General features: G+C 36.0%; 1 long non-coding RNA gene and 1 pseudogene across 1 annotated transcript; one reads left to right on the plus strand and one right to left on the minus strand.

Annotated features, from left to right (window-relative positions):
- Positions 1-18,328: 18,328 nt before the first annotated feature.
- LOC140931015 (uncharacterized) lies at positions 18,329-46,869 on the plus strand. Its single transcript, XR_012164916.1, has 3 exons — positions 18,329-18,398; positions 43,622-43,816; positions 46,738-46,869. It is a non-coding gene; the product is annotated as an uncharacterized lncRNA (long non-coding RNA).
- Positions 46,870-52,277: 5,408 nt separating this feature from the next.
- LOC140932199 (uncharacterized) lies at positions 52,278-53,908 on the minus strand (annotated as a pseudogene).
- Between the last annotated feature and the right edge of the window lie 8,116 nt (positions 53,909-62,024).

A 62,024-nucleotide genomic window follows, 5' to 3' on the forward strand; every position in this document is an offset into this window, starting at 1 on the left:
GCCTGTAAGAGTAAAGAAAACCACTCACATAGACAATAGTTGGAAATGTCTCGGAGGAAGCAAACGAGTGTCATGAGGCTTGCCATGTTTACACATACCATATGACCTTTACTCCAGAAATGAGGGCCGATGAGATAATGCAGAGAATGTGGGACGAAGACGTTGCGGGAATTGCTGATAAAAACAAGAGCTTGACAGCAGAGGAGGTGCTTGCTGCGCGCAAAGAGGCACAATCAAGGCGTTATGCTGAGGGGCTATGAAGTGGCAATTCCATGGGAGGACGATGATACGCCGTTGTGTTAAAAAAGAAAGACTACTGAAGACCCACTCATCTATTGAGAAACACCTTCAGCCAAGGCTGGAGGCTGCTGAGAAATACTGCCAGGTGATAGAGGCCAAGGTATGAAAGAATGAATCCAAGGGTTACTTCCGGATTACATCCAGTTGGTACCTACCTCATTTTCATGTAGTGAGAGAAGACAAAGAGACCACTAAAGTGAGGATAGTGTACGATTCAGTAGCCATATACGGAGGTTATCCATATACGGATAGCCATATACGGCAGTTATCTTGTGGCCCTGGTAGCAGATCTGACGGAAATTTGTGGTTGGAGGTTACACCTCTCTAGACTTCCAGAAGTCTATGAAGCAATAAGCTTGACGTTCGATGACCGCGCCTCACTTTACCTTGCCCAGTACGTTGTGCGACAACATGCAGAAGATAACAGAAATGACCACCCGCTAGCAATAGCCATAATCCTATTACAGGTGTACGTGGATGATATTATGACTTCATTGAGCACTAACGATGAAGCGATTAAAGCTCGAGACTAGCTTAGGGAGCCACTTGGCAAGGCAGGCTTCAAAATGCGGTCTGGGTGTAGTAACAGGCCAGAACTGCCTTGCATGAAGGCATAAGGAAAGCAATAGGATGATGAGACGGATGTGTTTAACTTTTTTCAAGTTGAATCCCCTGCAGGATGTTGTCTATACCAAGCGAAGGTTCGTAAAGAAATTTTCTTGGCTTTTTTACCTATTACAGATGGTAGAGGAAGGATGGATATGCAGCTAAGGAACATGGTTACTGGGTTTAAAATAGGACGACTTAAAGTAGAGGTATCAAGAATGGTTCAGTGAGTTACCAGAATTTCCCAGTGGACACTGGGTTTCAAGGGACTATCGCATTGCTGAGAACATTGTTGTTTACACATCTATTAATACAATGGTAGACGCGTCGCCGTTGGCATATGCAGATGTAATATGAAGATGCAGCTCGAGAAGAAGAAGGGAAGCACGTTAGAGCTCTTGGCAAGAAAGAAAGGTGTAAGAGTTGTTGGAGATTCCCTTCGAGAGCTGTACACTCTGAACAGACAGTAAGGGCGTCTTTTTCTGGATCCAGAGTCAGTCGAGGAGGTCTTAGACTTCTGTCGCCAACGGAATATTTAACAATTATTCCTCGAGCCCGAATGGGCTCTGAGTCAATAGCCCATGAAGCCGAAGGCTATTGACTCAGAGGCCATTCGGGATAGAGAAATAATTGTTTAACTAAAATCCAACTAGTTGGTAAAAAAATACCGAGGCAAAATAACTTTAGCTAGTAAAACCTAGACTAGCGCTTATCCACCCAATAACACGACTGTGTCCATTGAACGTCGCTGACCAGCCATAGTCGTAAAGAGAGGAGCTGAGGATCCAGAGCTCCTTGTAAGCTCCAGGTGATACGCCTGCGTAGGGGACTGGAACTAGTCAAGTAAAAAATTCCCTGAGCACATGGAAAATTGGCTGTTGTGTGTTCTTGTTTGAACCAGGCTTTGGAACAGAATTTCTCAAGCCTGAGAAAATCCAAGAAGCGAGTTTCATACCGCCATGTATGTTTCCAGATTTCCGCAGGTATACCACACCTTCCAGGGGCTTTACCTTCCTTTACTGCGTTGATGGCATCTAACAGTTCCTTGAATTCATGTTTTTCCCCAAGGCATGCAATGTTTACGGGTCAGCAAATAGAACTATACTAGGGACCTCGTCAGCGAAACAGGTCAGCACGACATCAGCATATGCATTTCCGTGGAATAACTGCGAGTTTGCTCGATTTACGCCCACTCTTGGGTCTGCTCTAATGTTCCTCCCCGAGAAGGGACGTTCAGGGGACTCATTTCCCAAACAGCGGCTGGTAATCAAGCCTAATTACGAGTCAAAGTTGTTCGAAGATATTACTTAGTCTGAAATATGCAGTAAGAATACTAGAAAAAACACTCGATTTGTTAAGAACATGGAATCGTTGGGTAATGATGACGTCTCAGCCCTGAACTCCCCCCAAGTATGAAATGGTTAGGGATGACGTAAAACAGAACTAAATGCCCGAAGGGACCGCTTGGGTTGATTTTGTGACATTTACTGCACTTTTATACTTCTACTGTTTTGCGTTTCGTCTGTTCAGTGATATTCTGTGAAGCAGCTGTTTTGAAGCTATTAAAAAATGCAATTTCAATTTCTTCGTCTCATTTTGTTCTCTTAAACAAGCGTCATAAACTCTGAGCACGAAAGAGAAACTCTCGGTTGTTAAAATAAATTGCATGTAAAAAGTGCAAGAGGAATAAAGGAAATTACACCTTCTAATAAAATCTTTCCTTATAGTTAAAAGAATTCTTGAAACTGAGAGTGTTTTGATCAAAGCAGCGTAAATCGATTTGAATTAGTGCTTGGAATCTTGCGTTTTCTGTTTTTATCTTCCTAATATGATATCAATATGAATCTGTAAATTTCGAAGAGCTACACAAGAGTCATACAAAGGCAAAGGATACAATTGACCGAAAAAAAAAAAGGAAAAAGGGACGTTATATGTAATGTCAACTACATTGAACATCCGCATAAGAACCATCACCATAACTCATATGTTTACCTACATTAGTATTTCCGTATTTGTTTCTCTTTTCATTTTAAATTTCCTTTTTTTATATCAATGAAAGTAATATGTTGAGGACGTTTCCCCTTTACCAACTTTATTTGCAGATTCTTCGACACCATCGACACAAAAGACTACAAACTCAACTTCAACAGGTCAGTGATGTTAAGGGGTGGTCACTAAGAATAGTGTTGCAATGGGACTAATTGCAGTGGCGGATCCAGACCTTCAGATAAGAGGGGGGGAGGGTGGTTATCCAGACCCTAAGATAAGGGGGGCGGTCTTAAAATTTTTTTTTCGACCTTTCAGGCCTCAGTTTGGTCCAAAAATAACGTTGAGGCCCGGGCCCCGGCCCCGGTCCCCTCCCCTGGATCCGCTACCAGTGGCTACTGAGTTGCCAACCAAATCTAAAAGTAGTATCCAGATCTTATCACGTTTCAAATAATACGAGACAGTGGAAGAAAACTAGACTGCAAAACAGTCCGTATTTTTGCGTACTCAAGTACGCGCGAACAGTCAAACAAAAGGTCTGGAACGAAGCTGAAAACAGAGAGCGAGACTGGGGAGAGACGCTAAGAATACGTAACTGTAGAGTAAGTTTCATTGATCTTTATTTAGTATTTTCTAGAAATTTTAGGATCGCATTTTTACACCATACAAACTCTGTAATTTTACTGGAACGGTACTGTTGTACTATCACAGAGCCTGGGTTACCTGTGATAGGCCTTTCCCGATTGAGTTCGGCAACTTTTGTCGTTTGGAGCAAATTTTTGCGGTTCTAGCAACCTCGAGTAAAATTTTGCCTTTCTGAGCAACTTTTGAGCAAAATATAGGTTTAGTGGCCCCTCGGTTTAAAGCACATATCAAACACGAAAAAGTCAACGATTTCATAGAAAACTTCAATGTTTTTAATTTCCTTTTAACTTTTTGGAAATTTTTTTTTTTCTTGACCGATGTTAGTATAATTATTTTGAAGAACGAAAAATAAAGCTTTTAATTAACGTTTATACAAAAATATAAAGAAATTTAGGTGTCAACTTTTGAAATTTAGGTAGCAAGCATGGCATATACGGGGGGCTCAAAAAGGGGTACTTTTTTCAGGCATTAGATCGATGAAAGGGTAGGGATTTTACTTGTTAAACTATATGAAAGGGTGGTTCTATCTCAGCGATCGTCGTCGCTGCGAACTCTGAAAAGTCAAGTTTCCATATGATCGCTATGATCGCTGCGATAGCTGACCTTTTTTTTCTCAGCGATCGCAGCAATCAGAGCGAGCGTAGCAATCGTAGCGATCATATGGAAACCAGGCTTTAAGCTCCCTGTTAGCCTGCGTCAGGTCGCAGACATAATGTACCAGACAATAACAAAACTGCCCATGCCCCCACGCAGACCCCTGGGAATCTGACTTTTTTTGAAGGTTTTGGTCAAATTCCCCGGTATGTTGGCAGTTTAGATGGTCAAATAGCCCACCGGCTAGCGCTTCAAAAAGTGTTAAATCCTCCCCACTCCATTAGAGACTTTTCATGATCAAAAATTTTCCCCATGCGTCAAACCGTTTATTCAAATCTAAATTTCCTCCTAAACACGACCTTGGAGCGAGGTTGCCGAAATATCTCAAGTCTTGGAAAACTGTCTTACGGAGATTTGTTCATTCCAATAACATTGTTCATTTCAGAAAGCCCGCATTTAACCGGCTCTTTCAAGCTACGTGCAAACGGACGCAATGTTGGGAGATGTTGGCCAATAATGTTGCTCCAACAATGTTGCGTCCGTTTGCATGTAGCTTCAAAGGCTCTCAAATGCTCCAACAAAACAGTGAATATAGGAGTAATGACGTCAATAATCCTTGAACGTGATGTACACGCTGAACGAAACGCTGGCCAACATTTTGACACGAAAGTCAATGCCCGACAGGTCGGGCCTCATTTTGGGTCAAATTCCCCACTGTACGGAAAAATACCTGCGGTATGCCTGGGGAGTCGGAGGTTTTGGAATTGACTGGTAAATAATCTAACCCTTCTTGTTAGAAGTTTAGTTCCGTCTTTGGCTTAGGCTAGCTAGATAGATTAAGGCTCGATACTGATAAACATTCGGCTGGTGCACGATATACCAAGCGAATAGCAAGTCTCGAGTTACGTCACAAAGAACACAACAATGATCCTTATCCCTTACACAGTAACACAATAGACTTCACACAATAAAACGAGACAATAGTGCATATATTGACTTGGTATATCGAGCATCACCCAAACATTCGCTCATTTGTTTAATACCCACTTTTAACTGAATCTGGATTTCTGATAGCAACAACCGGCCAGGGTAACAGCAAGTCAGCTGACAAATGGATTCTAGCGATTGCGATTTTAACGTCTGGAGTTGGCCTTGTTTTTGATCGTGTTTGCGGCGTATCACTTTATTAGCAAACAGTTTGGCAAAGGATACCGCGCGTGTAAACGTAAGATGACACTCAATCATTTATCAAGCAAAGGAAATCACTAAAAGGGGCTTTCTCACGAGGATACTGTAGAAGGCCTAAATGCAATAAACGACCCTAAAGGTAATAAAGTCCTTAACGTAATAACAACTTGCCCTAAATGTAATAAACTCTTAAGTTGGCAATTCCAGTAATCAGACTTGAATAAGTGTCGCCCTCAAATAAGCGCCGCATTTAAGGGGGAGTTAATTATTATTCGTGTAAATACGGTGCTAAGTGGTATTACTATGGTATTTAGCAAAATAATAAGCACCGCGGCGCTAATTCGCGTAAATTCGGGACATTTCCTTACGCAGTGTGAAACTTAACGTTTACAAATAAATTGCTTATAAACGACAAAGTAACAGTATTTTTCAAAAAAAGCAATATTTATTTCGAGACAGTTATGCAAACCCTCGACTTCGTCTCGGGTTTACATAACTGTCAAGATTCTCCCAACCCCTCGAGCGTTGACATCATGCTATGCAAACACAGGAAAAAAGTTTTCTATTGCTTTTATAAAACAACTTTCCCGAGAAAAAAAGGAAAACTCTTTGTTTAGGTTACTGATTAAAAGAAAGATTCTTACCAGTCGCGAAGTCTTGTACACGAAGCTTAATGTACGTGTAATCAGTTCTTGTTTTGCAATAAAGATGCTTTCCAAAAAAGGGTTTTTCTCACTTAAAATGTCAGCTTAAGCGAAAAAAATTGGCACAGCATGTTTGTAAAGATTTTCCAAGTTTCATTCGACGAGGGAATGGGTAAACAAAGTAAATTTGTCGAGTTTTCAACTGTGTGATTAGCGCGCGAAGAGCAAAACATCATGACTCCACACATGTTTACATACTCTCATGCAAACACATCTCTCGGCTAATCAGAGGGCGCGCGTACTATCTTAGTTAGAAATTCCTCTTATTAGCCGAGTTTTCGGTCCGTACTGTAAATTACGGACCGAGATTTTCTTCCATCGATTTATGGCCCGAGCGCGAAGCGCGGGTTATAAATCGATGGACAAAAATCTTGGTCCGTAATTTACAGTACGGGCCGAAAAAACGAGGCTAATAAGATGTTTATTATATGGCTTCTTCCTGTTTGAGGGACCGGAAGCAAGTGCAGGCCGCATGATATGACAGTCATTTGACAGGCATCAAAAAGGAATGTCTTTATTGGCGCACGAAAACAATAGCACATAACAAAGGCTCTCCGAAAAAGTAAAAAAAAAATTCGCCTTGTTGAAAAAGTTTATTCGGTCAAAACTGCGAGCAATGTAAGTTTTAGCTCTTTAGAATGTAACGCTGGAGTATTTTGGAAACCAGACATTGTGTCTGTCTAGAAGTCGTTTCCTTCTTTCCACCGTTTGTCCTTGTAAAAAAAAAAAAAAAAAAAAACACTGCAAAAGGCAAAGAAGCTTTTCAAGGTGAGTTTGTTGTTACTGTCGAAGGATTCGCTCGTTAATTGTTTTTGGGAAAACCTCTCTTTCTGCCAGTTCATTCTCTTCTTCAATTGTGATCTGCGTTAAAATTTTCAAACACTGACTAGAATTCTCTTCCTCGGTAAGGTTACGATTCAGTTTCTACATCAGCTTCGTTCTCATTAAAACCGCTACAATCGGTGACAAAATTGTTGAGACATTGTACTTAAATAGGGTAATTTCGGAGAACAAAAGAATCCGCACCCTTCCCCTGTCCCCTCCATTCAAAGTTGGGGTGTTTGTTGTTTTCTACAGGTAGCTAGAACAAGGGCACAACATTGCACGGAGGGGATGGGGGAGGAAAGCTATATTTCCTCCTTTTGAAGTTGATAAAACGTAAAAAAGCCCAGTTTTGGGCGAAGTGTCTCAACTCATTTTGTCGCTGATTGTAGGTTATTGGAAAGGCAAAGTCAACATCCCAGTCCTCAGGGTTTACAGACATATTTTAAAGTTTATTCGGTCAAAACTAAGAGCACTGTAAGTATTCACTCGTTAATGTGACGCTGGAGTCTTTTGAAAACTGGACATCGTGTCTGGCTCGAACTCGCTTCTATCTTTCTTTCGTTGGTCTTTGAAAAAACACTGCAAATGGCAAAGAAGTTCGTTAAGGTGAACAAGTGCAGGTATGTTATCATATTTGGCGAAGGAATTACCCATTTTCTCTTAGGCAAAACATCTCGAATCTCTGCCAGTCGATTTTCGTCTTCTCAACTGTGTACTACGATAAAATTTTCAAACACTGACTAGAATCCTCTTCGATAAGATTACAAGTTAGTTTCTTCATTGCCTTCGTTCACAAATAAACGCAGTTTAAAATGTTGAAGGCCAAAGTCAACATCCAAGTCCTCACCGTTGACAGTCGTCTTATAACTTTAGTTAAAACTTTTTTCCGAGGAAAAGATATTTAGAACTCCGAAATGAGCTTTTTGTTTTAATATTTTGGTCCGTATAGCAAGTTACGGACCGCAAATTGACCAATCGCATGACGAAAACAGACTGAGCCATATACTAAACGTTGTTATCAGCTGTACAGTAGTCTTTGGGCCTGTTTACATGGAGGTGGGGGACCCCAGATAGGTGAGGTAACATGCCTCGGGTCACCCCGCCTATCACGTAAACGTGATCAAATTTAAATTAGAGATTATGTGGACAGGCGGGTTACCCACCAAAGCGGGCTACCTCACCTACTTAAGGTCGTCCCTTTACGAGCAATTTATTTGTAAACGTCAAAATACACAGTGCATAAGGAAATGTACCGAAGCGGCGCTCCCAGCGGCGCTCATTTGAGGGCGGCGCTTAAAACGTAATGCTCAGTTAGATATAAGAAAAAGATTCCACACAAATTTTCTCAGGGAGCACTAACCAAAATATTTTTTGGCGATTTTGTAGGCAGAGCTTCAAAACTTAAAAATGTTGGTTTTAACTGTTTAAGCTTTTAATCCATGTCCATCCTTGCCATCCGTTGCAACAGAAGACAGGAAAACAATTTCAATGCCTAAATTACATAATTCTATAAACATACTGTTAGCTGGTTACTAGAAGCAACAAAATAACTTGAAAGAAAACCGTAGTTCAACAGCTCTCAGGTGAATGATCAACACATTTCAGCGCGAGACATGGGCGAAGGGAAAGGCCGCGCGCGCTCCACGTCCGCTTCCTGCTCACCTGAAAAAATTCGAAAAAATAGCGCATGTTGAAGGTTAGCTGCAAACTTTAGCCCATGAAAATCCTTCGTCCGATAAAGATGAGTCTGGGTTGCCGTGAACAGCAAAGCCATAAAGTGATGATTCAGTCACAATCGTTTTTTCAGTAGAACAGCCGAGTTTGCTTTCACTTCTGCATAGAGAAAAATCATGTAAAGCAGTAGAAAATGACCAAACTTTTGTAATGAAAGAGGCAAGGATTAGAATTTAACGTAACGATTATACTGAAGTAAAAATGTCAGTTGTTTTTCCCCGCTGTAAGAAATTAATCACTTAATCGATTGTTAGGCTGTTTGTAGATTATTGAAATTTGTAATTTGTAAAATGGATATGCTGATGAAAAAGTCGCAATAAAATACAGGAAAGGAACAGTCGTTGTTTTTCCTTAACCTCTCACCTGCAATGTAAAATCTGCGGCAGAAAATTGAGAGACATTTTGTCACTTTACTCGTATTTAATTTAGTCTTCGCTTTTACCAGCAGTTCAGGATCCAGAAGGTCACCAACATAGACACCAGGGCTAGGTTGCATTAAACCTTCTTAAGATAAAAGGGCTCTTTAGTTTTGTTCTGGAACAATAACCTATTGTTTTGAAATTACAGTTACGAGTTCCCTTAATCTTAAGATGTTTTTTTGCAACCCAACCCAGGCAACCAGCGACCCCAACACTTTTGAGTTTATGAATGGTCCGTCACCAGGGGTCAGTTTAATGAAAATTTACGAGGTTTAAATTAACAAGAATAGTCATTAGCATAGACTTAAGAGTCTGAAAACAATAGCTACACTTGTAAATTACCCTTTTAAAAGATTTATTGACTCCAGCTTACATCTCAAGTGTGGAAAAAATCCATGTCTGCTTGACGGAATTTGAAAGGGAGTAGACTGCAAACAGTCTCTCTTTTGCTCGAAAATCTGTGTGTGTTAACGTCAGCAAAAAAAAAAACTTGGGGGCAAAAGCGTATTTCTTTAGTTAGTTTTGTTTGTTTGTTTGTTTGCTTTTTACAGAAAGAAAGCCATATGATAATCACCTTATTACCTTCGTTTTCTTAGTCCGTTTCTTAAATTAAGAATCTTCATTTACATATATACGCTTTCTCCCTTCATTTATGGTCCTTGCGCAAAGAAAATGCGGTCCCCTAACTCGACTAATTTGAGTAATGTATTTCCATTCGGGATTTGCTTTCACCGAAAAGTCTCCGCCAAAGCCTGGAACGGTATCAGTTTTTTTAAAAGAAATGTACTAACGAATGAAATTTGCTTTTGGAACATTCCAGCAGCATTTCCTGTCCTTTTGGATATGGTGGAACGACCCGACAAGACGTGTCCCATTTACTTTTCAACCGGATTTTCCGAGAACTTAAGCCATGGAAAACAACCACACCACTTCAAGGCGATTCTAGAGAAACACACTATAGAAGGGCATGTACACCCATAAAAAATCTAGCTAGTGGTAAAAAAAGGATTAATAGAGACAGGGTGCTGCTACCTTTGGGGTTTTACAGCTATAAACTAAAAACAAAAACAATGAAACGAAAGTATATCTGAATAAGGCTGTATCAATACATCGAACTGTCGCGATAATATTGACGCTGCAATATATAGCGATGGATCGATAGCAAAAATGAAACATCGATAACATTCGCGATAGTGTAGCGAACTATCGATAGTTTCGATAGTTTCTATACTTCTGACATTTTGACTTGTTTGGAAAATAAAGGCAATTTTTTTTTACCCATCTTTGATTCTTAAGGTGACAACAACGGTGAAAAAAAATGATTTAGCGTCTTGATTCTCGAACCGCATGGTACCTGTATTCTATGACCAACAATTCTTAGTTATTTCTTTAAGTACAAGACATTAAGTAAAAACAGATATTCCTTAACACCTTCGCAATGTTATTGCAATATTACCTCCGATCCACTATCGCAAAACTATCGCAATATCCGTGTGGCTTTTATTATTGCAATACAACTGCAACCGTTAAAATTTGGACCCCAATTAATAGTCACCCCTAACCTGAATACATCATTAGTGCATGCAGCGGGTCTGGAGGAAGGGTCCAGAGTTCCAGGCCCCTCTTTATTCTCAGGCCAAACTGAATAAAATTAAGGGTCTTAATTAAACACTCTAAACAACAGAAGTGTTTAGTTACAATTTTCCCGTAGAGACAATGATTACATGATCAGTTTAATAGTGTTCGATGATTGTCTATTTGTTCTTTCAAGTGTTGTTCTACTGCGCCTTTTTTAGGAAGATAGAAGGTAGGAAACTTTGTTAATGTCTCGGAGCCGTATAGCATGGGAAAAAACACCCATACTGATTTGGGGACATAATGCATAATTGGACTGATTACAACACTATCTATCTAAAAACGCGGCAGATGGAAAACACTTGTAGATAATTAGAAATGATACATTTTTTAAGTTCACCAACCGGAAGGAAGTCCACTCATTACAATATCAACTAGTTGTTGATCTCCTGTTAAAGAATAGAAAGACAAACCTCTTACAGGGTACTTCACGGCTTATAGCTAATGTAGTAGAGCATTCACGATGTCAATGGCGTGAGGCCTCTGGGCACTGTCATACTCAAAGCAGTCTGTAAGAATCTGTTGCAAACAAGTTTCTGAAGGCAATCCCAACACAGGAGGCGATTTTTTCCTCTCCATGGCAGCCACCAAAAACTGGATATCTTAAAAAGAACCTCCACAATTCCCTTCCGATGCAGGCTTCTTTTCGTTCAACGAATCTTAAACCCAGCAATCGCGTTCGGTAAATAGTTCCAATAACGTACATGCCAGTAACCTGCGTGCAGACGATAACTAAACTCTGATTAGTACCGTCTGCTAAGCAGCGCAGAGATCCTTGTTCTGGACCCCCAACCGACTCAACGAATTACCGGAAGTGCGTTTCGAATTTCCCTTCAACCTGTTTGGCTATTATCAGTCTTCCGACAAACAAAACAAAGGTCTTTTTTAACTGGCCAATCGTGGTGTGTACTCAAATCTGGGTACACAGCTGGAAGTCCAGAACAAGGATTTCGGCGCTGTTTCGCAGACGGAGTTAACCAGAGTTTAATTTCGTCTGCGCGCAGGCTAACATGCCAGTGACCATACATCGGATTGAGTTGTTGCTTGTTTTTTCTGTAAAACGCATTCAGGGGCTATATAGCTTGGACTTCCAGCGATGGCAGTGCTGCGGCTTAAAGACTGCTCTGTCTTTAACTTATCGAGGCCCATGTCGCACAGCTTAGTTATAAGGGAGCCTTTGGCAACAAGAACATTCGCGGGCTTAATGTCCCTGTGCACGACGGGGGGCTTTAAATTGTGCAAATACGCAACCGCCTGAGAAATCTGCCGCACCACATTCATCTTGTCGTTCCCTTGAATGGTGAGTTTTGTGGAATCTTCGCCTTCGCCAAAAAGTACCTCGTCTAAATTACGACCATTAATGTACTCCGAAACAACGTAGATGGAATTCTTTAAAATCGACACGGCCATGATTTGTACAATGTTTGGATGTCGAATCATGTCATGGACCCGAACTTCTGTTTCGATCACAGACTGAAGACGTCTGGCATTTCGCAATTTCAAACCCTTGACGGCCACGTCAGTTCCCGCCCAAGAGCCTTTGAAGACCACACCAAACGAACCGCGCCCAATTTCTTCAGAAAATGTAATTTCCTCCTTATCCAACACTGGTACAGCTGGAACCGCTGCATTGCCTTTCTGCATTGTTTGCTGTTCGCCGGCATGACCACCATCACAGGTACCTTCATGTAAACCTTCTTCAGGAACCTTATCTCCGGATGGTGATTGCGAGGTTCTTGACAAGCGTATTGGGCGAATCTCAATTGGATCGGAGACTTCTCTCTCATCACCAAGAGAGACCTCTACAGTGTAGCTGCCAGGCTTATTAACTGGTAGGCAACAAAGTGGATGCCCTTCTTTAATCTTAACGCCATTCCGAAACCACATAAAACGCGCACCATGAGTCATGTGGCATGACACCACTACCCCAATTACCAGTTGGTCGCCATCATAGCCCCAGATTTCCGATGGGTTATGGAGGATTAGACGCTTTGAATTCTCAACCGCCTGAGGGAACTCATACTTGAAATCCGGCGGCTCGTTAGACGATGGCTTTGCAGAATCATCGTAGGTCTTGTCGAGAAAGCACTTATCACCTTTGTTGATACCCACAACGGTAAACCCGTTTTCCAGGGGGCCACACTCCTCTAAGGGGGTGTCCCTGGTTAACGGTTGTGAAAACGAGTTAGTATCATAGCACTGTTCCCTTGAAAACAAAACCGTGGTGAGAAGGACTTCCGAGAAAGATGATTCTGTAACAGATTCATAAGTTATTAATAGGCGATGGTCACCTACATTTTCAACAGTACACAAATTTCCTTCGCCCCCTTCAATATCTGGTGCGTAGAGTGGGCTTTGGCTTCTTGATGAGTTTCTCATAGGCATATTACTCTTCATCTCTAAACTTTGAAATTCCTCTGACATCTCTGTTTTGCTACATCCCATAAATACTCCCAACTGCGATGTGGATGGTCGTTCGGCTTTGTCTTATAGACAATAGGATACCAGGCCAGAATCTTCGGCTTGATTTAGGTTGCAGGGGGACGACTCTTCCTTGTCGTCTTGTGTTGACATCAGGTACACGTGACATTTGCTTGCAAACAGACAGCGAGATCTCAAATATTCTTGAAATGTACATTTTTCAAGACCCGGTGTAAACATCGCATTTCACATGTGCCAAATTTAGCTCAGGTATTGAATGCATAGGAAGTTCGGCGTTTAACTAAAATTAAATTCGACAACGCGACTTCTGTGGCATCTTCGACTGAGCCAGTCAAATCTCGACAGAAGTTCAACCGTTGTCTTTTGTGCCGAATCAAATTTTTAAATCATGTTTAATTTATCATAACCCACAATTCTCAATTTTTTCCCAACTCTATAAAAACTCGCTCATGATTCGACGTCTAAAATGGCGGATTTACTTATTCAAGTAGAACCAAATAGGTATCAGACTCGGCACATGTGAAATTTGACGTTTAAACCGGGTCTAACGAGATGCTATTTGCACGATTAAACCTTCAATTTAAACTCTAAAGTTCCTTGCAAAATTCGTTATTATAAAAAAGGAGTTATAATTATTTAAAAAATTGTCCAAAATATATTAATAAATCAACACTTTAAACCAGTCGAGTCAAAATTATTTAATTTACTTTATTCTAGTAATTCTAGCATCTTCGGGAATTAAACGTCATCCCATTCGATTCCGATAATTCCTCGGGGATCATTTCGGGTCGCGTACATATCTTCAATAGCACCATACTTGGACACACCCTCCGGAGAGAAAAGTTTTCTTGCCTACATCTTGAGGGATTCAACAGTGATCTGTTCATGATCATTGTAATAGAAGTCTCCAACACCTCCACCGTCCTTTGGTTTTTATCTGCTTGTATCGCGAATCCGCGCTTGATCGGTGGAGCCAACCTATATAAAGCATGCGGCGCCTCACTACCGCTGGTTTCTTGGGCATTGCAACGTTCACCGTCTTAGACTTTTGTTTTTCTGCTTTATTTCCTCTTTGTGCTTTTATTTTCTCTACCAAGTCATTAATTCCCTTTCCACTGGGGAAAAATTGATTGATACAATAGGGCCATTTATACGAGGAAAAATGAGACGCGTCTTACATAAGACGCGTCTTAAATAAGACGCGAACTGTACCATTTATACGAGCATGTCTTATCTAATAAGACGCGTCTTAGCTAAGCCGCGTCTTATTTTAGACGAAATGTGCCGTTTATACGGAAAGTTCGCGTCTTATTTAAGACGTGTCTGATGTAAGACGCGTCTTATTTTTCCTCGTATGAATGGCCCTATTGTTTATAACCTGAAGTGCAGGGGGATCCTAACAATTTTTCTATAGTACCTGGGGGAAACTCCCTACATTTGTCTGTACGGGAAGGCTCCAGCCCAAAGGGCTACGTTTCTCAGGCTTCAGGTAAAAAGGGTAGGGATTTCACTTGTTGCCGGAACCATATGAAAGGATTGGGAAATCAAGTCTTTTCGGTTTGTAAGAAGGCCCGAAAGGGATTACAGATGCATTTCATATCTTTAAAAAGTCGAAAAAAACTGTCTGGTTTGCAGTCTCTTCATATTTCAAAGACAGCGCATTTACAGCAGTTTGGAAGGTATAAAAAGAGCGCTACTTTTTCTCTTAATAATCGGGTATTGATAAAAGGGGAAGGGGTAGGACCTCATTGTGGAGCCTCTCCGTATAAAACGTATATAATTAAGGTTCTCCTTTCTTCATGTTGACATATTACTGGAGAGGGAACACCGTTCGTCGTCATTAAAGAAAGTTAGTTCAAAAGTGGTTTTGTTTTATTGGAAAAGGATGCGGAAACTGGTTTCCATTCCTGTTAACTGGCTTTAACGGTGTAATTTTTTATTAAAATTAACCTACTTTCTGCTATATTCTGACTATTTTACGATAGCCAGCCGGAAATTTTCAGTATTTACAGTCAAGTGAATAACATTTTAGTAAATCCATACCTCTGACTGGCTTTTCCAGGAACGCCTTCAATACAGTTATTTGCCCGATGGCTAACCTCATCGTCTCAAATTGTGCGTCTGAGATCATTTTTACAGCAGGCAAACTGTACACCTGACAATATAAAGTGTAAAAACAAAAGATACGGCGTATGTCCTTTAGTCGTAAATAAACCATATATAGATTTAGGGTCACGATAACGGCAAACTTCTGAAATTCGGAAATGGCCGCATATACATTGTTCGCGAAATAAATCATGAGGATGAAAGAGACATGGAGCAACTTATTACTTTTGTGGCAAAGATATAATATATTGAGTAATTGAGTAATAAACGACAAGTAAAGGGAAAACATGGTCAGGTGGCACAATTTTTCTGTGAACGTGATTCATTGGATAGTTATTGTTCTTTATTACATAAAAAAATCCTTTATTGCCTTTTTTTTTATCTCTTCTATCAAGAACGCGAAAAACTTGTAGAGGTTTTTAGAGGCATGTGTTCCCGATTTTGTGCATGCATTTTTTCATTGCTAAATGTCAAGACACAACTTGTACTGCGAAATCGGGAGCTATTGCCTTGATGAATTCAATTTCTTTTGATCTAGGATTTGACTAAAGTTTAGGCGTAATGATTTTAATCCTATGATCATGTATGATCAATTATTGAAGAGCTTCCTTTCATATTATTAAAACAATTCAGAACAGATCGCTTCATGCATTATTATTGATTTCAATTTTATGGCACTTTCTTACCGCGAACTTTCATAAAAGAAAGATGATAAATGGTTTGTCGCGGCTTAGTAAGAATAGCGCTATTACAAAGGCAGACATTAACTGACACACCATAATTCGACCGCGCGATCAATGAACACTGCTACAGTGTGGATTGAGGACGCGGCATTTGCCCTCTTTTTTCGTCCCCACCGCGGGGCATTTGACATCTCAAGGTAATTAAGGCATGGGTCCCCAGGTGTTAAGTCAAAAAGTAGGGGGGTGGTCTATCTTTCGATACATTAGCAGTGGCAAGCTGAAAACTTGTCAGGCACATAAACGGCTAGTTTTTATCTATTTGGTATGCTCCAATTATGCAAATAAGGTCACGTGACACGCCACGCCCAAACAAACCCTTGAACTTAAATGGGCACACTTTTTCTTGTTTCCTTCATTTTTCTACTAGTTTCATAATTTTAAGGCCGTTAAGTATGTCATTTCTGCGCTTGGCAAAGTCAAGAGTTTTCAAAGGAAAGGCACGTTAAAATGATACATTTGTATTGGGAGACTGGGTACTAGTCGAAAAACCCGTTTATTTTCAAAATAGATGAGATATTTGAGAGGTGCCAAGCACAGTTTTGTAGCGGCTTATATTTTGTACCTTCTTAGGGTAGTAAAGTAAGATAACTCTTACTAAAAAGTGTGCCCATTTTTTCTTAAAGATATTTTCAAACTTTGAGGAGCTGTAAGGTCACGTGACCTAATTTGCATAATTTTGGTCTGTTTTAAAGCATCAATTTTGGTGTTGTGTAATATTTTTTGGTATTTTCTGCTTCATGATAAACCATTCATATTATAGACCACCCCCCTCATTTTTACAGGAAAATTGCTGTTGACCCATGCCTTAATTTACCTGAGATCTCAAATGTCCCAGCCACCGGGAATTTCCCATCCAAGGAAAAAAGAGGTGCTAATGCCCAGGAGTTAGCCCGGGAGGGAGGGGGCACGGCGCAGTTGGATTTGACTGATGCACTGCAAACATTTTCTGTAAGACTCACTGATTGCCCATCCCGCCTTTTGCGTTGTTTATTATTTGCCAATAGGCCAAGAAATGAGTTACTCGGCATCTTGCGCATCCTGTACCTTGAATAGGCCCTTTGCAGCTAGCTCTTCACGTGGTACAAAACCGCCACGCTGAAGAGCAAAAGTCGCATTGGGACAAGACAAACAAAAGACATACACAGGAGCATATATAACTGTAAATGGTAATTTTCTCTGTTTGTCTTGTCCCAGTGCGACTTTTGCTCTCCAGCACGGCGGTTTTGTACCACGTGAATGGCTAGCTGCAAAGGGCTTATCTGTTAAGGTACTACCTTTGTTTTTACCGTCCTCCCCGGGGGAGAGGCGGGAGCTTGCGTGACTGAGGCAGGAGACAAATTTGAATCCCACGCCTGAAACACGACGTTTTATAACAGATTAACTGGACTTTATAAACCAACCTTATGCTTCTCAAAAACTCTTTTCAATTCAACACAGTGTTCTTCCAGGAAAACGCTGAGCTGAAATGAGAAGCATAATCTTTTTAACAAGCAAGCTTTTTTGATGCAATGATGTCACGGTGACAACACGGTTAAGAACTGATTCAAATGAGCATATTATTATTCACCAGGGTGTTTTATATGAATACAACTAGTGGCCACAGTAAAGGTGCAAATTAGAATAACCTTTTGCAAAAAAATCTCTCTATTTTGAAACAAACACTCGGGCACAAGCGGTATAAAGCTGATCCACGCAAAGCTCCCTCTTTAGTGGAAGAGCTTTGCATGTTATTTCGGAGTTCAAAATAAAACAGCTGCAGGGAGACTCAAATGCTTGTTGACACTGTCGGCACAAGCATAAGTGCGGAGACATTTTTATTCCACAACTACAACCGACCCAACAAATAAATTTGTCTCTATTTTATATCAAGATGTATACGTCAGTTTATTGTTACGTCCCAGCATTTACACGTACAATTAGTTAGTTCACGTAATCCCTTGTGCTGACGCCAAGGTCAGTGACTTTCCTACAGGATCTTAGCTTAAATCCATCCAGTTTTGTTTTCTGTCGGTGTTGTATTATCTTTCAAAACCACCGCCTTTATTATCTCACATTAGATATTTTTTTTGCCAGGGAAAGCATGAACGTGTGTCCTGTGTATGAGAACATGCTATTTCTAACTGTTACTTTGAAACCCAGTCGACAGTCTGAATGTTTAACTGTAAATATGTCGAAAATACCCCAAATACAAAAAGGTTATTAACACACAGAATTCAACTCAACTCCTCATCCATATTAGCAAGCTTTTCAATCCGACTCACTCCGTTTTAAGCAGCCGCAATCTCGCGCAATTGGAAATTCCGAAGTCGGAAGTTGGAAGTTGGAAGTTGGAAGTTGGAAGTCGGAAGTCGGAAGTCGGAAGTCGGAAGTCGGAAGGCCCTTCTCGGCTTTCGTACATACGAGACGAATTTTATCTCGTTTAAGTTTCGCTTGTGCACATACTGGCTATCTTGTGATCTTCACTGAAACAGGTTAATAATTATTATCACGGCCGCAAGGTGAGTAATTACAAATCTTGGCATAAAGAAAACGTTTTAGCTATAAATGCGAGCTGACTGTTATGTCGAAGACGTGGCGCTATAAAGATGCTAATCGTCTTGATCTTAATGTTCGCTGAAGCTCAGAGGTGGTTATGAGGACCAGCTCAGTCGCTAATGAAACTGTTAAACATTATGGCGTTACTATCAATAAAGCCGAGGGAATTCGAACAGGACAATTAATCATTTTACTCGAAGAAATGTTAAGCTTTGTGTGTTATAAACCCGACACGTGTAAATATAAGCCGGCTTACAAAAAATCTGGATCTTTCCTCAGGAAATATCTGTAAACTTGAGAATAAAATATATAGGCATGCTGAGTAATATTTCAAGAGAAGAACTGATCCTTATTTGCCTGGGTCTAACAAATACTGGGGCATTGATTTACCTGTGTTTAAAAAATACATCAAATACGCTGGGGTGTTAAATTTGCCTGTGTCTAACAAATACCGTAATTTGCCTATGTTTAAGAAATATACTGGGGCATTAATTTGCCTGTTTTTAACAAATACACTGGGGCATTAATTTGCCTGTGTCTAATAAATACACTGGGGCATTAATTTGCCTGTGTTTAACAAAACACACTGGGGCATTAATTCGCCTATGTCTCTCAAAATACACCGGGGCATTAATTTGCCTGTGTCTAACAACAACACAGGCGCATTTATTTTCCGGTTTCTAACGAATAAACGTTTGAAGTATTTACTTCTCTCTAACAAATTTATTTATGTAATCCTTTACCAATACAATGGCAACTACGATTAAGGCGTTTTAAAACTGAAAATTCCGGTGATGTAAGTAGTTATAGAAATGGTTGTCCTGGCGTACTCTTCGAATTATCAGAATTGCATTAAAAAAACTAATAAAATCCCAGAATATGCAAGGGATTTTAAAAATGAATATCTCCTCTAATGATAAATCATTAGACAGTCTTGTTAATAAAATAAAGAATAAATATTATGACCTTGATCAAATTGTATATTGTAGTAATATTTTTCTTTCTAATAAATTTGATAGGAGCTTGTATATGATAAGAAAGTTTTTGAAAGCTCAAGAACTAAACTATCTCTATGATATGAGTTCTTTTGAGTTTAAAGAGCATGATGTTATAAATATAAATATTATATTTAATTTAATTTAATGGAAACTTATTTAGAGTCTGATGATTATTATGGTGATTTTCTAGAGGAATATGAGATTTTTAGAGAGTTTTACGAACTAATAAATTATAAGTTTGATGATATTATCTACAATAGTGATAGTGATTAATTTAATCTTATAACATTTTTTTTGTTATAAGATTACTACTTTACTAAATATATCCATAGATTTATAACAATCTATTTTATTAAATAAATTGTTAGCTATATCTATAAATTTTTTATCAGAAGAATTTCTAACTGAATCTTCGTAGTAATATGCTTCGTAAATAAATGAAGATATAGCTGGAAATTCTTCATGAAAAAAACATTCACTATCTATTAGCTTAGTTTTTTTGAATTTATTTACACTTTCTTCTATTTTATTAAGAGTATTAATATCTCTATAAAAAGAAGGTGTGTAATGATAAGAAGAAATATTAGGTAATTTAATATAAAAAGGTTTGATATTTTTTTCAATAGTTTTTAGTTCATTATAAACTTTTTTTGAAGGATAAACAATATTCCATTTTTTAAACATCATTCATTAGATTTTTTTTGTTTTTAAATTAACTTAAAAAAATATAGTTATTAAATAAAAATGATTATATGCTGCCCTGAAATGAATGAACTTATTATAAAATCAAACTGGGAAATTAAGCCTTTTGATTTAAAATTAATTAATAATTTAACAAGAAATCATCCTTATCAAAGAATTATGTTTTCTATATATAAATACTATGATCTTTATGATGATGAATCAAAAGGTGAAATATTAGACGAAATTGACTATTTTAAGTTATTAGATAGATATTATAGATATGGAATTACTTTTGAAGATGATGATCTTTATCCTAAAAATAAAATATTTTATGAAAAAAATGTTAAATTTTTACTTGGTCTTAAATTTAAAGATGGTGATATTTTTCCTGAATTACTTGGAGTTGATTTTGAAGATGATAATATTTTTCCTGAATTATTATATGTATATGAAGATTTTGATGAAACACCTCCATTTAGACATATAATAAGAAATAGATATATCTTAAGACAACTTTTATACAACGATGTAAAAAAAAATTAACCTAGATGATTTAGATAAAGGACCAATAACTCTTTCAGAAATAGAAAAGTGGAAAAGAAAGGTAGTTAATCAACAAACAGATAAAAAGAAAAAATTACAATTTTTAGATCCAAATATTTATCATAGTTTAATTACTTTTGTTGTTTTTTCTAAATTTGAAGGAAGACCTAATAATAAGATTGATTATGATTTGAGTTGGGATGGAATTCCAGGAGTTGATAGAAACTTAATAATTATAAAGATAAATATAAACATATGAAAATTATCTAATCAAATAATAAAATGACTTCCAAAAAAGATATTCCTACAAAGGAAGATTTGGATTTTATAGTTGATGATGGATATAATCATGATGAGGATCCAGATTATAATCCAAAAGATTCATATCAATCTGATGATGATAAATATGTTGTTACTGGTAAAGATTTCAAAAAGTTAACCAAAAATGCTATAAAACTTGGTGCACAATCTCTTGATTACTCTAGACATAAAAATAATAAATATATGGCAACACTTCCTAGTGGAAAGAAAGTTCATTTTGGTTCACCAAATTATCCAGATTATACTATTCACCAAGACAAAGATAGACGAGATAGATATCTTGCTAGAGCTAAAAAAAAATTAAAAATAAGCAGGGGGAGTTAACTTATACTAATCCTGAATCGAGTAATTTCTGGTCTGTCCATTTACTCTGGCCAGAAAAAAAGATTTAAAGATTAACTAAATATTAATAAAATGATGTTATCAAGTTACGAAAATCTTACAACCGACAATATTATCTTTAATGAAGCTAAAGAGTTCAAAGTGGAAGATAGCAAGATCAAATACAAACGTATCCCAATTGAAGTCAAATATCCAAATAGAAAGAAAGGAGCTTTGGTAGTTGAAACTCCAGTTCTTTTTAGCTTTGGTGTAAGCGAAAAGAAAAATCAAGAAACAAACAAGTTAATAGGTTATAGTATGCCTGTATGTCTTTGGGCTAAAGATAGTGAGCCAAATAGTAAAGAAAAAGCATTTTTTGATGTTAGTAATAATGTAACAACTTTCTCTCAGCAACATTTAGAGAATGAATACGGTGCAGATCTAGCATCAACTCTATCTTCACCATTTTATTTCAAACAAGAAGAATATACAGATAAGAAAGGAAAGAAAAAAACAAGAATAGACCCCTCATCCGCACCAGTTCTTTACGCAAAACTGATTTACTCAGAAAAATCTAAGAAAATTCTTTCACTATTTAAAACAAAGGGAAAGAAAGATTTAAATCCTTTTAAATATATTGATCAGTACTGCAATGTTAAAATGGCACTTATAATAGAAGGAATCTTTATAAGTAAAACTGTAACATCTTTACAAATAAAAGTACATGAGTGCTTTGTCAAACCATTAAAACCTAGGGAGTCTTTACTAACAAATGAAGAGGAAGATGAAGAGGAAGATGAAGAGGTTACTGAGCAAGTAGTTGAAGACTTAGTTATTTCTGATAAAGAAGAAACTGAGTAATTATAGGATTTATTTTTAATACAAAATTTATATTAAAAATCAACCAAATCCTTAGAACTCACCCATGAGTTAAATTTATCAGGATATCCATTCCATTTTACTAATGCCATTTTCTTTTTATTATCCCTCCTGATAATTTTTTCTATTCTAAAAGTCTGCTGTTTTGCTTCTGTAATTCTTGTTCGTAAAAAGAACCTTTAATCTCTTCTCCTGTCAAATCAATGATGTTATACGTAACAGGTTTTGTTGGAAGAATTTTATCAATTACAAATATCTCCTCTGTCCAGTTTGGTGTGTAACCTTTATCAAATACCTTTCTCTTATATTTTAAAATTCTAACTTTATCTCCAATAGAAAACTTTGGTTTACCAGGTTTTACGTAAATAGAATCACCATACAAATTAAACCAAACTTTACTTTCATTTTTCTTTTTACTAGCTTCAAGAGGAGTCATTTTAATGCTAGAGTGTCTCGCATTATTGTAGTCATTAACCACTTTATCTATCTTATCCCAGTAAACAGTGTTGTTATTCATAGTAAACATCTTCCACATTCTGTTTTTCATTGTTTTATTCCATCGCTCAACAACACTAGATTTCTCTTCATTTTCAGTGTGATACAGTTTAATTCCCTCTCTTTTCAGAAACTCTTTGAAATGTTTACTGATAAACTCAGAACCTTTATCAGTCCATAACATCTTTGGTTTACGTTTACTCTTAAATATATCCTCAAATGCTTTACTAACAGTTTCAGTTTTCTTATCTTTCAATCCCTTAATCCATCCATACTTGCTAAACACATCTATTACCATTAGAAGATACTTTATCCCTTTATTCCATTTACTAAACTTTTGCATTTCAACCAAATCAGCAGCCCAGATATCATCAATCCCGTTTGAGACTACTAATCTCTTTTGAAAGTGTCTTGTGATTGGTTTGTGAAGTTCGTCGGCTAATTGTTGAGACCAATCACTACTCAACGCCGACGCGCGTTTAAACCAAGTGCAAGTTTTTGTTTTGTATTAATTAAGAATCTAGCAGTTGAGCCCCACTTTGGCATTTCACCATAGGGTATATCATCTAATGATTTTACCATTTCTCTATCGCAATCACCTTTGTTTCTTCCCATGTCGTAACAAATGTCGTGATAAGCTGCTATTTCATCAACTTTGTTATATGGTTTGACTTTCCATTCTGTTACTTTTCCAGTTTCAGGATCATAACTTAATTGTTTGTCTAGAGGATTGTAGGGGCCCATATATTTATACGAACCTGGAGTCCATCCTGCTTTTGGTTTTGGGAGTTTTCCAATCCATTTGTGAACATCAAATCCTCTTCCATCCAATTCTGGTCTATCAGTTTTATATTTATTTTTTGGTCTCACTTTTGTTGATAACTGGTCCATTGCTGTTCCAACAGAATCTTGAATAAATGGAGTGAGTTTACTGATTCCATAATTTACAGCTTTCTTCTGAAGATTTTTATTTCTCACTAACTCGCTTGCTCCATATCGCCCCATTTCAACTGCTTTTTTACCCATCCAAGGTAAACCGTAATGAACAAATCCATCAACTGCTGTACCAACAACGGTATCAAAGACGCCCGCCCCTTCAGACGGGCTGATTAGTTTTTTGACTTTCGTTTTCTCTTTTTTCCACTTCCAGTTTGAGAAGCTGTTCCAGTTTTCACATATCTAACTTTTTTATTTCCACAAACTGCACATCTACAATAGAATTGAGTTCTACCTCTTTTATCTTTTTGATAACCACTTGGCTCTGTGCAAGGAGTTACTCTTTTATCTACAATACAATATGATTCTGTCATTTAGTATAATGTTTAGATAAATATGTCTACTAGATCTAATTTTCTAAAAAGTGAACTTCAAAAGATATACAATAACCTAAACATGAGTTTTGAATATGCTGATTTTGCTAGATTGGAAAATGATACTAGATTTATACAAGTATTTGAGTTGCTTATGGAAATAAGTGAGAAATCAATTAAACTTAATAAAATTGTAAAAGGAAATTATCTATTTATATAATAAATGGAAGCCAAATTCTTTTCTGAGATAGAAAAAAAAATGGATGTTAAAACATTAAAAGATTTTGAGAAAGATGTACGAACACAAATAAATAATGAGTTTGAGACTCTTAGAAAGAAAAATGACGATCTTTCTAGAATACTAATGGCTGGTGAATGTGAGATGTGGGTAAAAATCAGAGATGAGGATTATTCTTGGTTGAATTTAAATAGTGATAAAAAGAAGAACCTTTATCGTCTTATTGATATTTATTCGAAATTTGATGAAATAGTTGATAGTGTTAAAGATTTAAATAAAAAAGTTGAGAGAGTTAAGCAACTAAAGGATACACCGGCGGAAAGTGAATAAAAAAAATAATATTTATTAAATATTTTTTTTATCCTCCAAAATACCCTTGTATGAAATCGCTGTTGTCATTATCGAAATGTGGGTTATGTATTACGTTTAGAATACTATTACCCCGTTGTCTCTCAAACAGATAATATAAACACCAATAACCACAGACAACAGTATTGCGATTTTGTATTTCATCCATTGAGTAAACTATTCGTTTTCCAGAAGTATGAAAATACTTTAATGCTTCATTTGGCATTATTAAACCAAATGGATCGAAGTACTCAACTACATTGTCTATATTTCTATAACAAACCCAGTGTGTTCCAGGGCCAGTTATATCATCTAGATTGATTATTCCACATTCTTTTCTTATCTTATGAGGTAGTCTATCACGACTATATATTCCTCTAAAATGTTTAATACCAAGTTTCTTTACCCAATCCATGAGGTCGAAATTGGATAGTGGTTTAATTACAAAATGGCTCCTATTAATGGAATTGAGTTGAATGGGCTGTTTTTTCCTAGTAGTAGTCCTTTTCCTTTGGACTTGGACTTTTTTTTTACTCCCATTCCAATTGGGTTTTTCCATGTACCGATAAAGGGTAGTGGGTAGTAAGGATAACCTTCACCATGTGTGGGTGGAGGAGGATGTGGAACGTAAACATTTGCTGTATTTGATGATCCACGTCTATCAACTTGCAGTCCAGATCCAAACATTTTAGATACTAAACTAATTGCCATTGGAATTCCAATAGATGCAAGAGTTCCAAGAAATCCCCCTTCTATCTGCCTACGAGTTGGTTTTATAACTAATCGACCACCTGTTTTATAAGCTTTGTTAATTTGATTTATTTGTGATTTGGTAAATTCTCTTACAAGAGGTGGTAATAATGGGAAAAACTGTGGGGGAATTGTAATTCCTTTTCCAAATATTTTATTTATTCCAAGTTCTCCAAGTGCAGTTGCAGCACCAGTTGCCAATGCAGGAACAGCTTTTGAAATTCCTTTCATTGCATATGGTAGTACTTTTGCTCCAAGAGATGCGAGTGAAGAAAATAAGTTTCCTCCATGTTTAACAGAACGTCTAATCTGTGTTTTACTTATCTTTATATCTGATCCTGTTCCATTAGCAATAGATTTTTTTATTTTAGCAATTTGTCTTTGTGTTAACATTAACTCATCAGAACCTCGAAGATGTGAATGTTTTAACCGAAGAGTTAGTGGTGATTTATTTAATATTGCAGAAGCCAATTTTGACTTTTGTCCATCTGTAAGTGTTACACCGTATTCAAAATAAGTAGTCATTTTTTATTATAATATTTATATTAAATTGATTTCAGGAAATTTAATTAAATCTGTTATTTTTTCCTTCTTAGGTTTAGGTTCATTATATTTTTTTAATGTATTTTTAATAATAGTATCAAAATTAATTTTACCTTGTTTAGTTTTCAAAGACTTTAATTTTTTGGCTTTCTTAGCATTTTCTGTTTTTAAAGTCTCAAGTCGGTCTTTAGCTCGTTGCTTTATCAAAGAATGATTTAATCTAGTAACATAAGGTAAAGTTTTTTTAAACTGAGTTGTACTGAACTTTAAATCAACTTTTTTATTAAGTCTTTTTGCAACTTCTACTTTTTTAATTTGGGTATTTGTAAGAAAAACTTTAAAAGGTTCTTTATTAGATGTGAAGTCTAAAGTTATAATATTGTTTTCTCCAAATTCTTTTATTTGTGGTGGAGTTAAGTTTATTCACAGTATTTATTCACAGTATTTATTTTCTTTTAAAAAAGGATATTTTTCTAAAGTTACTGGTGGATAAATATTAAAAGGATTTACCATTTTTTAATTTTATTTTTATATTAAATCATATGCGGCGTAACCAAGTGGAGGGGTTATAGGGGAACCGTAGGTTCCCTTATGCACGAAGCAATAGTTTTCCTCCTTGCTGTTCGATTTCTGCCACTCGTTCGTGAAGTATTAAAGCGTAGCTATTATAATCAGCGTTTGGATTAGCAGATAATTCATAATGAAACGATAATTTTGTAACTCCATCTTTTATATCCAATTTTTGTTTTGTCAAGTCAAAGTAAACAAACGGGAACAAAGACCCAAAATTTGTTCTATTAAGTAGTGTTCCACCTTGAAAGTCGTTATTTGCGTAAACATAACCCATTACTTCTCTGAAAACTCTTGCTGGATCTTTAGCTGGTTTAAAGTGAATATCAGGGTACTCATTTCCATTTCCAACCTCGAGATAACAGCGAGATATATTGGCATTGTTTGGCAGATTAAAAGTATTGTATAAAAATGGATTTGCTGTTTGTGAATCAATATTAGCTGTGTTAATTCCAAAAACAAAGACATGGCGAGGTTTTGAGATGGCATTTGTAATTCTAAAATGACCTGTTTGCTGTTGAGAGTTATTTGACCGCTCAACCTGTTCATTGAGGTACACCCATTTGTAGGGCTTAAGATAATTTTCCATGTATAGTTTTTGTCCTTCTGAGTTAAATGTTAATCTTGGAACAAATAGTTGAAATCTTGTTAGTATAACTCTACAATTGTTTCCTCCAGCTCGCCAGATAAGATTGTTATCCGATTCTAGTTCTATATTCAGCTCAATTTTTGTATTTGGAAGAAGTTTCTCCTGTAATGATTCAAAGAAAGAATATCTGTTAAGAGGAATTTCACATCGTACTGTTGCTGAGTCGCCTAATAGTGCTTTTCTTATTGCAAAACCTTTGTTATAATTAGCTTCAACATCATCTATCATCAATCCTGCTTCATCAGCGTTATTAGCTGCATTTCGTCTGTGAGTTACTTGCCTTTTTGTGAATCTATTTCTTTCAGCATTTCTTGATGTATCAAGATAGTAAAATTCATTTGTGGCAACACTCTCAACATAAGATGGATTATACTCAAGTAAATTCTTAATATTTACTACATGATTAGCATAGTTGCAACTGTAAACATCTCTACCATTTGCTAGGATGGATAACTTTTCTATGAGAGAACTACTGCCATTTACTATTCCTATTTGATCTCCATCTGCATCTATATCAGCTCCAGCAGCCAGCTGATTAACTTTGAAATCTGCTGAAATTCGCGCGTTATACCAATCAAAAGGAGTAGATTCTCCTGTGTTATCAGCAACAAATCTATGACCTGTTTTAATTTGATGAGCACCATTTCCAGGTGCGGCTAAAGCTTGTTCAAGGTCAAAAACAACATCTTCATATCTTTCTAAATATTTTGGATTTCTAAAAGACTTCATTTTATTTTAATAATTATATAATTTTCTCTTACGTGTTGAACCTCCACTAAGAATTGCATTCACTCTTTTATTTATCTCTTGTTGAGTCATTGTTTTGTTTGGAATTGTTTCAACATTTTTATTAAAAGTAACTTTTGGTTTATTATTACTTTTGGATAACATTTGCACTATCTTATCACCAGCCTTTTTACCAACATGTTCACCAGTTTTTGTTGCAGCTGCTGTTACCGCTCTTTGAGCACCTTTTTTAGCAGCTTTTTTCATTGTCTTTCCAAATATTTTTTTACCAACCGATTTAAACACATCCATCATTCCTTCACCATAAATATGTCGTCTTGTATATCTACCCAATTCAGGGTCAAGTTTCATTTTAAACTCTGATTGTCTCATCATTTTAATTTAATAGTTATACAAAAAAGGGAAGGGGTGTTCCAAAATTAACTTCATTCTTATAAAGGGAGGGGGGTGCAGGGGGAACCGTAGGTGCCCCCGCTTACATTGAGTGAAGTATCAAAGTCATAAACCAATCTATACCGTTAAAATTTACTGGTCTTCCGAGTGAGTCTGTCACATAGATTCTCATTTCATCAATGTGGTATCTAGATACAGGACAATACAAAGGTCTTTTAGGCTCAAACGTAAATGGATAAGATCTTGTGAGATTGTCTGTTGGTACCACAGCAATGGTATTTGTGTTTATTCCATTTACAATGCTATCAGTTATTACGGTTGTGTTGATATTTAATACATCAATCGAATTTGTGATATTTGGTAGTTTTGTTCCATACTCTGTTTTAGTAACAATTTTTTTTTCAAATCCAATTAGGCCTCCAAATTCTGTTCCTCTCAGATCAAGTTGATGGTTATTACTAACTGAAAGTAAAATTCGATATGTGGAGAGAATAAAAGTTAGATTGATTGAATACTCCTTTTTTCCTCTTGAATCTGTTGAGTGATGATTTTTTTGATCCATGTATTGATGAATATAATCATTAATATCTGAGTAGGAATACATTCCATCTGTAAAAGTAATTGTTTGCCAGGTGGATCCATCGTGGGTGTATTTGATTGTATTGTTTTTATAATCACTTCTAATGTTGTACCAAGAGTAAGTCATGGATAGTCGATCAAGAGCAAGTTGGTGTTTCTTATCAGGGTCAAGTTTCAAAGATGGATTAAACTTAATAGTAAAATCACCAGGTCTGCTTACTCCTCTTTTTTCCCTATTTATTGAGGAAATGTGGATAGCTCGTTCTTCCATTTTATATAATTGCTATATAACTTTTTAGTAGATTATCTAGTTGTTTTTTTTTTAGATCACTTTCATTTGGTTGAGAAGATGTACTATTTGAGAAAACTCAGGTATTACACCATTATTCCCAGCAAGAATTGAACCACCGAGTAATTCAAGTCTGTCTAGAAGTTGATGCGGGTTGTTAAAGTAAATCATTCCTTCTCCCATTTGATACTCAAGCGAATCTAAATAAAGTTTAAGAATGTTTTTGTATTTATGTAGTAAATCTTTTTGCATTTTAATCCTTTCTATTTCTTCTTCGTCTTCTTCTGTTTTATGTTTTTTTCTCTTCAAACCAGCTATTTCTCCTGTAAAAACTTTTACATCATTTTTTACTTCATCATGTATTTCTCTAAGTCTTTCAGGGTTAGTATCAAAAAAATCATTTGGTCTTGGATAATCCATAATTCTTAATACTTCTAAATCAGCAACGTCAAGATTTTTTTCAATGTTATAACGTGTAGGTGATCTTGGTTTAGATATTGTAGGTTCTGGTAACCAATCTCTATCCCAACCTTCTTCGTTGGGATATGGTAATTCCCTCATATCAGCTAATCGGTTAAACTGTTCAAAACCTTGAGTAAGAGCAAGTTGTTTTTTTTTAAGTTGTGCTATAGTTGTGTTTTGCTGCTCATCAATACTTTTTTTAATGCTATCTTGAGATTTAATAAGTGGTTTAAATGTTTCTTTAAAACCCTCTCTCATATTTTGTTTTTCCTATTTTGTTATTTTTATTACATCTCTCACCTGTCGAGTCAAAGCATCAGCTTCAATCTTATTTCTTGCAAGTTTTTTGTATTCTTCAACATCCATTTTATCTAATCATTAGATAAATGGAAATACCAAACTATGATAGTAGTAACAACCTAGATAAAAAATATAAACAGTTATTTCCTTACATGCCATCAGACACATTTCGGATGTTAATCTGTGGAAACAGTGGATGCGGTAAGACTAATCTATTATATCATATGTTAATTAAACCACTACTGTATTATGATGAGATTTATCTTTACGCGCGTAATCTAGAACAGGATAAGTATCAAAAGCTAATTCAGAAAATGAGGGAGTTGAGTAGTAAACTGGGATATGAAATACTTCATGTAAGTAATAATGAAATAACCCCAGTATCAGAAATGGATTATGAAGACAATCAAAAACTTGTGATATTCGATGACTACGTTTGCGATAAAAACCAGAAACAGTTAATAGATTATTTTATTCAAGGACGACATAAGAATTGTTCGGTGGTGTACCTCAGTCAATCGTTTTATAAAACTCCAAAGGACATTCGGCTGAATTGTTCTCATTACTGCCTGTATGAATTTCCATCACCGAGGGAATCCAACAGAATATCATCTGAGTTGGGAGTTAATAAAGAAGATTATAAAGCAGCAACTAAAAAACCGTATTCATTTTTATACGTTGATAAACCAAGAAAACGTATTGCAAAAAACTTTACTGGTAATATAAACTAATAACTAAAATGGGTATATTTAACGAACAATCTCTTGATCATCCCTTTGCTAGGGGAATTCAAGGTGCTCCAGGAGTTGGATTTAATCTTACTTCAAGTGGGGATTATGATATGATAAATAAAAAACTAAGAAATGTTGGTGCACCTAGTGCTAATACTGATGCTGCTACAAAAAAATATGTTGATGATAATTCCAGTGGACCAGCTGATGGTAGTGTCTTTTTAAAACTAGATGGAACAAGAAAAATGATTGGAAATCTAGATATGGCCGATAATCGAATATTAAATCTGCCAGCTCCAGCGGGTCCCAAACAACCAACACCATTAGCTTTCACAGAATTGAAGTATCTCCACGTTGATGGAACAAATAAAATGACTAATAATCTAAACATGGATAATAAAGGTATAATTCATTTAAAACAACCAACAAATGACACAGATGCTGCAACTAAAAAGTATGTGGATGACTTAATACCTGATACTAATTCTTTTATAAAAAAGGAGGGAAGTGTATCAATGACTAGTAACCTAAATCTTGGAAACAAAAAAATAGTTGGTCTCGCTACTCCATCATCAAATACAGATGCTGCAACCAAAAAATATGTGGATGATAACACAGCTGCCCCGGATTTAAGTGATTACTTGGAAAAAGATGGTACCGTCACTATGACTGGTAACCTTAATCTTGGAAATAATAAAATAGTTGGTCTCGCAACTCCAGTGTCAAACACAGATGCTGCAACCAAAAAGTATGTTGATGATAATGCTGGAAGTCCAGATTTAAGTAATTATTTGAAAAAAGATGGTACCGTAACTATGACTGGTAACCTTAATGTTGGTAATAATAAAATAGTTGGTCTCGCAACTCCAACATCAAATACAGATGCCGCAACCAAAAAGTATGTTGATGATAACACAGCTGCCCCAGATTTAAGTGATTACTTGAAAAAAGATGGTTCCATGGCTATGACTGGAGAACTTAATGCTGGTGGTAATAAAATAATAAATATTGGTAAACCACTCCACAACAGTGATGCGGTAATCAAAGATTATGTTGATAAACTAGTTCATAGTACAGCAGTTCAACCAAGTCATTACAAGGATCAGTTTGCTTATCTCATGTCAAGTGCGGCTCAATGGACTGATGAAGTAGATGGAGGAGTTAGTTTTGTTATAAATAGGATAGATGACTTACCACCAAACAAAGGCAACTTTCACGATTATAATCACAAAGTTATTTTCATGTATATATTAAAAAATCGCCAAGGTCAATATAAGTATAAGATGGGAATTAATTTTTACAGACTACCTGCAAATACTGATTACACGTTGTGTTTGGAAATACTCAACACAGATTATACTCTTTGGGATAAGACTCAAATAAGTGTTGACAAAGGAACTTCAACAGGATTATCAATTGGAAATGTAGGTATAAGAAAACTATCCCATAGGTATACTGATCCAAAAGGGCAAACAAAAGTTATGTACTACCATAGAATAATAGTTTATTTCCGGAAGTTGTCATCTGGTAATAAGTTCTTTCTTCACATTCTTGTTAATATTTCAAAAAGAGGATATAACATTATGAAATATCCGGACATTTTTCAGGGGGTTTACATGATTGCTTATGGTATTGTGGGTACATTTAGCAATATCGACCCAGATAAAGTTTACGACTATCACACCGCATTTGATATTAAACCAACAGAAGTGGCGTATAATGTTGATATTAATGCAAATAATAAAAAAATATTAAACATTAATCTCGATAGAAACAGTAACAATAGTGCTGCAACAGTTGGAATGGTAAAAGAGTTAATTCCTTTTACCAAAAATTCTTTTTATAGAAAATATTTTAGTGAATTCTATAACTTTGCTGATGCGGATAGTTACGGAATAAATATAGGTTCATCTGGAGTTATTATTAATTCTTTAATTCCTAGTATTACACTACCGCCTAATAAAGACCTAAGTGATTTAGTAGAAAAATGATTAAATGTTAATGGTTATGATGTTACTTTTTCTCCTTCATATTCCCCGATAGATACTTTATGTATTGTTTTTAGTTTTTGGAGAAATAGGAATTTTACCCTAACTAAATATTTATCAACAAACAATAATATTTTAGTAAAATTAAATTATGATAAATCAAACAATAAAGTAATTTTAACTGTTAATAAAACAACTCAAAATTTTACCATGCCAGGTAGTTTTAATGGAAAAATAATTGTTTTATGGCTGGCAGAAGATTTTCGTTCAAATGTTACAAAAGTTTCAATAAGTAACTACAGCTCAACATTAACTATACCATCCATTCAATACAATACTAATCAACGTTGGAAGTTTACAACTGAAGATGGAGTGTTAATAAGATTAATGTATTCGCCAAACTTTTACGACACTGACTCTACTCAATTCCACAAAGTATTGATTCAGGAAAAGTTAAGTGGATCTTATATAGTATAGGGGAACCTACGCTTCCCCCTATGACCTCCTCCCTTGGCTACGTCGCACTAATGTAAACAAAAGAATAAATGAAGGATATCTTTGAATTTAATCACATTGATAAATCTCTGTCAGAATCAGACGTCACAACTCTCAAAGACTTTTACAAACATTATCATAAGAAATACTGGTGTTTTAAGCAGTCTTATAAGAGTTACAAATTTCTTGATGAAGTGTTATCAATTTCTGGAATATGTCTAGTAGCAATAGGAACTATTGCTGGTGGAATAACTCTAAACCCTGTTGTTCTAGGAGTTGTAAATGGTGCTGGAGTTATTGTAACGGGAATTGGTAAGAAAAAGAATTATAAGAGAAAAATTGAAATGTCACGAATTGCATTTACTACTTATGAAAAAGTACTCGTTGAACTTCGTGCAGCTCTGAGGGGTGATGAGTGGAATAAACAAGATTTTGTTGATCGTATGAAACTAATAGATGAGATGATAATTGATCAAACTCCTATAGCAGATAGATTTGCTAGTAGGTATAATACAAAATTTAATCTAAGCAAGTAATAAAATGGACCATTTTGAAAAATTTGAAGAACAATTACTTGATAGTTACGAATCAACTTTAGCTGCAGAAGGTAAAGAAATCTGTGAAGAAATTGATTCGATGTATGGAGATAATTTTAATTTACTTGTAGAAAAGGCTGATATTTATTGCCTTTTTAGCAGACTTTTAAAAAAAGATGAAATTGATACAAAATTGCGTGAAAAATGTGAAAAGTATTTAGATGATTTAAGAAAATATAGAAGTATCAAAATTACTTTAGAAGATATTTCAAGATCAAGAAAAAGGGTTTAAAGATTAAACTGCTAACTAATATATATTTACCCATTCTCTAATCATTTTTGCAGTTTCTAATTTAGATTTTAATACAAGTTTATACAACCCAGGTTTCAATATTAAAACAATATTGAAATCTAATCTAAGTATCTAAACGAGTACTTATATCCATCTTTTTTAGATGTTAAAAATGTACATTTTTTTCTACAAACTCGGGAAATATTACCACCACTAATATCTAATTCAATCGCAGCTTCTTTAATAGAAATATATCTTTTTTCTTTTCCAGTTTTTATATTTGTAGAAATAATTGGTCTATTATTACTTTTTTCACAATTTTGTTGAGGTGTAAGTAGATGCAGGTTTTTTATTCTGTTGTCTGTCCTAACATTATTGATGTGATCAACTTCAAAACATGATGTTATTAACCCCTTAAAAACTTCATAAACAAATCTATGATAAAGATAAGACTTTGGTTTTTCGAGTTTTTCATCACACAATCCAAAATGTAAATAACCATTACTTCCTTTTAACATACTTAAAATTTTGTTAGATTTTAAACTAAAATATCACCATTTTTATTTGCAGCATAACTAGTGAAGACAGGATGTTTGTAGTATTTTACGCCTTTAAATATTACTTTTTGTTTTTTACAATCTATCATTCTATAATAGCCAAATTTGAGGATAGATGGTAATACCTTAGTAAATGTCCACTCACGAAACATTTTTGCAGATGGTAATCTGGATTTAAAACCTAATTCGTAAAATCCTGCTTCGTTGATAAATATAATTCATCTGCCTTGGACCTGACCTCCCGTTTCAGGCGGGCAGCTTTTTTTTATCTTTAAATACCTGACCCCCCGTTTCAAGGGGGCAGCTCAAAAAAGTTCTTTTATTATTTTCACTTAAATGTCTTTTTATAGCATGTTCTGTTTTTTTGTACCCAAGTATTTGAGCAACTTCTTTGGCTTTGAACCAGACCCTTAATTTGTAATCAATATAAGAATTGAACTTAATTGCAAGTTGATTGTTAATAAATGTTTTTTGAAGCATTTTATTTATATTTTTATTTCTTTAAACCTTTATTAATTTTCTATTTAAATTTAAATAGAAAATGGTAACTATATTTTATTCCAATCTACTAACCTCATTTAATTCTTGATAAAATTCATATTTTTTTAAAAAATATTTTATATCAAAGTATAAATCTTCATAAATTTCCATATCTATATTTACTAATTCTAATATTCTTACAATACTTTCCAAATCAGGTCTAAAAAATCCAGAAGGAGCTCTTTCTATAAGTCTAGTCTTTTTATCTTTTGATTTATCTTTAGTATATGCTTCATAATCATGATACCAAAATAAAGTATCACCAAGTGGTTTGCCTTCTCTTTTTAATTGTTCATGTATTGCAACCGACTCTGCTATATTAAGATCCTCTTTCATTTCCTTGATTGTTTCAAAAAATTCCTCAGAAAAATCTGTTCTAAAAAAATCTTTAAATTCTTTAATAAAATTTCTTAATCTTTCAAGTAATAATTTACCTTCTTTTTTTAGTGATACTTCTGAAATAACAAAACTCATTTTTAGTTATTATAATTAAATCTTTAATTCTTTTTATATCTAATCATTAAATAGAAAATGATTAGTACAATTGTAGCTTATGTTAATTTCTACTTTCCAACTTATAAAACACAGTTTTATTCTGATAACGTTATTAAAGCTTGTCTTGTTTACAAGTTTCTCTATGTAAAGTATTTTTCACAGAAACTAGATATAAACCAAATTATTTATAAACTAACAGAAGCTAGACACTACCTCGATTCAAACTCAAACATACTAACCAATCACTTAATATTTAGTCTCGCTTTTAGAGCTTTCTGGAAACATTATAGAATTGGAAGAGGATGCGTTTATGCAATCAACACACCATTTAAAGAATGTGAAGTACTTGGCTATCTAACTGGAATTGTTTACTGGTTTTTCCACAGAGGAGTCGTGGAGTGATTTATAACTATTCCACCACTTTTCATAATTTTCCAAAGTCTGTGGTGAAATCTTAAGATAAACTAGTTTACTCTTTTCACAACCCATTTCTTCCAAAAGTTTTTTGATTAAATAAAAAATGCTTATCATTCTCTTTCTACAAAATTGTTTGTTTAGTATTTCCATGACGTGGTTATCTATATTCATTAGTTTATTGTAAAGTTCACACTTTTGTTCATCAGATAGATGTAGTCTTCTGGAAACTTGATTAACCTTTTTCTCATAATGGTACTTTCTCTGATAAATACTCTTCTTTCGAAAATGAAATCGATCGTACTCTTTCAAGTCAAAATAACCAAGAACATGACCATTAGTTAAACCGCAAGAATCGCAAATGTTATAACCTGATTCAATAGAGAAACTATCGCTTTGACAATTACTACATCTAACTTTTTTATTTTCTTTCTCTTCTGGTTGGGTATTACAACTTCTTAATATTTCTAAATATTTTTCTATTTCTTCTTCTGTATAACTCATTTATTATTAATATCTTATTATCTTAAAGCAGTCGTTTTTATCTTATTAAACATCACCATGCGTTTATCATCTTCATTACTCAGAGCTATTTTATTTACTTCTTTTGAATATATATCATGATTTTCACTTCTTATTATTTTCATAGTTCTCATTTGCTTTTTACCCAAAAATAAACAATCAACATAATCATCAAAATCCATTGTCTTTTTTACAACATTTTTCTTTATTCCTTTACACTTTCTTACCTCTTTATCTTCTTCTATTCTAAAACTATAAAGTTTGGGTCGCAATCCAACAAAACAAGTAATCTGTTTTCCTGCTACTTCATCTTTAAACATTCCTATTACTTTTTTGTTAACTCCTGTTGGAATACCAGATAGATGATTAGGAAGATAATCAGAGGTGTCAAACTTGGTTTGAATATCATAGGATATATCTTGATAAAAATCATCTGTATGAATCTGGTAAATCAACGAATCGGTATCTGTAAATAATAACTCAGCCTTGTCTTTATACTTCTCTTGAATATAGTTGTAATGAAAATCAAACATTAATGTTTTTGACAGATCAAGTATTCTTGTCCAACATATACTGGTTTGTTGAAATAAACTTCGGTTTTTTTTCATATGAACCGCAATAAGATTTTTATCAAATATTGTTGCTCTATCAAAGTTAGGACGACTTGTTAATTTTGAAGCTTTCTTACGATCATCAATAATAAATATATTTTGTCTTTTTCTTATGTTTTCTATTGTTTTTCCAAATACTGAATTATTCATTAACTTAAAAAAGTCTTTCTCAAAACTGTTGGCTGCTGTTTTTCGAAGTTCTGTATTTTTTCTTATGTAAGGTTCCATCCAAGAAGATTGGTAAAATGATATTCCTCTGTGAACAGCAGTTATTCTCATTCCCATCTCAAGATATTGCCTCAAATTTCGATAATGTACAACATAGTTCTTTCTTGGTTTAAAATGACAAATTAGTTTTTCAACACCATTAACAATCATCTTCTCAGGTGCAAGTGGATAGTCATTATTTGTTTCCCATAGGTTGGAAGGATATTCCAAATCAACTTCAAATATATATCCTTTTCTTCCACGATTTGACATACTGTGATTTGCTTTATCCAAGATATCCATTACTTTTTCTTTTGTTATATTTTTCATCCAACTGAATCCATGTGTTGGAAGTTGTTGTGACATTGCCCAACCGTAAAGATTGTTTGCATCAAGATATTGAATATAAGTAGACTCCACATCAGGTCTATAATCTTTCATGTATTTGTTATTTGCTTCTGCATATCTTTTTGATATGTGAGATATTCCACCACGAATACCTTTTTCAAACATCATTAACATATCATAATCATGTAATAACTGTAATTCCTGACCTGTTTCTTTGAGACATGCATCCCAAGCTAATCCAGGAGATGTATAATAATGTGCTGTAATTGTAATGTTTGAGACAAGTTTTTCTAAAATTCTCAAATACATCTGCCAAAAGTAGGACATCAGACTTTAGGTAAAGATCGTGATAATCTCTAATTGTTTTACATTTAAAAGTATTCCAAACATTAATAGCGTGTTGATAATCATCATCAGATATATCTTCATCATTTAGTTTTGAATAGAATTCCTCTTTTGGTGGAAGTTGTGTTTCGGATAGTTTTTCGAGTGATGAAACATAGTCATAAGGATAAACTCCCTTACGAGTTAGTAGGTTTACATTTTCCTTGAATATTTCTTTTGTATTATGGAAATCATCCGGTTGGAGATTTGAAACAAGATTAGCAAGGGATGTTTGAAGAAACTTAAATGAATCAATAAATCGTATTTCAAAATATAATGGAATAGTCTCTCCAGTGCGCCTAGATTTATACTCATCAACCTTAATCTTTTTGGAAAAGGAGATATACTTTTCTTCCGTAGATGGAATACAGTTTAACTCACCTGGTAAACAAGCAAGTTGTTTTATAAACAAATGAGCATCATATCCTCGAAGATTGTGAAATATAACTGGAAGAATCATTGGTTTTCGACACTGAAGATTACAACTATTATGAGCAGCTCCACGGTATTTTCCAGTAAAATGACAATGATCTCTAACTTTGTCAGCTAGTAATTCTTCCTTACAAATATGACAAGTTTCAGCTTCATTAAATGATTTTTGTTCGGCTTTTGTTAGTCTAAGAGGTATTGGTCGACGATAAAAATCATTATATATCTTATTAGTTACTTTTGCAAGTTTATCCACAAATATTCTAGCAACATCATCACTGTCTTCATTTTTAGTATAAACAATAGGTGAAAAGACAGTATCTACTATTCCTTTTATGTAAAAACAAAATCCTGATGGTTCATGCTTTTGGTAATTGTAATTATACGATTCTTTTGGATTAGGACTGCAAGTATTCATTGGTTTGGTAAAACATTCAAAATCTGCATAAACCACAAAAGGAATTGGAAGTTGTTTGTGATTATTTTTAAAACCTAACAGTGTGTTTGTTGGTGGCATTTTTACACAAACTGTTTCATTGTTAGAACAATATTTGATATGTTTTTGTAATAATTCTTCTTTAGTGAAATGAGTAAAACACTTCTTACAAATAAATATTGTTCCATTCTTACTTTTAGTTTTTTGCGTTTTAATCAAACGAGTAAAGTTTTTAATTAGTGAATAATGTGAAACACCAGCTTCTTCGTACAAAAATAAATCAATAGTATTTAAACAATCTCTCTCCGCCATTCTTAAAGGATAAAACTTTTTGTTTTCATCAACTGAAAAAACATTGATCCCTGGAAGAGATGGATTAAGTTTTTCAAATTTAGAAATATCTCTTAATTTCATAGGAAAACTAATTCCTTTGGTGTTAAGAGAATTTTCATACTTTTTCAAATCTGTTAATCTTTCTTCATCTCTATCTCTTGGATAAAGATATCTAAGTATACACCAAAGAAAGCATTTCTCATCTTTGTTTTTAATATTAACTATTGCTTTTTTGTTTGATATCCAATCTGGAAGAGGAATATAAGTTGATCCCTTCGCTGGATTAAACTCAACAGTATGAATTTCAAGTTGAACTACTTCATTAAAATACCATCCACTTCCATTTTCTTGATAAGCATCTATATCATTAAGAATTTTTTTATGATAAAGATCAATTAATTTATTTACATCTGTTGATTTTAAATTTTTTAGAATTCCTGATGTAAAGTAGGCCTTACTTTGATTCAACCCTACAACTCCTTTATCTTTACTAAATATTTGTTGTTCCATTAAACAAACCAAAAGCATATTAAATTTTATATTTCTATGATATGTAAAAAATTCTTCTAAAGTTTTACAATTTCTATTTAAAAAATCAACGGGAGATAGTCCAGGTTCTCCTTTAATAACATATTTGTTAGCAAAGTTTTCCAAAGATGATTTTTCTTTAATAAGTCCTTGATGATATTCCTTAATAGCTCTCTCTAGAGCTTCACGAAAATAAGAAGGAGTATCTGCTGGGAATTCTTTATTTTCTATACATTCCTGAAAATACTCATCAAATGATTTTATTTTATGAACACCTTTAGATTTGGATTTTTTAGGTTTTTTTATATCAATTCCTTTTCGTACTTTTTCTCTAGCTTCTTTTAATTTTTTATATTGTTTAATTAATTTTTTTCTTTCACCTAATTCTTTATAATCTTTCTTAAATCCTTCTTTTTCTTCTTCTATTAAATGTCTTATTTCATCCTATGATAAATTCTGAAATTGTTTATCTGTTATAAAGGGTTGAGAACCCTGGAAACCATTTGCTTGGTTAGACATGATAGTCTTTTTATCTTATTATTAGATAAAAAGACTTTAAGCTATAATTTAATCACTATCACTATCACTATCACTATCTAAAAAATTAAGACTATCTTTAAAATCACTAAAAGTCATTTCTTCTATTTTTATTTTATCTTTAAATTTACTAAAACTTTCACAAAACTCTTTTAAACCTGAATTATCATTTTCATACTTTTCCTGATCAAACTTATAACTATCTGGATCGTAAAATATATCCATATAATCATCTACATTTAATTCTAAAGACTCTATAAAATTAACATCACTCTCTTTTAAATATAACTCACTAATATCTTTAAGATAATCAAGTTCTTGAGCTTTTAAAAATTTATTAAAATAAAAAATAAGTTTTTTAGCTTGGGGAGAACTAAATATTTTCCCTTCTTCATCTAATCTCTTTACAAAATTTTCACATTCCTTATTAATACCTCTTATAAAAAGTTATTCATTTTTAAAATCCCTTGCATATTCTGGGATTTTATTAGTTTTTTTAATGCAATTCTGATAATTCGAAGAGTGCGCCAGGACAACCATTTCTATAACTACTGATGTATATTTTTTAACCAAGCCGGCACGAAACCTTTAGCCACGAAAAATATAACAGCAAAGAAAGAGTAGCCCTGTCCCATTGTTTTATTGTATTACATATCAGGCGTTCAAGAAAACTCGTATACCTTAATGAGGAAATTTGCCGCTAAAACGTGTCAGGATTAATCCGGCTTATAACACCTTCGTAAGGCTTGTCTTCTTTTTAGTGTGGTTCCTCTTTCAGCTCCTACTGTGATTTAGGTAAAAAATTTTTACCTAAGCAGGGGGGACCCAAATTCCTCAACCGGTCTAGCCTGTCATAAGTGTTCAATGAAGGCTTCGATGTCAGGTTTACTCATGTCCCATAGGGAAAAGGTATCGTGTATGTAGCATTTCCAAACTGTTGTTCTAAAGACAGTTTTGCTTAGAGTTGTTGTTTCAATAGATGTCATGAAAATATTGGCAAAGGAATCAAAACTGATGTCTTTGTGCCCATTGCAGCTCCATGGTTTTGTAGGCAGTGCTTTCCATTGAAGTGGAAGAAATCTTCTTTGAGGATTAATCTAAGCATTTCCGGCAAGTAATGCGTAGGAATGGGTTCTCTTTGTAGAAATTTTCATATGCTTTGTGACAGACCATTTCAATATACCCTCGTTTTGCTGTATGTTTGTGTCAAGACTCCTAACGTCCATCGAAACAAGAAATGTTCGGGTTTTCACGTTTGTCTTTTCAGTGAAAGGTATGATTTCTGTGATTTTGATATTGGTTGTAGCAGTGTATCAACAAATTTTCTAGCCTGAGTATCAGGCGTTTCTGGGGAAAAGGGGAAAAATGGAAGCGAAAAAGGGAGAGAGCGCGAAATAGGGAGAGAGGTGAAGGAGAGAAACGCCTGACACAGATGCTTTTACTGGAGCCTTCCACCCTCACACAGCATGATTCAATACCATCCAATCAAAATCACTTCCGGCCATCGGGTTGTCAGCTTCACTTGTCAAAAAGCTAAAATAAATCTCACTTTACGGTCTGGCCGAGCTCCGGTGCTTGTGTTGCTACGATTTCGCTTTTTTCTGAAACCTCCAATGAGGAGTTTTCGAAAACTTGTAACGTAAAACCTGCCGTTTATGAGGAATTATAACAGGGTTTAGGAATTGAGCTAGTGTAAGATCGCCAACGCTCTGTTTGTAAACAAACATGTGCCCGGAAAATTGTAAATTGCTTTTGTTTACAGAGTTAAATCAGGCCCTTGTCTGGCAGATAAAAAGCTGATGTTATCCCTCGTATTCTCGGGTGGTTGAAACGAGCTGCAAGAATAAATAGGAAGGTGCGATGGTGAAACACCTATGCCTAGAAATTATCAAGCAGCAGCAGATTCCACCACTTCACAGAGAGCTCGTGAAAGCTGTTACAAGTTCAAAACAAGTGAGAGCCTATAGCAAAGGTCAATCCCGTTGGCGAAATATGATGGCGCCCGCTTGAGCTTAAGACATTTCAAAAGTGAGAAAATTTTGGAAGAGGAAGCGAACGAATTCCAACCACGTACGTTATCGTAACCGCAACAAGCAAAGTCAAGCTTTTTAAAAGCATTGTTGCTGTCGGCTATCCTCGCAGCTATCTCAATACATGGCTACCTCGCTCTATTTTCATTTACAGTATTAAAAACAATACCCTTTTAACGACAGGATGTTGTAAATCTGAACTTAGATATCTGAAACACTGATATCGTCTTCTTTGTCCCGGTCTTGTGAAACCAATACTCGGACATAGTTTCGGCAGAAGATGGTATATGAGGCTTTTCCTTACTTCGAGTCCATCTTTCCTTTAAACTACGAGGCCTTGAAAACACAATTCTTACTCGGGTTTTATTTTTATTCCAGGAAAGAACTTGAGAGCGCCCTCTAGAGCCGTTGTGAATTTTTCTCTGCGTCTCTGTCTGTAAAAGTATCACATGAAATCAAAACATCTATGAAAAATTTCAATGACCGTCTCCTCGCCGATCGCTCTTGCGGTCGGTGACGTCAGGGGGTATTGTGTGTTATCCAATCACTGCCACATCCAGATTTTGGATGTGTCACACGATTTGCTGAATGGTTTTGTGTCAGGCCTTCCTTTCTCTTCTCCCCCTCCTTCCTCCCCCATCTAAAATCTCCTCTCCCCTAGCCCGTAGGAAGGCCTGATACTCAGGCTACAAATTTTGTCAAACAAAGAACAAGGTTTAATTGGATTATTAAGAGGAAACCAAACATCCATGTTTTTACTAAGGGGTGGGTCATGCAATTTCCAACCTTGCTTCAGGGGCGGGTCGGTCATTTTTGTGCCGAAGGGAGGGGGTGGGCCATGTTTTTTTTATCAACCACATTTCCAAATGCTCCGGCCCATCCCCCCTCCCCTATAATTTTTGACCAGTCCCTGAGAGAGTTCCATCTATTTTCTATACTACCACCTCCTCTAAACAGAAAAATTAAGCCCCCTCCACACCCCCTATTCAAAGTTGTTTTGGTCTAAAAACAATGCAACGTGTATAAATGTCGTGATTACGGGGAACGGGGTTGTTTCTCAACAGGTTTCGTTTGAGGTTGTAGCATTGGTTGGACTATAATTCTAATGTCCGTTGTATTTTGAAAGGCATTCAACGCACCACTTTTCGACCCGAATATATTTCCACAAACACCTTGTCTAATTTACACCTGAATTGAAAAAAATAACTTGGAACAAGACTCCCCTCCAGGCAAAGATGTACAGTCAAGACATTAATATGAGCTTTTCCAAATAATTTCTAAAAATATATGGCATTAATCATTAATCTGGTAATAATCTTTATCACAGGTTTCCTCAGAGGCTCTATTATAAAGAAAGGCAGTCAATTAAAATATTGAGGAAGTTCTACTGGCACCAAAGCACTTCGCACGCAAATGGAAAAACACGCTAAAGACATGGAGAAAGACTACGTACCAAAAGATCTCAAACTTTGTTTCCTTAAATTCCTTTTACTTTGTTCTTTGATGAGTCTTTGGATCCAGGGTAGGTTATCTTTGTAAGTAATTCGGTAAAAATGATATATTCTGTACGCTTTGTGTATAAGTAAACCCAAAACATTATTTTGACTCTTTTTTTTTTCAAAAAAAAAAAAAAAAATTAAAAGAAAAAGGGCTCCCATATTACCCCAAGAATCAAGAGAAAAAGGCTAGTCATTCATCGACTGATCTGGAAGGAAAATATTTTGGAAAGAAAAAGAACTCCAAGTTCTGCGTATGCAATATTACCATTTTGAGGTTATGAGGAGTGAAAAAAAGCTACTTTCTAGCAAATCCACAGTCAACTCTCTTTATAGCGGACACTGTAGGGACCTTGAGTTACTGTCCTCATTAGCAAGAGTTCGTTATGGCGAGAATTTGTTTCAGTCAAACACCTGTAATTTATGAGAAGAGGGCGAAAACGGGGACCCCAATCTCCCTCCCTTTTCCCCTTCCTTCCTTCCTACCTTCATCCCTCCATCCCCTACCCTTTCGACGCCTTTTATGGTTCTGAAAAAGTCGAAAACCGTCTGGTTTTGTGATATATTCACAACATTTTAAAGACAGCGCATTTATAGCAGTTTAAAGGGGTGCAGTAATCTAAGCTAGATGAGTGAAAAGGGGGGGGGGGGGGGGTACCATTTGTTATGCAGAAGAAGGCATACGACAGCGGTACCTTTTGTTGCAAAAGCAGGGTCTTGTTTTCGATCGACTAAATTTTAATTATGCCTTCACTGACGTGGATAAGGGGAAATAAATGGTTAAGGGATTGGACCTCGAAGTGGAGTGTCCCAGTATAAAACTTACCAGCTGGACCGTTTCATTTGTTTTTCAAGTTCTTATAACCGACCCTACGTCGGCACTTAAACAAAAGCATTAACTTCATGATTAAAATTTTGGGTAAAGCATAGCAAAAGCACCAATGGTACGTTGATTTGGAATGACCAAAGTTATTAAAAAAGAAACTACTTAATATTCTTTTACCAAAATATATTCGTAATAAAGAACACATGCCTAGATGCTTAACAGCCCGTAATTTTGTGTTGCTCCTACGTAAAAATCCTGGTCGAGGGTGAAAAGAGAGTGAGAGACTGAGGAGAGCTCCGGGCGTGTAAAGAGACTGTTTCTTAATCCAACATAATCCCAGGTGTTTTACTACTCCTATCGTTAGTGACCGCCATTGAGAAACGGCGAGCACTAGTTGCATAAAAATGGTTCAGTTTATTTTACAAAAGAAACGTGAAACTAAGGTTAAGGATACGAGAGCTAATTTTGGCAACTGCCATTGAGTTAACCATAGGCAACCAGAGCGAAAAAAATGAATACTTACAGCAATTATTGCCTTTGTAAATAGCGAAGAGTGAAATTTCCCAACTAAGTGTTCCGCTTTAGTCCGTGGGTGATAAAATGGCGGAAGGCACAAAGGGCAACTAATACGTATTTAGTCTGTAACTGAATCCAAGTAGAAGGAGGGCCTTCTCCAATAAAACTGACGTTAAAACCGGGATGTTTAAATTGTCAGTTAACGCTATATCACCCACTAATGTAATAATCGACCACTATTGTAACACTAACTACTAATGTAATAAATATCAACCACTAATGCAGCTAATTTAATCCTGGAAATAGCTGTATATTATAGGGACACGGTGATCAGTAATATGTAGGTAGCTCAGGGTCTGACCTTGACGATGAGACCAACCAAGACGGCAAGTCTCCTATAAAAATTCTCACCGCTGGGGATATTCTGGGCCTTTTTGAGGAACGTTTTCAAAAATTCGGCTACCTGTACATTATAGACGATCAAAGGACTGCGATGGTTCACGATTTTTCCGTGGAGCGTTCATACGCGGAAATAATTTTGTTTTCGATCCAGAAGCTAATTCCTTGTTGTTTCGTGAATTCTTGCCTCGACTAAAATTGCCTAGGAAATTAAGGAAACCAGATAATTTGTTGTATTGCAAAAGGTACTTGAATTTAATTATTGATTCCTAATAACTGTAAATATAATAATCATTGCTTATTTTCAACCATCCGCAGGCCAGGATTAATTATTCCGATCATTTGCTGATAAGACTGAGTGTCAAATCAGTCATTGCAAAGCTATCTTTTAAAAAGCCCATTACTTCACCAAAGAACAATAACCAGCCAAAAAACATTCATGGGCTGGGATAGTGACGTCCACTCGGATAGTAGCAGGGGCACCCAACGACTGTTTTCTGTATAATATCTGTTCGGAGAAGCAAACATTGCCTGAAATTTTCTATTATTTAAGGATGGCTACAAATTTCTAGGTGACTGTTCCATTCATGTACAATTTTCGAAGCTTACCTACTAAATTCCCTACGATTTTTTGAAGTTTAATTTTTCACATTTGACTCTGCAGGTTTCTCTATTATTCGTAGTAAAACGGAAACATACAATTTTCGGATTCAAAAATGCGATGGAGAGAGGAATTAGAAAAATTCTCACTTTCGCAAAGCGTTAAATTGCAACTAAAATTTTCGGGAAAGTAATACTGAAGCTCTAATAATTTCGAAAAGACTTAAGTTGCCCTAGGACGACCGAACAGATACAAATTTTATAGCACCACTGAAAATGCATTTCTAGAGATGTAAAAGTACTCTGGATAGCCTAAAAAATGTTTTAAATGTATTTAGGAGGAAAGTCCTTGGGTGCCCCTGTAGTAGCTTTGTCAAGAGTTCATGAAGAGGTTTGTGTTAGTAAATGAATGTTTGGATCAATTTGGGCTTCTGGGAAACTGTCCACCTACCCCTCCCCTAAGCTAACATTAACACTTACTTCTCGCTTAGGGCAAGATGATGGCTTAGGGGAGGGGTAGGTGGGCAGTTTCCCAGAAACCTAAACTACGAATGTTTCATGTAATAAAGAATTTCTCTTTTTATTCTTTCCTTTTTTACGCGATAGATGTGTCACCCACAGGGAACCTAGACTGTGAAATAAGTGCACAGAAATGTCAACCACCTTTGGAGACAAAAACCCGTACAGTAACGCCGAAAGACTCTAGAGTGACTTTCAACTGCTCAATTAAGAATGGGGGAAAAGTACAAGACATGACCTGGCAGGACCTTGAAAGAAACCTCAGTGCCAATAACGGTCTATTCTTACATCAAAACAATTCAAAGGATAAAAATCCGTCACGTGAATGTTTTTCAATAAAATTTGCCAGTAAGTATATTCTTTTGTATTATAGTGCCGGAATTAGTTTTATTGTCTTATTTTTAAATGCATTGAATCCGTGACGAATCCCATGAGGGCCAAGTAACAGGTTTAGGCAGATTCAAGCTCAGCTGAGGCAATTTTTATACGGTTGGATTGAGCGTAAAAACGGTTGAAGTTATCGCCAGCTGAATCATCTCACTTGAACATTGTTCAACGCGAAACTCTAGTTGCTCATGCCACGCTGGAGGGCAAGAAAAGCAAAGGGACATGACAAACAACAAACAAAGGAATCATTTTAAATGATGTTAGTTTTTTGTTTGGCTTGACTCAGTGCGCAGGGCCTCGCTCTCCAGCATGGCAGGTTTGTGCCACAAAAATGACTTTCTGCAAATGAACAAGGCGTGGAGTAAAACACGGCTGCTCCGTTTGACCGTAGGTATCTTAAAAATCATGAGCTAAGCAACGACGACGATGACAGCAGTGAAAATGTCGCTAAAAAATTAAATTTGCCTCCTTTCAAATGTTATCGCGTCTATTTGGAGCTGCTTAAGAGCCATTATCTGAGAAAATCGAGAATCACACGACACTCGTCAAAAAATCGAATTTTTTTTTATTTTGCCAAAACATCCCTTTTAGTGACCTTATTTAAGGAAAATAGTTTTGGGTTCAAACGATTCATTTTAAAGGAGAAATTAGGAAAAGTTTAAAAAATCGATTTTATGCTCGTTTTTCGCACAAAACACGGCAGGATGCAATGGCAACTTCGAGAGAAGGGTGAACGCGTAAGAAACATTCCCTGACATTGAAACTTCACCGAATTATTATTTTGTTCTTACTCTTGAAAATCCTAAAAGAAAATTTGATAAACAATGCTTTACATTTTTATAATCGACAAGTGTAAAGAGGTCATATTTGTGACGTTAGACGTGCTAGAAAATGAAGGCCAACTTTGACTATTAAAAAAGGCCTCTGGTATATGCCGCTTGATCATAAAATCAATATAAAATGGAACCTTGGCTTTTGTACTAACTTACTGGAAAGTTTTAGCTCTGGAAATCAAATATCATCCTGACACCAAAGCAAGCGGTGAGAGCAATTGAATTGGGAAATTTATGCAAATTAGACGGCTTGCGGACGGTTGTCAAACTAAAAGAAAGGTTTTACATGAAAGGATTACTCACCATTGCTTGTAACACGTTTTTACGGCAAGGAAAGTTATTTCCAACTTCTTTTGCGTCGTTTTGAGTCACAAAATATATAATTTTTAGCCAAAAGACAAACGTACGTTTGCTCAGCAACTGCGTCCGAATCCGGCCGTGAATCGAAATAAAGTCACAACACGTCGAAGCAAGAGTTACAAGAGTTTTTACTTCAGTCAGGAGGCAAAAGGAATAAAAATTCATCGCAAACTACACTGGACGAAAAAACGGATTTACTAATGTTTGCGAAAGGTGCAAATATGTGGTAAATTTGGAGCTCCAAATTTGCATTACATTTGCGCTGTCAGCTAAAGTGTGGGCAAATACATATATTTGCTAGATAGGTATTGATACGCAAAAGTCAAGTAAATGTAATGGTTTGATACAATTTTGATACATATTTGCAGCATGGGCAAATCTTCAACATTTCCACCAATTTACTCAAATTTACATCCTTTGCAAAAATGACAGTTTTCACTGTACTTCAAATGCAGGCAAAAATATTGTAAAACCCCTAATTTGCACTGGTGTTTGCTCTTGTTTTTCCAGGATACCAAAAGAACACTTTTGCATGTGGTTTACTCGTATTTGCCTTGAGAGCAAAAACAATAAATTTCTACACATTTGGCTGTATCATAAATTTGAACATTTGTATTATAATTATCCATATTTGCAGAGGGAGCAAATATAGTGAACTGCATAACATTTGCTGACAGTCAAAGGTGATGTGCATGTGACATTTCCTATATGTTTGATTCGTTTTGTGACTAAAGTAAATTTCCAATCTCAACTGTAACATTACATTGTTACAATAAAATTTTGTACACGCTGTGAGACTCTGCCCAGAGGTCCAACCCCCTACATGCATCTTTCCTGTTAACTGTTTTATATGCACTGTCATTTTAATATAAAGTAATCAGAAACCAGCTACTTTTTTTGACAATTTTACAGTCACAAATTTCTTCTGTTAGTCTTTTTACAGAACGAATCAAATTTGGTCCAAAATAAAAAGTTTTGTGGATTTCAAACTCAGGGTTGTGATTATTCACTTGTACACAATTTCCTCATGGTCATTTAACCAACAAACTTAATTCAAATTAAAACCAACAATTTAACTTTAACCGGTATTTGTTGTAGTTTTGACTGCCCACCTAGAGATGACCGCATCTCGATGGTAGGCTTCCTAAAAATGACCACATTTTGAAAACCCAACAGCCAATACTACAACAAAATATGGTGAAACTGCTCACAATTTTATTTGAACATTAACTCAGCCAACAAATTTATGAAAGGCTAATTTTTCTTACTCTGTTGTTTGCAACCCTGAGTTTGGGTTTCACTGATTTTTTTGTTGATTTTGACTTTTACTGTTCATTAAGTGCTACCCATTCAATCCAAAAAAGTCATAACATTTTTGCTGGCTAAAATCCACCTGAATCCTGGTTATTTGATCTTGGGATACAAGGAGCGGGGTTGTGGCTTTCCAAAAAAATTCTGATGAAGAGAGGGTCTTCATATACAGGAGCTATCGGTCAAATCCCACCCGACAAAGCCTCCCCCCCCCCTCCCCATAAAAAATGAACAGACCCCTATTGGGTTACAGGAGCTCTGAGTTGGCCTTGGATCATGAAAAGTTTAAAGCTATAAAGAAAAAACTAAGGCGGTGAAACAAATTAACATGCAGCATTTATCCTTCCAGGCTTGGTTGTTCAAAGCTGGGTTAAGATAACCCAAGGTTTATACGAAATATGAACTCAGATATGAAAGTTTCAAAAACAAATTGATTTGAATTCCTTTTGTCTACAATTTGGTGACTGGATACGTAAAAAAGAAAAGAACAAATTATCTGACAAAATGCTTTTGATTAAAAGGAAAAAAAAACGCGGGTTAAAATCTAACCCTGGGTCAGTGCTAATCGGTCTTTGGAACAACTGGGCCCCGGTCTTTTTTAGGGTCCAATAATTCTAAATCACATAACCACTTTGAAGTGAGTCAATGATACACAACCTGGGAATGTGTTGCATTCCTCTTCCGTCATTTGATAATAATAAAGCCTAGGGTCGTACAACGGGCAAGGATGTCCGAGTACTAAAACTAGAAATTCAAAATCATACAGTAACTGTTCTATACCGTACAGATCGAGGGCCCACACTACCTGCCCTTTATTATACAAGTAATACACTAAACAAATCTACTGGACAAAGGTCCAGTAGTCAGATCATTTACTCTATTTCTTGTACATTATACTAAAAAATCAAATTTGGTCCAAAATAAAAAGTTTTGTGGATTTCAAACTCAGGGTTGTGATTATTCACTTGTACACAATTTCCTCATGGTCATTTAACCAACAAACTTAATTCAAATTAAAACCAACAATTTAACTTTAACCGGTATTTGTTGTAGTTTTGACTGCCCACCTAGAGATGACCGCATCTCGATGGTAGGCTTCCTAAAAATGACCACATTTTGAAAACCCAACAGCCAATACTACAACAAAATATGGTGAAACTGCTCACAATTTTATTTGAACATTAACTCAGCCAACAAATTTATGAAAGGCTAATTTTTCTTACTCCGTTGTTTGCAACCCTGAGTTTGAGTTTCACTGATTGCAATGTTGATTTTGAATTTTACTGTTCATTAAGTACTACCCGTTCAATCCAAAAAAGTCATAGCATTTTTGCTGACTAAAATTCACCTGAATCCTGGTTATTTGATCTTGGGATACAAGGAGCGGGGTTGTGGCTTCCCAAAAAAAATTCTGATGAAGAGAGGGTCTTCATATACAGGAGCTATCGGTCAAATCCCACCCGACAAAGCCTCCCCCCCCCCATAAAAAATGAACAGACCACTATTGGGTTACAGGAGCTCTGAGTTGGCCTTGGATCATGAAAAGTTTAAAGCTATAAAGAAAAAACTAAGGCGGTGAAACAAATTAACATGCAGCATTTATCCTTCCAGGCTGGGTTGTTCAAAGCTGGGTTAAGATAACCCAAGGTTAGTACGAAATATAAATTCAGATATAAAAGTTTTAAAAACAAATTCATTTGAATAATTCCTTTTGCGTACAATTTGGTGATTTGATACTTAAAAAAGAAAAGAGAAAATTATCTGACAAAATGCTTTTGATTAAAAGAAAAAAGAAACGCGGGGTTAAAATCTAACCCTGGGTTAGTGCTAATCGGTCTTTGGAACAACTGGGCCCCGGTCTTTTTTAGGGTCCAATTCTAAATCACATAACCACTTCGAAGTGAGTCAATGGTACATAACCTGGGCATGTGTTGCATTCCTCTTCTGTCATTTGATAATAGTAAAGCCTAGGGTCGCACAATGGGCAGGGATCTCCAATTACTAAAACTAAAAATTCAAAATGACACAGTAACTGTTGTATATAGTTACAGAGGGCCCACACTACCTCCCCTTTACATAAAGTAAATACACCACAACAAATCTACTGGACAAAGGTCCAGTAGTCAGATCATTAATTTACTGTATTTTTTCTACATCATAATATTATTATTAAAAAGCTAACAATAACAAGGCCACCCACAGTACCTTAAATTTGGTCCAAAAAAAAAAGTTCTGTGCATTTCAAAGTCAGGGTTGAGATTATTCACTTGTACACAATTTCCTCATGGCCATTTATTCAAGAAACTTCACATCAAAACTGACAATTTTGTTCTTACCGCTATCTTGATGGTGAGCCTCCTAAAAATAACCACATTTTGAAAGCCCAACAGCCAATACTACAACAAATGGTGAAATTGCTTTGTATTTCATATATTTTGTGAATAGAAACTCAGCACAGACATGAACGAATAATTTCTTTGCTGCTCTTTACAACCCTGATTTTGAGTTCAATATGATTTGTCTTTTTAAACTGCTCAAACAGACTGGCGAGATTTATATCAGCCTTCACTCAACAACATTAACATGGTGCATTTCTTCACGTAAACCTAAACTTCTTAGACCAACGGGGTTTACACCTTCAATATTTTTATACCCTTTTCACTAAATGAGTCAAATTTTCATAGATTTATTTAGTATAGGAATTCACACAGTAAGATAACTTTTTGATTTTCCTTTTTAAATAGGAATACGATATTCTATAATTGCTTGACAGAAAAAAGGTTCCAGTAAAAAATTTGTTTTGAGCAGTGACAGAAGACATGAAACAGTAAATCTCAACTTTGGATCTGTCTGAAGGCATTTTCTTTGCCCTTCCACAAAATGACTTTCTACTTTCAGTTTGCCACTAACTTTTGCCATGACTTATTAATGCCAAGTGAAAACATAATATCTGAGGCATATTTCTGAATCTATATGTCAGTGCTAGTGAGCAGTCATGGACTGCTGTTTTGAAAGGGCATCCGATAGCAAGATAGCCTTTCGCAAATCAGTGAGCATTGGGTGGTACATATTGTTTACCTCTGTAAGAATAATGTTGTCACTCTTTATATCTCTGTGGCGAAACCTCTACGAGTGCAATTTTTCTATAGCTTCACACAATTTCAGTACATTATGTTCCCTGCAGAACACTGTGAAAGGGACATGGATTTACTTAGCAGGGCACGGCACAAAGTGCAAGAAAAATAATATTGTAAAGATGCTAAAAATATAACACAAGGAAGTACACGTGAGGTTTCTTTTTTGTGACATTTACCCCAAACAGATGGGGTATTGATGGATGGGAGCATTCAGTATATAACCTTCACTTCTGTTATCTTGTGAAGAGGAAAAATGATTACTGTAAATAAATTGACACCCACTGGAATACCCCTGTAGCATTTCTTCATGCACAGACCACAAACAGCTTCCCCATGTTGAACCTGTATTTCATTGATCTCTTTATCTTTTGGAGAGTTCAGGTGATGCAACTCAATTTCAAGAACATTGGAAATAACTCCTGTACCACTCAAGGAAAAATCTGAAACAAATGTACAAAAAAAGTCACTAAACCCACTAAAAATAACTGGTAATTCTACCTTTATTGAAAATATTGTGAAATTAAATGAATTGTGTTATTTGTGTTGCCATTATCTTTAAGGACATTATAAATACACATGTGGCACATTTTAGCATTTTTGACCTTTGGACTCAGCTTACATTGTACAGCTGTATCATCATAAATTATTATAAACAAAACAACCTTGTATATGAAAACATGACAAAACAAAACAGAAAAAAATGACAGTAACGCATATAAAATAAAGGCCCCACCCTACCCCTGTCAAAATCACTGGTACATGTACGGGTATTACGCTCAATATGTCAATATAGCGCCAGAGGAAGTATAAATTACTTAAGCAATTAATATTGAGCTACTTCTGCCAAATACCAATAAATTAGCATTTTAACATTGCATAACTACATATTTTGCTGACTTAACACCACTTAAATTTTTCAACAAGGCTTTTTTCAGCTGGATCACTATCATACGCACGCGACACGCGTGCACATTCATGTATGGATGCAAATGTAGTTTATTCCCGGTTATAACATAGATGTGGCAGTAGAAGCACGATATACAAAGCAAAATACATCGACTTTACCTTTTAAATTTCGAATATCCTTTAGAAAAAATCCACCAACATAGGCAATCTCTTCCTCCCGCCAAATCGTCAAAAGACCGCGCGCCCGATTTCCCAAGCACTTGCGCCTCAATGGTGCTGGTCAGCGACAGTCTGCATAAGCGTTCGAGAACGAGGCACAACAATTGAAATCCAAATTTCGTCGACCGTTACCACGTTCCATTGCCATCGATTTGCCATCAGCTTTTACTTCATACGTTTAACGCCATATTTATCAAGAGTTTTCGAATTTTCCTTCTCTGTGGGGTTGACTGTCGAGTATGGAGGAATCGGCCAGTCTTATTTGTTCGAATTTATCGCACGAATGTGTCCTCGAAGAACTTATAAAATAATCGCTCGACCTCGAGGGAACTGCATACTTATAGACCGTTCGACGAAAAGGAAATTGTACTTATCCACCATGAAAGACATCTAGATAGCTCCCTCGGCGACGATCAAGTAGTAACGAGTGGATCCAAGAAAAGCAGCCGTTGGTACTTAGTACATAGATGCTGTTAGCAGACATTGTAAAACTAAGAAGAGGCAGGAGAAATGCAAGGACAAACAAATGCTGAGGGAGCAACTAATCGGGAGTAAAAGAAATGCTCAGTAAGTATAAGAAAGTTCATTGTTACTGTTAAGCCATTAATGATGCTATTTGAGAATACCTACATTTGCATTCCCAATATTCAGTAATCAACAAGGACTCACCCCTGGCCTACTCCTGAAACTTTATTTGTCCTGTTGTTTTAAAAAATACTGTAATCTTTTATTTGGTTGTTCTCTTCAGATAAATGGTATTGGAAATTTAATAAGAATTGAAGCAAGTGTTAATTCCCCACTAAGGCCAAAAATAACCTTATCCTCTGGTGCCTACTTTCTCCAAAGGCTTTTCCAAAATTTAAAAGGGGAGTAAAGCCAGTGACTGCCATGGTGCTGAAAACAAGGGGTAGCTAGAATTAAGATCATGGTACCCTGCTTTCACTGATTTTTTTTTTTTTATGATCACCCCATGTAATAGCCTGAAATTCATCCGATAAGGGATTCTGGAATCCGGGAAATTTTTGCTTATGGAATCCAGAATTTGGGCAATTTTTGTTGTGGAATCCTAAATTCTGAGCTTTGAAACCTGAAATACAGGTCAAACAATTGGAATCCAGAAACCAAGTAATCCACTGAAAAAGGTTCCGGAATCCGCAGCGTGGAATCCAGAATCTAAAACTATCTTGGATTCCCTCATATGAGGCAATTATAGTATAATTAAACTTTTGTTCCCAAGATACACTGTAAGTGATGGCAATATTGCAGAAGAAGCAGGTCCATGAAGTTTTAAGTAATATGTCAACAATGTTGTTATGGTAGTGATGTAGTGGGACACTCACTATAAAATTAATACAATGATTTACCTGGAGTCAATTGTCTTGTTACAAAAGGGTTTCTCGCATTCATTTTTTCATTTTGTTTTTTGCTCAAAGAAGGTCTTAGTTTTAACAGGTACAGTGTAATCAGAATTATGATGACCGGTTGGGGTTAGATTTGAGACATGAAAGTTACGAGCCAGCAATTTGTTTAAACTAGTTAATTTTGATATCAGTTAACTCAGGAAATAAGTAAGTTTAGTCACCTACTGTGACTGCAGCCAGTAATAATACATGTAATATCTAATAGCAACCTTTATGCTATAAAAGGCTAGAATATTTAGACAGAAAAGGACAATAGTATTTTTCATGACAACCATCTACAGCTTTAGTTTCAATATTGATGGTCTCAATTATGTATAATTTCTGTTTGTTGCAGAAAAAGCTAAAGAGACAACCCTTTTCCAGTCAACCTCTATTTCGAAGAAGGATTGTTGTAAGTTCAAAGCTTGTATAATGTGGAGTACATGTCTTCAGAGCAAGGCAATACAACCAAGGAGATGACAAATCCGAGAAAAGTGCTTTGCAGGAGGCCTCTAGCATGGAGGAGTCAACAACTTAGCTTGTAAAAACCTCTTTGCCTAGATGAACAGTAAAGTAAAATTGAAACAGTCACATGTAATCCGGTCATTACTCAATGACAATAGGAAGGAGGAATGGCTTCTCCTCAGAGCAGGAGGCACCAGATAATGCTCCTGAATTTGCTTTGTGATAAGGAAATATAAGTTAATCCAATGCTCTTAAAAAAATTCCAGATTATTTATGACTGGTCATACTTACAGGTACATGTACATGTAGCTCTGCAAATACAGTTATCCTTTAATCACTCTCTGTTTATGACACTGTCTTTTAGAAAAAGATAAATCTGTGTAAACAGTACAAATCCTGATGGTGTTGATTTGTCCTGAGAATTCTGGTGGCAGGTAGATCAAATTGGTTGATGTGATAAATTTTTCATTAGAATCCTTTGGCTATTGTTTGCAAGTAATGTACCAGTCAGCAGGTTAAAAAGGCCAATTAATGTACAAATGTTTCTTTTAAATCTATTTGCTTATCTGCAGGCATTTGAGTTCTGCAGGCACCACTTCACAGTACATGTGTACCGATTACAGCAATTGCAACTGACCTGCTTGAACAAAAAACAACACAAATTTAGGCACATCCTGCTTTTTGTCATGATTTAGTATGGAATTTTGCAAAGGATTGCAACATGACTCAAGAAAAAGAGTATTGAGAGACAGCCGTGTAGTTATTTTGCAGGCTAGCCAGGTCAACCTTTTGTACTACTTGTACGTGTATACTGAATTTAAAATAATTATTAGCTTCTTTCATTGGGACCAACTACAGTGACAATGGTAACGTTGACATGCTGTGGAATACTTACAGCTGGTCATTACTTTAATGACCCTCAATTTTCTTAGAACAGGGCAAGTACTAGAAGCTCCGGCTGGTACTTCCTCTAAGAGCATATCCAATACTATACAGGAACCATTAGCAACAAAAATGAAGTTAAAGAAGTCTGATCTGAATTTGAATAGCTACATGTACCTAAACTATTTCTTAGTTTGCTAAATGCTATAACCCAGTTGTTATACCAGCAAAAATTGGAAACTGGTAGCAAGAATTAGGCCTTTCATTCTCATAGAGCCTAAAGAAAAAAATGCCACCAGAATCAAATTTTGTTTAATCTGTAAATAGCAATTAATACAAAAATACTAATTATTTATTAAAATGGGTGTCTTGAGGGTTACATTGAGTTGGAACAGGATTTTGTCCTTAGATGCAAAAGTTTAAGTAAGAAATAGTCTTGTCATAAGTAAATATTGGTCCAAGCTAAGGGTAAAAGGATTTTTAACCTGTTTCTGAGTTGCAAAAACCTAAACAACTGAAATAGGTTTGAGGCAACTCTGAAACACCTACAGCTGTATGTAGAATATCTTACACATTTAGATGAAGAACAATTTCCTTATAATATTAATAGTTAGTAATGATGTGATAGAGCATAGAGTGGAGACAAGTAAACATCAACGAACTGTAAAATTGGGAATTAATATGAAGAGCTGTATGTACAGCTGTATACTGTAGTTTGTAAAGTCTGTTATAATGTGTAAGCTACTTTTTTTTTTTTTTTTTTTTTTTTTTTTTTTTTTTTGTAAGCTACTTTGGTTTATGGAATAAATCATTTGAACATTAATGGGAGATCACTGCTAGAATTTCTTTCCGTAACTTTAAAGTTTGAAGCTATAAACTTCAAGATTAATTATGGCCACTTGTTAGGAACCTGAAGTGAGCCATGTTATAATTAAAAATAATTTAAAAATTTTATCGCATTTGCTACAACCCAAGCAAACTCGTTTAAACCTTCGAAGTTGCATTTGCTACTTGAGAAAACATGCTCAATTTTATGGGTTTGATGACATTTGCCAACCAAATTAAAGTCAGAATTTGATTACATTTGCTACCTGAGCGAAAAATTGTACAATAGTAACAGTTTGATCAGATTTGCTGCTTAAGCAACTTTGTTCAAAACTTGACTTTTGACCACATTTGCCGCTACAAGCAAAATTCTGTGTTTGATCAAATTTGCACACCCTAGAAAATTTGTTCAAAGTTTAGGTTTGCTAACATTTGCTTCGTGAGCAAACATGTTTAATACAAAGAGTTTAGTTACATTTGCTATTCAAAGCAATCTGGTTTAATTATGAAAATTTGATCACCCAAGATAACCCAAGCAAACATTGTTCAAATTAGATACTTCGCTCACATTTGCAAAGCCGCGTAAAAGTTCTGAAAATAACAGGTTTACATGCTTTTACATCTAAAGCAAAAGCTGTGCAAAACAGCAGATTTGCGCTATCATTTGCGTAATGTGCAAATATAGTTCAAAGAAACATATTTGCCTACACATTTGAACCATCTGCAAATGACCCTCAAATCCATGGCTGCCCATTATCTTTGCACCAAGATGTAAATGTTGTGCAAATGTGGCATTTACCGTCATTGCTACGGATAGCAAATCTAGTGCAATATCAGTCTTTGCTCTTGCGCAAAATTGTGCAAATGTGGTATTTGCTACACATTTGCTGTAATTTGGCTACCCTAGTAAATCCATTTTTTCGTCCAGTGCTAATGACTTCGATTTTGAAAACCTTTCATCACTTCAATCGTTCGTCGGCTGATAATAAACATCGCATAAGATCGTATGACCTTTGGTGTGACCGGAAATTGGTCACACGCTTTAGTCACGTCATCATGCTGTCACGAAATTTTCGTAGCTGTTGTCAGCAATTTTAATACAGTTTTCACATTTTTTGACAAGAAATCCTCTCATCGCAGTAGAAACAGCCATGCATATTTATTTTTCTTTTATTTACCTACTAGGCTTTGAAACAGCTTTTTTGCCTTCGACGTACTAAACAGGAAGGGTACCTCGGATTCCAAGTGTCGTGAGTGATCCGTGGAAGCGAAAATTAAGACCAAAAAAGAACGAATATTTTGAATACTTAAGTAAAGCCACAGCTAAAAAAAAAAAATTGTTCAAAATATTTTCAAACTAAGAAAAAAACATACTTCGATCATCCCCGTGACTTGGAATCTGGCCAGAGTCCCCCCTCCCCCTCCCCTCCTCCCCTATGCCCGGTCAAAATACTAAGTTCCCCCGGCTCAATGTCCCATAGTCAAGGGTGTATACTCTCTTGCTGTAGTAAAGAACTTGCAGAATAATACCAATTCTCCGTGGCCAACGGATTCAACGCTATAGTTTACTTTTGGTTTTGCTTGTTGATTTTTTCGCTATTTGCTCACGATCAGGAGCCTATAACCCCAACCACGACCAAATTAGGAAACCTGTTATTACCAGAAAAAAAAAAACACAAAGAAACAGTCAGTCAGATAGGCAGTACATAATTGAAAAGACCTCGACTAAGATTAAAAAAAATCAATACATGACACTGTCGAATGCGAAAACCCAGAAACCATTTTGTGGAAAAAAGGTTCGCATACAGCTATCAGCTGCTTTTGTCCACAACTCGCCGGTAGAGGTGCGCGGAAACTAGTGATTGTGAAATGGCTTCAAACTATGATCCTATACTGTTGGAATATTACTTATCACAGAAAGCTACACCTGATTTCTTCTAGCAGACCCAATCCTCTTGGTTCGTGTGGACAAAGTAGCTCATCCCGGCTATTTGCACCATGCTACCATAGTCTCCCTAGATTCCCAAGCCTCGCAAGCAGACCTTCCTGTCCCACGAACGTTGGGTAGGATTGTAGGACGAGCCAAAAGAAAGTGAAGGCTATAGGCTCTCGCGATGATGCAAGGAAGGTCGAGTATTATATTCCCCTATCCTGGTCGCCCAGGGTAAGTCTGCGGAGGAGAGTGACTGAGGGGCTGTATGTTCGAAAAGTTGACTAACGCCCCCGGGACTAACGCTTTCCCCCTGCTTCTTCTTATTCGCTTGATAGTGATTTCCTGTTGTTAAACGTTTGAACAACAGGGCCCTAAGTACTGTGTTTCGTCTTGCACTAAAACCCATAAACCTTATAAATTTCACTATGGGACTTCAACACCTCCCTTGAATGATCCATTTCGCTAAACGGGACCTCAAAACAACGATTCTGTGTATCCTAAGGGAGTGTATACTATACTTTCCTGGCTCTCGTCACTCACAGTGAGGTGAAGGTGGCTTACACAGTCCAACCTCCATGTGCGACTGCCAATCCAAAAGACCAAATTTTCCCAGTCAAAGCCTTACAGTTGGAACTTCCAGTAAACGACCACCTTCTTGTAAGTGACTGCGACCACTTTTTGGGCGTCACGGTTAATTGTTTTCCATAAGCGACCAGTTGACGCATTCTCTGCTCTCTATTTTTGCTGTGTGCACTATGTTCCTTAGAAAATATGAAGACCTTTAGCGACATCGTGGAACTACACATATCCTAACTTAGTAGATGTAGCCAACAAAGTGAAGATTATGTTGTGATTCTAGACTATTCTACATCTCACTCACCTGAATCCCTCTTTAAATTGAGCATGATTTAAAAGCTGTATTTGTCAAAAGAGGTAAAAGATAATATTTTGCCAGGAATTTGTTACACCGCCATTTAATAGAATGTGCCTGGACCTCTTCTCGGAATGGACCCCATGTGGTCCGATTCTTCTAAACGACCACCTCCCGTTAGGGACCACTAAGTCTTTGCATTTTTGGTGGTCGCTTACTGGAGGTACGACTGTATTACTTTGACCTATCAGAGGCTTACCGATAATAAAGGGGATCTGGAAGGGGGCATGGATGCGACAATCACATGCAGGTCGCTTACTTAAAATAGTAGACATCTAACTGACAATCAAAGTTTGTGCTTATTATTGGGGTTATCTGGTGTTTACTCACCTCCCAAGCTACCCTGGGCTAGCCAACTTTTCCTCCATTTCCTTACAAAACTTGGTAAACCATTTACATGAGAAACAAAAGGTTGGTTCGGATAGACGCCTTACTACCAGTAGTGGGCGGAGTTGAGGGCTTCCGGAAGTCAGCCCTCCACTGAGCCGGTAGTGGTGGCCTCACCCTTCCAGCCCGGCTAATATTTCTCCACTTTGGCTCGCCCAGCTACAATCGGCGACAAAATGAGTTGAGACACTTCGCCCAAAAGTAGGCTTTTTTACGTTTTATGAACTTCAAAAGGAGGAAATATAGCTTTCCTCCCCCATCCCCTCCGTACAATGTTGTGCCCTTGTTCTAGCTACCTATAGAAAACAACAAACACCCCAACTTTGAATGGAGGGGACAGGGGAGGGTGCGGATTCGTTTGTTCTCCGAAGTCACCCTATTTGTCTCAACAATTTTGTCGCCGATTGTAGTTGGGACAACACGGTCAAGGCTAGACAAAGACAGCATGCGCAAGCACTGTTGACTCGGACAAAGTGGTCAGTTTTTTCCTCATATAAACGCTCGCAAAAGTTGGCTCGGCTGGGAGGTTGACCTTCTCTCCGGCACAGGTAATTTCTCCATCCATGGGTTCCAAACAGTCTTTTAGCAGTCACGTTTGAAATTTATAGGAAAATGATGTAGCACTTCAAAAAATAATAATAATAAAAATACACTTTTTTCACAGCCTGTCAATGCCTAGAAGGTGTCTATAAAAGAAATCAACTGCAGAACAGGAGTCAATTTCAGTTTTTTGCGCTTTTCACGCTAGCACTGCGAAGCGGACTGGGGGCGCGAGACACGCACGATGCATGGGGAACAAGTTCTGCAGGCTATAAAAGAAATTAAAAAATAAATAAATAAATAAAGCAGGCCTGATTTTATTTCGATGAGTCTATTTTTTGTCGAAAGCAAACGTGAAAAATCGTATTAAAATTCGTGACAGTATGCTAACGTGACTTGAGGGTGTGACCGATTTCCGGTCACACGCCAAAGGTCATACGATCTTGTGTGATGTTTATTATCAGCCGGCGAACGATTGAAGTGATGAAAGGTTTTCAAAATCGAAGTCATTAGTTTGCGATGAATTTTCAATCTTTTGACCTTCTGACTGAAGTAAAAACTCTTGCAACTCTTGCTTCTAAAGGACCGCAGTGACGTGTTGTGACTTTATTTCGATTCACGGCCGGATTCTGGCGCAGTCGCTGGGCAAACGTGCGTTTGTCTTTTGGACCTTTTGGCTTAAAATTATGGATTTTGTGACTCAAACCGACGCAACAGAAGTTGGAAATAACTTTCCTTGCCGTAAAAACGTGTTACAAGCAATGGTGAGTAATCCTTTCATGTAAAACCTTTCTTTTAGTTTGACAACCGTCCGCAAGCCGTCTAATTTGCATAAATTTCCCAGTTCAATTGCTCTCA

Source organism: Porites lutea, chromosome 3 (assembly GCF_958299795.1).
Source record: "Porites lutea chromosome 3, jaPorLute2.1, whole genome shotgun sequence".
Classification (NCBI taxonomy): domain Eukaryota; kingdom Metazoa; phylum Cnidaria; class Anthozoa; order Scleractinia; family Poritidae; genus Porites; species Porites lutea.